This window comes from Corvus kubaryi, unplaced genomic scaffold (genome assembly GCF_017639235.1).
Source record: "Corvus kubaryi isolate FWS band 111438036 unplaced genomic scaffold, C.kubaryi_AGA036_p1.0 129, whole genome shotgun sequence".
Taxonomy (NCBI): domain Eukaryota; kingdom Metazoa; phylum Chordata; class Aves; order Passeriformes; family Corvidae; genus Corvus; species Corvus kubaryi.
The window spans coordinates 2,064,015-2,136,103 of NW_024580664.1; the positions used below are offsets into that span (position 1 = coordinate 2,064,015).

Genomic DNA, 72,089 nt, shown 5'->3' on the forward strand with positions numbered 1-72,089 from the left:
GCCTATCTCTCTGTTCTGCTTTGCAAAGCATCAGGGATGCATGGCAAGTTGATTATCCACATGAAGCAGCTACCATAACATTGAGATTCAGGCATTTTCTTTATCATTAGCCTAACAAAGCATATAGAGTTGTAGCTAACTGGAAAGATACAGTACATTATTATTGTTATTATTTCTATTTTTGAAAACCAGGACACGGTGGTGTGGGGAGGGGGTGGGATGCATGACTGCGTAGACAGTCATTTAATCTGAAATGGAGAGCAAAATGTAATTGGTAGCCTTAGACTCATTAGTATGCTGAAGCCTGGGTCTGTGATTTCTATTAGAAAAAATATTAAAGGACCACTGTTCAGGGAATTGAAGGTGGCACAAACAATTTAGTAGAGTTTTTAATCAATATCTTGCAGAGGAGCTGCACCTTTTTGACTTTTAGGACTGGAATGCAATATTTAAGGAGAATATACTGCATCAACCGTACTTGCAATATAGTACATCATCCTTTGAAATGTAGATCTTTCAGAATAATTTTTTTGTTAGTCTTTGGTCTGTATACTTGGACTGCAACAGTTGTTTAGGTTTTTGTTTTTGAGTGGCTTGTGTCTACCAAAGTAAAACAGAAACAAAACAAAAAGTCAAAGGGAAAATGCCATTCATGTTCTTACCATCAGACAGAAAAAAAAGAAGAAAACTTAAAAAATCAGGATGCATGTGTTTCTTTTACATATTTCTAATCAGAAAATAGGATGAACAATAATATTTTCATTAAAACAGTGCAAAGAAAATTACACAACTTCACACAAAATTAAGCTCTCTTCTTTATAAAAATATTAAGTATTCGAAATAATTGAATTCTTTATGAATTATTTATAGTCAATAGTTCCGTATTTAATTGTGACTGAGCTGAGTCTGATTTGTTGCTAGACTTAATGATAAACCTCTTAACACGAGGTATTTTTTCAGTAAGCTAGAAATGATCATAAACTTCCTGCTCTTGTGAGAAAATTTCTTGTGAGAAAATTAACCCTATACAACATATATGCTGTCATATACAACTATACAACTCATAGGTATATGAGAGTAGAGGAGATACATGGTATTCAAACATTTCATTCAACTGATGTTATAACGTGGGTTTGTTTTAATACACCAAGGTCTGACTTAAAGCAAATGAAAAATTCTGTATTAAATCCCCAAAGACTGAATGTACCCATGACAAAGGTCACTGTTCAGAACCTCTAAAAGGATGGCATAGTTTCTTCCTTACTAATTATTTTTAATGATAAGTTTTACTTAGAAGAAATCCCTTCCTATTTTCAAAAATTATCACATATGCTGTTCCCAAAATATGTTTTAGAATCCCTTGTACAAGCAAAGACAAAAGAATCACCCTAGAACAGAGATGCCGGCAGAGACATTTTAATGTATTATATTTAATCACAGTATTGTATTTCATTCACCTAGAAATTCATTAATCATGATTCACACCCCAAGAAACCATATTAAAATACAGTGATAGTGGGCAAGCAGATCTGTGTTCACAGCAGGGTTATTTCAACAACCTGTACACCCTTGTAGTTATGCAATTAACCTGCAGTAATAATCTTTCTTATTGCTGTTCTACATACCTCATCTGGAAGGTGGCCTAAGCTGACAGTATAAATATCACTGAAATAAAACATTTACCTCATCTGGCACACTATTTTTCTCCTGTAAATTGAATGGGTAACTTTTGGGGACACCTTAAATCTTCATATTTAGGCAGAGTTTTGGTCCCAGTCATTTAGTACTGTAATCCCGAACCCGAAACAGATGTGTTTACAGCTCATAGGTCAAGGATTCAGATGTGTTAGAAAGAAGGACACTTTTGTTCCTTTTGGCTTCTGTTTATATATATACATATTTTAAGGTGTTTCTCATTTAGTATGGATGAGGCTTCTCTCTGCCTATTTGGCTAGGATGAAAATGACAGTAGTGAAAATTGTGAATAGTATTGTCATATTATTAGGAACATTATGAATTATTTATATATAGCATGCACAGGGTGCTAGACATTTAATATGCATATAAACAGACTACTTCCCATTTCTAAAGTCAGAGTTGTTACTGAGGAGTTATTACTAATAAGTAAGAGATGTCTCGGACAGGATACAAGCATACAAACTCATGGCTGAAATATTTGTTGTTGATTCTTTTGCCTTTTTCAGTATTCTCTCTCATATCCCCATCCCATCTAATTTTACAGCCAACTGTGCCCATGCTCTGTATGTGGTGAAAGCAGCCAGCAGACACCATAGCAGCTGCTGGTCCCAGCTCTTTAGAGTGCTTCTGAGGCACTGGGGTTGTCCTGTGGGATGATAAGTTATTAACAGCTATCATCAGGAAATGCTGAGCTGGTTGAGATAATCACATCAGAGGCAGAAGTAAAGCCATGCCTAGAGGACCTGTGACCTCCACCACTCATTCCAGCACTGGGTCTCACAGCAGAGTCTAGAGGTACATCTTTGTGGAGGGCTGAGCACAGTGTCTGGCTCACACAAGTTCTAGCTTGACGCTCATGTGAACCCTGCCAGCGTGACTGAGGCTGAAGTCCACCACAAGCAGTTCCTTCGAGCTGAGGAGATGAAGCAATGCCATTGACATGCAGCAAAGACAGGTTGATGCTCAGCTCCAGAGCCCTGAAGACCTGAGGTGCTCAGGTAGTTCCCAAAGTTTTGGTGGGAGCTGGTTACTCCAAGACAATGGGAGAATAAAAATCTTGTTGCTTTGGTATAAGGAAAAATTACTCTTGTGCCTTTCCCAGAAACTTTATGCTAGTGGAGTGGCTGATATTTGCTTTATTTGCAGAGACAATATTTTTGCTGCTGCTCAATGGGGCATATTTCAAATGCTGCCCATAGACCTGGAGGTGTTTTGTAATAGGTGACTCCTGTAAAAAATGACAGATAATTAGCTTACTGACAGCTGTGGGAACAGAGGGGTTTAATAGAACAACAGTTTCCCAATACATTGCTTATCAAGTGATTCCTCCATGATTACTATTTGCAGTAAATGCAGTCAGCACTCAGCATTTTAACCAAACATGAGAGGTGTCTGTGATAGTGGTGTAAGGAGGGGAGAATCTGATACTTGAGGTGCACGGACTGGTGCAGCCATGACCAGGAGGCAGTGTGGCAAGCCTGGAAACCAGGCAAATATGAGGTGCTGAAAGATACAGAGTGGGTGGTTTCTCTGCACCAACCACCTCCACAAATATAAGCACCACAATTCTGCATATGGCATGAAAATTTAACAGATTATGCTAATTTCAGTGTGGTCACAGACATGCAGGTGACCCAGGTGTAGCTCTTGCAGCAGAGATTCAACCATTCCCAGTATTTTCTCTGTGAAAGCCTGAGGGAAATGCTGGACCCTTGGGTAAAACTTCCAAGGCCGTGAGGGGGCTAAGAGCTCTCCATGGGAAAGCCAGAGCCCATCCCATCTCCCCTGTCAGGAGCAGGGCAGACAGGGGTCACTGGCCTTGCTGGGACAGGGGCTGATGGCTGAAATGGGTGCTGAAATGTAAGCAGGGTGGGGGGAACCCCAGGGATTCAGACAAGGACAGGGGGTGCTGGGGGTGCCCTCGGGGCCCTGGCAATAGTCACCGGCAGATCTCTGTGTGCACATTCAGACAAAGGCAGATGCATGTAAGCACCCAGTCTGCAGTTACAAACCAGACCTCAGAAATATGACAGAGCACTTAGAAGTAATAATATGGTGGGGAAATTACTTTATGCTGCTCTTTAGTCCCATCTCTCCTCCCTCCCTGGGAAGCACCTATTTTGACTGTGAGAGTAATATAATGTGCTTATGTTTGAAGGAAGAGACACCTTGAGTGTATGTGTGCTGCTTAGATAGCTTACACATAAAAGCTTGTGATTCAAGGAGCTCACTGTCTAGCTGAGATAGGCAGTACCAGCAGAAGCAGCATTAAACTGAGAGATGAGATAGCATGCAATAATGCAAAGGGAGACAAGGAAAATGCTCTTGGTGAGTGTATGCTGTGGGTGCAGATGTTGCAGCTTTAAGCTTATACTTCCCAGGTTTTCTTCCATATGGGCTGATGGACAAGGCTGGCACTGCAGTGATAGTAGAGGCTGTCCAGGGAATAGAGCACTGCTCTGGCTGAGACAACCTGAACCATAACACGAGACTACTGTGCCCAATGGAAGAGAGAAGATATTCAAACCACAAAAGCACTGTTAGCAGAAGTTCAGGTGTTTCTAATAGGAAATGAAGAAGAACTAATAGTTGATAAAATATTATGACTACAAAGTTGCAGAGAAGGAGACAAAGACTACAGGGCAAAGAGTTAAAATAGAAAGAGTCCAGGAGAATAGGCTGTGACATCTGACATAGGGGGATCTCTCAGGGACTGAAGCAGAAGGCTGCAGATCCCTGGATATTTGGCTTACAGACAGGAGAGAGTCACTTGCAAAGATTAGATTTTGTGGCTGGCTGTCAGGAGTATCAGGTTTGCTATGGAAGGAAAGTAGATGTCAGTGAGTAAACGAAAAGCTGCAGCAGATGTTGTTATGAGGATGACCTGGTAGCTAAGTGCATGGGGTAGGAAACTAAGGAGGAAAAGAGTGGAAAACACACAAAGGGTATAGTCTCCCTTGGAGCAGTAAGAACTTGCCTGACAGAGCCTGCAGCTAAAACTGGAGCAGAGCACAGTAGGTCAGACAGGCTGGGAAAGCTGGCTGAAGAACATCACCATATTTAAAATGCAAAGAAAAAAGAAAGACAGCTGTAACTGAGCTTTTGACAGTTGATTTAACAGCTCACTTTTAATTCTATTTGTCATTTGAAGTGAAATGTATTCCTTTGAAATAGTTTATCCACATAGCTCTTAGCCTTTCTTCCAATTATATTGCACCCATCCTCTTAAAGATTAACAAGCTTTAATGAACTTTATTGTTTCTAATTCATCTCCCTTTTGTTCTGACAGTGTGACTTTTGTTTACAATTAGTACAGCTAACATTATACAGGGTCATGTGGGTCGAAAGAAGAGGATTTCTATTCAACATGGTAAGAAAACAAATGAGTCCTGTCCTGTGGAGTGCTTGTTAAGATTTTTTTGTAAGGAAAAATCTCCCAGATATGGATCTTCTGGTGGGACTTAATCAAACTTGAGCATCTGGTTCCAAAAGATAACCTATGAAGACTTTCCTTCCCTACACCTTACCTTTGGAAGTACCTTAGCTTCACTGGTACTGCAGATTTTTACCTAGTTTCATAGGAAACTTTTACTGATATCATCCAGACTGATATCATCCAGAATACGTTTGTTTTACCTACATTCTAGATTCTGTTTGAGTACATTTTGAACTTACTATTTAGTTTCAACCATATTTCAAAGTGGAAAGACAGTCTTAAATATATTAAATTCCACAAGTTTGATGAAAATAAACAGCTGTGTAGAGGAGTAAGACGGTAATTAGGGTGCCCACTGTGATAAAGCCTGCAGCATGAGCTTAATCCTTATTAGACACTGAAGCCTCTATAAGAGAAGAGAATCACACATCCCAGCTGTGGTCTCAGAAATCTCAAGTCAGAACTCATATTCTGTCAGAGAGTAGATAACCCAAAAAAAAAAAAGCTTTTTGTAGCATTGCTCACATAATTTCTCCTTTTACTCTATTTTTAGTTTAGTTAATAATTTTATTCATATGACTCTGAAATGCCTAAAGACTCAGTTTGTTCCCTATCAGTTTCCCTCTGTTTTGAAAGAGAAAAGTAACCCATGTCCACCTGAGATCAAACCCAGAGGAAACTCTCCCTCTGAGAAATCATCTATAGGACAGAATGACCAGCCTTTGGAGACCTTGGGCAGCCAGACTGGACTCCGTGGGGAGGCCAGCCCAGCTGTGGCCTCCTTCAGAACAGCTCTGAGAGCACTGCTGCCTTCTCCTTCTCTTAGCATACAGTCTGTGCTTGTGGCTTCTGTGTTTGTCTTCCAAGTGGTCAACTGATCACTGCTCAGTTCTGCTTTGTCTGAAGGACCCTCTGAAATCCTCTAACTTTCAGGCCAGGGTTGCTCTGGGGCTGTGCCAGTGTGCACTGAACAAGTTCAGAGATGATGTGATGGACTGGGTATAAAGCTATAGTCTGTACTAGTTTGGAGGCTCACATGGGATAACACCTCACTTTAGTTCTTGTTCTGGGTTGTTGGATTCAATAATTTTGGAACCCAGGCCTCTCTTCTCACAGCAGAATGTTTTTTCCTTAAGCTATGAGATTTATAATATAATCAAATATGTTTCATCAAACCCTTCTTCCTGATTCCTGTATGTATCTTGCATTGTTTTTATATAGTTACAAACTTTCAACGTAGGAGCTGCTTAGCATCCTTTTCCATGCTAGCCTACAGCTTCCTGGTTTTGTCTTTGTGTGAGGAGTAAGGAGGATAATGAGTAATAAGGATTACCTCAGCAGTGGAATTGAGATCTTGCTTAGGACTTGGGAAGAAAGAAAGTACAGATGTCAATCTTCATGGGAGAGTTCTGGTGGCAACTTCTGCCTGAGGGACAGGACTTAAGACTTATTGTTGTCATTAGCTGCATGTGTTGATTAGCTCTAGGCAGCTTCCTGCCCAGCATGGTGGCTATTTGCGAGCCCATTTTGCATACGAGAACGCCTGTGTGACACGGTTTTGTGGCGCCATTGGAGACCAGGCTGGATGCACTGTCAGCTGGGGAAATGGCCCTGGGTGTCACGCCAGTAGGGTGTAGTCATGCAGGGCACCTCATGGCCATCTGAGTCTCTACTGTGCCGTGCTGGAAATGGATCTGTTGTTTAACCACTGCAGAGCAGAAGCACTGTAGCTCATGCTAATTTACCCTCTTTCTCAAGGCTGCTTCAAACTTTGAAGATAGCTGGGCAAAACTTTGCATGTTTTGTTGCTCTGTATGACGATGACATACAAGATCAGCTGGACCAGCAACCTTTTAGGTTGCATAAGAAATCTTGAGTCTCAGAAGGAGAAGGAAGTTAAGAACTCAGCACTTTGGCATCTAGCTTTGGGTCCGTTGCATTTTGAGCCTAACTTTTAATCCTGGTCATTGACCATCTGTGTTTTCACAAATTAAACTCCATAATTCTGTCAGTATTTGTAGTTGTATAATGAACTCAAACCTCCTTCAACCTGAAGACCTATAAATAGATTTTGTCTTGGGCTGCCTTTCCTTTTCAGCAATCACACTACCCGTGGCTGTTTGCTGTCTGCCTGTTTGCATTTTTACCTCTGAGCATAATCAAGCAGGTAGCATGTTTTCACTTCATTACTGTTTCTGCTGGTGTACTGGATTCACTCCAGTACGAATGACAACTGCATCTTTTTCCCTGGTGCATGGTGACTATTCAGGACTGCACAGGTCATACAGTCCTGCAGCATCACCTCATAGGTCACACATGTGCAGAGGCTCTGTGAACAGCTGAGCCCCTTCAGTTTCTGCAGGAGTCCTGGTGATAAAGTTTGACTTGAATGGGGAGCTGGCACTTCAACAAAAAGCCCCAGGGTGAATAATGATCACAAGCAGCAAAAGTATGTGGCTTTTCTGGGTAATGTGAGAGGCTGCTGAATGTAATCTTTTTCTCTTTAATGTTCAACTAGCCTTGGCATAAAAATCTTCTCTGGTTTGTGGCATCATGGAGGTGTCTGACTCAGAACAGTGAGTAGCATGAAAAATGAGATGTTCACAACTTCTTTTTTTTATGTATTCATGCAGAGGAGATGCCTTTAGATTCCTCTGGTGGCTGCTGAAATCCAAACATGAAACAGTTCCCGTCTTTGATAAAGTCAAATATCAGACTCCTGAACTGAGATCAGACTCCACAGAAGATGTAGGCATGCATAACTTTGTTTGTTGTAAGTTTTCTCCCAGGATGAAGGATATGATCTGTGGTTTCAAACTGAGAATGGATTTTAATTACTTAGTTATTTGCCAGGAGGCAGTAGTCACTAACATGTGGCTGCACTGTGTGAATTACAGAATTCAGTATGTTTGTCACCAGACTGGGTGAATAGGATCATAATCCTTCTATTCAGTTGAACTGTAGATCACTGCATGACCTTTTCAACAAATGCATTTTAATTAGCTGTATGTTCACCTTCTTCCTACTGCTGAAAGCAGGAAAAATGGATTATTGACAATATGGAGTATTATATATTTAACCTTTTAGGCTGAGAATTTGGACTGGAGTGAAACCAATCTGTAAGACAGCTAGCAATATTGTCCAGGCCAAACTGTACCTAATTCACAGCTTAACTGTGCACCTTCACATGTGTACAGTGCACATCTCTGGAGCCCCAAAATTTCTGTGATAATTAAATATTTTTTGATTCTTCTCTTTCCCCCTTTCTTTGGCAGCAAAACAAGGTCCCCTGGTATGTGATTTGTGCAGGGGTGAGGCACTACTAAAAATGGTTGTCCATCTGCAAAGACATCTAATTCCAGCCCATCAGTAAATTATAGCCAGGCCCAGAGACAGCTTCTGGTCAGGGAAAGGGCTGACTAGAGAGACAGTACCTCAGGACACACTCCAAACACAAATAATCCATTTTTTTACAAAAATGGGTTGGAATCCCACAGAGGCCATATTCTGCTCCAGGAGTACTGGCCAACTGCTTCCTCTTCAGAATGTAGCTTTAAAAGGCTTCAAAGGCTTCTTGTTAAAATGGGAAGGATACTGTTAACTCCCTATACACTGATGTATTTTGTATATTTGGCCAGGGTTCTCTGTAAATGTTACAGACATCCTCAATAGAGGATGATGGGTCTTACCCTCCTATGCTGCCCACCACAATATCCTGCTGGAAGGAACCCTGTCACAGCCAGCCAGGGATGCTGTCAACTATTTTGCTCCAGAATTGCTATTTTGACCCTGGGACGCCATACCACCTCTCTGGCTTTCCCTCCAACGTTTTAGCTGCTTTTTCTGTTCATAACTCAGGCTCTTGCAGGAGGTGGGTTAGCTTTATCTCTGTGTCTGCGTGCTGCCTAGCAAAATGTTGCTGCACACAATATGCCCATTGTGGAGCAAATGGATTGTCAGTAGTAATCCAGGAGAATGAGGGAGGAGACCTGAGTGGTTCGACCTCAGCCAAAGAGAGTTCATATGAAAAAGACAGAGCATTATGTAAGAGGGGTTTTTTCCTTCAGTCCTCTGCACTTCCACACCTTGACCCCACTATACCAGGGCCTGGTACAGTACTGTATCGCTGGCTGCTCAGTGGTGTGGTAGCTGTGCTGTGGCCAGGCTGAGCTGGGAGGAGAGCTGTCAGCCCACAAACTGGGGAAAACAATGCAGACATGGCACTAAATTTAGCCTCGGACAGGCATGGAAAATGTACTTGCAGCCGTTGTTGCTCAAAGCACAATTTGGACCCTGGTAGAGGGGACTGAATAACTTCTGGTTTTCAGGAAACATAAGTGACAACCTATCAACCCCAGCAATTGGTTTCTATCAGCTTATATTGGTTACATTTTCAAAGCTATGTTCGAAAGGAAAAGGGCAGAAAACGTAATGCTTCAATGATACTGTCATTTGGTAGATTCCCCTAATAAGCCAGCTGTGAATAGATGAAATTGCTTTGTGAACCTGCTGCATGGAGCACATATTCTTTGTAGCTTTCTCATGCGGAGGAATAGCTGCTGAGGTTAGAAAATGCCCTGTGGAAGAGCCAAATAGTTCTGCCACCCATACTCCAAGTTCAGGTAACTCCTTTGGGAGGGTGTGAAGGAGGAGTGCATGCAATGAGGTCATTTTCACCTCTCTCTAGCCGGACCATGCACCTATAGCAGCAATGAGGGCAGGAAGCTAAGCCAGATAGGGGAGAACAAAATAAGTGCCAGTTTGATATACGAGTACATAGCAAGTTTTAAGCCTGGCTCCTGCCCTTTTCTGTGTGTAATAAATGAAATGACCTTCCAGTTAAAGTGTAAGAGATTGAAAAAGACAAAGCAGAGCAGTGAGGCCCTTTTTTCCCAGTGTATACCTACATTAGAATTCTGCTCTCACACTCTTGCAAAGGAAAACTGTAGCTTGAAGAGAAAACAACATAGCATTAAGCCATCCTGGTGTCAAATATTGTAAAAGAAAACAGTTAACGACACTGCATTCTCATTACCAGCTTTGGGTATAATAGCCTCCCTCCCTCATACCAAACAGGATTTCTTAGTGCTCTTTTGTGCTTAACTCTCCAACTTGGCAATTCCACCCAGCTCAATGCCCATAAACTGTAACTCCTTTGTCATTCCCAGGTATTTTCTGTGGGTTTCGCTTTTATTGTGACCTGAAACTATTTTATGACTGAGTTCTACAGTTGTTCTGTGTACAGTGGGTAATGAAACACCTTTATCTGTATCTGCATCTTTTGGTACTTTCTTTTTTTCCTTTCAGCTTAATGACATTACTGTGAGCACCACTGGGACTGTTATGCAGATGTGCTGCATACTGGAGAAGTTGCTGCTTCAGGATAAGCCATTACTTTTTGTTGCCCCCACAGGCCTGGGAAAGATAGCTATTACAAACGACTTCCTGCGACAGTTACCTCATGAAAAATATGTTGTATGTCAAATTAACTTCTCAGCACAGGTCTCAGCTAATCACACCCAGGACATCTTCCTAACAAAACTCGAAGGGTATCCTGAGTTATAATTAAAATCAAATATGTAATTGCGCTCGGTTTACTCCACAGAGATCATCCACAAAATAATATGAAATGCTCTTCTTCCATTTCTGACAGAATAAATGAAAGCTGATTTGTTTCTCTACATACTGTTCGTTACTGGGGAAACTACATTTTAATTGATGTTGACAAATATTCTTATTTATGGCATATATAGAACAGCACATAGTCCAGAAAGCATGTCTGCTTAACTTTATCTTCTTAGATGTTTTTGCTTTAGGAGAGTGAATCAGCTCCCTGTCCCTGGATATTCTTCAGTCTAAAGCATATTAAAGGGAATCACCAGATTGAGTCCCAACTAGTAAAGAGAGCCATCTGTTAGGGAAAGATCTGAGCAGTAGGCTATATATGGTACTTGCCAACCCACGGAGGGCAAAAAGATCAACTGGAAGAATGGCAGCATCCAGGGGATTATATCTAGAAAATGGTTAGCTCTCCAGCATCTAAATCATGCATTTTTAATTCATCACATGGCAGACAAACAAGTCAAACGTTAATTGGCATGATAAAAGGGAGCTCATAGTGTATTCTGCACCTTTCAATATGGAGAGCCTCTCTTGCCAGACAGCCGAGACAAAACTTCGAACTTTGTATTTGCAAGCACAGAAATGAGATCTGTGGGTAGTATCACACCTCAATGAATGCAAAAATAAATAAATACCTTTTTTAAAAGTGAAAGAAAGTACTGAAAATGCTCAGTGCAAGCTTGAGTCTTTAGGAACATTATAGATTATATTCCATAAGTGCTAAAACTTACTGTAATATTTGTAGTTTCCCTGAGCAAACAAAACAAAGAATTTGACTCAGCTGTGACATAAATAGTTTGACTACATAAAGAATGCTTTTTTATGCACACTGGGGTTTGATAAATGCTATTATGACAACTGGCAGGCTCTAGTGAATGGAGAAATATATCCTATCAACAATACAAAGGACTACAAAATACCATAAGGGTATTTGCTGTGGGGCTCACAAGTCATGATCATTTTAATCTCTGGGTAGTTGAGATAAAACCACTTGCTCCATGTATTTTTGTTTTATATTTGTGTTTTTCTATAAGCTGTCCTTTCAAACTCTGTCATAAAAAAAAAAAAAAAGTTAAAGTAGCCTAGGCAGAAGATTTGGAATAACTAGACATCCAAAAATGATCTGTCCCAATCCTGATAAGGTCATCATAAGCTCTCTCACAGCTGCACTGTTTTAGCCCACACTAAAATAGGAATTTTCTCTCAAAAGAGAAAAATTCTCAGGAGGGGACTCTTTTCAATTTGTCAAAGTACATATGCAAGAGCAGAGCAGATTCTAGCAAAGTGCTGGTTCAACACAGGGACGGTAAAACTGGTGAATTTTTGATTACTAGCATTTTGATTTTCCAGTTCATAAAAGTTATTTGAAAAACCCATGTGTTTGGTTGATGGATTGCAGTGGATTAGCTACGAAATGAGTGAGAACATGCAGATTCTGAAAAATGTAATATATGTCTAGAAAAACTGTTAAATACTTTTTTAAGTGCCTTTCATGCTCTTTTATATCTGTTTCTGAGCTAAAAGCTGCTGAAGGACCTGAAAGGTGGTGTTTCAAAACAATATTAAAGAAATAGCTTTTTTTTGGAACAAGAAACACCAACAGCCCAGTTAAAATACTTTTATGGCCTAGATGTGGTTTCTTCCCTGATTATGCTTGGCCAGGATCACTCAGGATTATTTCTCAGAGGCCAGAATAATTTCCCAGAGTTACTTTAACCTCCTCAACTGAAGCAGATAGCGAACATAGCAGAAAAATTTACTCAGAGTGAGCAAATCTTTAACGTATGCATCTACAAGCATTCCTGGGAATGAAATCAAACTGTATTATGGGTGTTGCAGAGCTTAATTTTAAGGTTTCCAGTTGATCACAGAGACTTGTAGAAGTAAAGAACAGAGAAAATATTTTTGTAATAAAGGTCATTGCATTTTATTAATGTTTTAATTGCTACACATCTGCCACTAAGCTAGAAGCCCCAGCACCAAGGATGCTGTATTTTATGTAGTAGTCAACACAATCTAGTGTTGTAAATGTCAATGATGGAATAACACAGCACCCAAATTGGCCCACATGGTGTAGGTGGCTCTCACTTTGAGGTAGGTGCAGTGAAAGTTAGATGTGTGGAAACAATTTGAAAAATGCAGCCTAACTAGTAAAAGAAGGCTGTGGGTGGTCATGGCACTTGAGAACCCCCCAGAAAACATCTGCAATGCAGATACTCGTGGGTGAGGACCAAGGGTGAGGCTGGACAGTGTGCAGGGCTCTCTTGGGGGAACAGAAGTACTGGAGTAAGATGAAGAAAGCCAAATGAATACAAGTCCATCGGGACAGTCAACAGCTGAGAACGGGGAGGAGGGCAGTGGTGGCCCCAGAGGAAGGAGGAGGACAGAGAGGGTCATGGTTTTCAGGCAGAGTGGAGGCAGCAGGAGGCTGTTCAGACAGAGGTGCACAAGGTACCTTCAGAAGAGCAAACAGTGCCAAACTGCCTGATCAAAGAGACGTTTAAGCTACATTCAGCACAAGGCAACTTTCTAGTCTACAAAGAAATCAGCTAAAGGAGAACCCAACCTGGATCTGTCAGCATGATTCAGCCAGTGGTTATTTCATTAAGTATTTGATCAAATGACTCAAACTTTCAGGCAGTTTGTCAACTGACTGAAAAGGAACACCTGACATCTGACTACATGACTGAAGTCGAGTACTGAATTAAACAGTCAAATAAACAAGGGATCGAAGAGATAGTGTACAGTGTGCTCTGAAAAATGAGATTTATTTCACCCCTCATGACAAAGAGTGGTTTTCCCTTTTTGAAACAAGTGAGGAAGGACACCCTGTACTTCTTTGCCTGTGTCTGCTTGGTTCGTAACTTGTCCAAATCCTCACTGCTGAAGGGCAATGAGGGAAAAGCAAGGGCTGCAGTGTACCCTCTTCTGTGTCACTCAAAATACTCTGGCCTGGAACTTAAGATGAGGAAGGATGCTCTTCAGGGGCTGGAGAAACGATTTAATCTCCTTCTGTGGAGCTTTTCTTGTGCTGCCTCTCTCTCAGAGCAGATTGCATTTACCCACCTGTTGGAGCAAATGTGGATTGAGTGATTTCCATAGTTTGATTACAGCTTCTGTTTTGAAGCTCTTTGCTGAACTCTTGTACCATCCCTTGGAGACCACATTTAATTAATTCTTGAAAAAAAAAGAGGGATGTCTTTGCCAAGAAGCTTCTCTCATGACAGGTCTTTTCAAGGTGTACACTCAGGCCCCTGAGTGGAAACTTAATTGCATGCAGCAATATTTTCTCTCAGAGCATATAGGCAGGTTGCACTGTTAAAGCCATCACTTCATGCCTGTTGGGGAATATGAAGTGCTGTACTGAAAGGCAAGGAGCAAACCAGCACATTTTCATGCTTGTCCTCCCTGGAGAGTTAGTGATTAATGCAAACCTTTCCTGTGTTTCCTCCAAAAGAGAGATGAAGAAAAGCTACCATCCTTATGAGCATCACTGGGCCCACCTGGCACTGCTGGAGCTGATGTGTGTTGCCAGCCCCGACATGCAACCTGATGAGATACTAGAATATAGACAGAAGCTTCATGGTGGATTTCCCAACCTGTAGAAACTCAAAACAGTACTCTGTCAACTGAAAATGAAATGTCTGCCTTTGGGAAAAGGCTTTCCCAAAGACTTCTCCATATATATTCCTTGGATTTCTTTGGTGCTCAACTTCAAGCAGAACACAGCTTGCAGGAATCCTCTGGACTCCCAATCCCCCCTTTTCCTTTGATGCAAGGAAACTGCTGAGAATCCATGGTTGTCCAGCTGTTCCACATGGAGGAAAAATGACCTGCTCTGAGTACTACAGGCAGTTCTCTTCATTGCCAGAGAGAAGCCACTCATAAACGGCATCCTGTTGGTATTTCTGCAGGGCTCCCTCATCCAGACGATTTTAGAACATATCTTACTCATCTACATGGGCTTCCACTTCCATTTATTTCAGGCGAGAGGCCTAAGTTAAAATGAAAATCAATGTGTTTTTTAAATTCTGTCTTATTTATGTTTGTTAGCTTTTCTCTTATGCACAGTGTATATTACAGTAAATTAAAAAATAATAATGGCTAATCACAGCTTGGCAGGGATTTTTAATGGATTTAATTTTTCTCTATCATTCTTACATGTAATCTCTAACATTCAGTGTTTTATGGGCTTGTTATCACTTGTAGTGTTTGCAGTGTGTGCCTGGAGTGCCTGCAAAATAACAGTGGGAATTAAAAATTCCCCCAAGACCAACGGGTGCTGGTTCCATTCCCAGGCCAAGCAGCACATGTCCTATGTCTGGCTGGTTTAGTAGGATTCACATCATGGGGGTTTTTGTCCTTCCCACAACCACCTTGAGGGAAGGGAGCATTTACTGGAATGACTTACATCACGTAATCAGTAGGTGGCCTGGAAATGACGCTCAGGCTCAGCCCTTGAACTGCCCTTGTTGTGCTGAGGCTGACAGACTCCACATGCTTTTTTTCAAAATGAAAGGTGGTCGCCTTTCATCACGTTGTGACATATTACATACAAAATTACCACATTATTACATGTGAAATAGGAGAACCTGAACATTGCCTATGTGGGCATGAGTGATGTACGTGTCAGCTGTGGAGGGTATCAGGACAGACTGGGGTTCATCATTCTACCCACACAGGTCCTGTCACTGTCCAGAGGGGGGGTGGCTTTTCATAAAGCATGAATCCATTGTAATGCTCCAAAATAGTGAGGATCATTGGTCCATGCAGTGCAGAAATCACTGTTGCTATGGTAACAAGTTCTGTATCATTTTTTGTGTGTTTCTGTAATAAAAAACTATATATATGTGTGTGCATTACTTTTATTAGATTATGGTACCTTCAAAAAGCATTGCTCAGCTTTTTACCTCAGAATCAACAGTTCAATTTCAGACTGGGTCAGTACTAAAATGATGATCATTGTTATTCCAGATGTTTTTTGGTGGCCTTTGTGAGTTTACTGACAGTCCCAGCTCAATAGATAGTGACAGGTGTCTACACTATTAGTGTCTACTGCAATTAGTACTAATTGGTACCTCTATTGGCAGTAGAGGTTGGCTAGGGATTTAATGGAGATGAGAGATGAACATGCTCTCTCTGAGTTCTTCCCTTCTTTCCCCAGATAGAGAGGAAAACACATCTGAAATAAGTCTTCACGGTCAAAGCAAAGAAGAAAGTTTCAATATTTATTACTTGGTTTGTTCCTGAGTGGTGGTTTAATGGAAGAATTCAATCTCTGAGACTTCCAATTTGGCACTTTTCAGGTGAAATTTTCATTACTAGTCTAATTTTTTCCAGGTGCACTTCTGCAGCTGCGAGGTATTGTGCCATAATTTAGCACCTGCAGCTCTTTCTAACAGCAAGAATTTCCAGCCAGGAAAACAAAGGTTGGGTCCAACCTTGATTTAAATAAATAAAATTTTAAAAAACAACCCCTCATGAAAAGAGCAACAACAACGTGCTTTTAAAGAAGGTTTAATCAAGCAAAAGTGTTAGCAATACAATACTCTTTGTTGAAAACCTTTAACAAAAAGAGGAAGGAATCTCCATGTATTGCATTTTAAAGGATTTTCTACAAGACTGTTCGTTTGCTTAATTGTTACTCCTCTTTGTAGAAAAATCTCACCCATTTGTTAATTTGTTTCTTTTCTTCTTATGCCTGACAAACAGCTCTAACCATGTTAAATTGTTTGCTTGTGATAGGGGAAAGGGTTTTTTCATTTATGCCTGTGAAGTTAGCTGAAAGTCTTAGAAACGTGAAATTTATAGTGAGTTCAAAACAGGCGAATTACACTCCAAGTAAGTGTTGGCAGCTCTTTATCTTTTCCTTGTTTTCCATATTTAATTCCACCCTTGAAAGATGGAATATGCATCATTTCCCCATCGTCTCTCTGTGGTTCACATTGAGTGAAGTGTTTTGAATTAATTATGTTAAATTATTAATAGCTCAAGATTTGAAAACATTACAGGATTTGAGTAATGTTTTATCAGGCAGTAGCTGTATGATAATTCTGGCGTTTTCACAGAGTAGAGTACACTTCCAGCTGATAGGTAAAAATTATGACTATATGCTGAAAGCACTGAGTTCATTTCATTGTGAAGCATAATAAAGTAATGAACGTTTAAGCTGCATATTAGGAAAAAGCTCCTGTTAATGAATAGACTCTGGGAGAAACAATGAAAGCAGCGTTTCTTAGGTCATGTAAAATGAACTGTACAGATATATAGAATACAGAACAGCTCCATAGCAGTAGGGACATGAATGGCATAAGAAGTCTCTTCTGCATCTAATTCCTGTGATTCTCTGATACCAAATATTATCTGGTAAATCACCTCTATCTGTCAATAATTAACTGATGGCTAACTTGCAGCTCATTTGTCAAGGAAAATAGAAAATGCTGTTACCACTAGGCCCTCAAAACACAGCTTTGAACTGCTAGAATTATTCTAGCATAAAGGGCCAAATACAAAGTTTATCTTCTGTTAAATCTCCCTGACATTTTAACTAGGGCAATAAAATAAATGGTCATCTAAATCAAACTGTATTAATTTCAAGTATTATTTTGAACCCATTTTATGGCTGTACAACCATCCACGAGCATTTAAGAGAGCAGTGAGACAGCTGACAAAAGACCCTAGAATTAGTTCTATAATTATTTGCACAGGCAAAATGGCTTCTTTCCACAGTCAGGCCACAGTGTTCATCTTGATACATTTCACCAGCCTCATGTAATAAACCCTGTGGAGGAATTAAAGAGCCAAGAAATATAGGTTAGATTCGCAAGACAGACACCGGCACTTAGCACTCATTTAAATTCCCCCTGCTGTTTGCATCCTGCCTCCCCTGCTCTGACTCTGGCTCCCTGGCTGCCTGTGCTTCCCTGCTGGGAGCTGGGGACCCAGGCTCAGGCCACTCCTCCACTTGGGCAGGGACTTATGCCATTTCTCAGGAGAGCTGCCCTACCCAGGGTTGACATAGTTCCTGTTTCTTGTGTTAAGCGACCAGCTATTAAAAGAGTGGAGGGGGGCTTAACTTTCCTTAAGTTGATTTTGCCTTGCTGTGATACTTGAAGTCTCCCGGTGAATAAGGTCTTTGTACAGAAGCATTGGCAGGTGGTGGCTTGGAACCTGCTTTTCTCACTATAAGGAGAAGCCTCAAGCACCCAGCTTTGAGCTGTGGTTTTCTTAAGAAGGCAGAGTGCCTAAAAGCTGTGTGTGGCATGACCTAAATCTTCCCGGTGGATCCAGACCCATCTGAGTAACAAGCCTTAGTATAAGAGACAAAATATGTATACATCTGTCCGTGTATATCTAACCATAAAGGACTGTATTTTCTAAGGTATTTAGACATCTGTTGAGTCATGTAACTGCTAAAGTGATTTTCAAATACACCTTAGTAGTTTTGACAGCCAGTTTTTATTTCAAAGAGTTATTTAGACAGCCAGTGAGATTTTCAGTGTTTATCTATTTCTCTGAGTATTGTACTGAAAAACCCAGCCCAGAGTCTTTTGCAGGGAGAAGCATGATGCTATTAATATGCATCTATAACATTAAAACACCCATTCACTGACCATTTTACAATGTATTCTCTAAGTCTTGGCATCTGATTCCGTGTTCACAAGGACTCATGCAGGAATGGGCTTTCCCAAGACAATCTACGTATTCTCCAAAAGAAGCAAATGTTTTACTCCTCTTCTAGCCACTAAGTTCAGGTTGTTTCACCACTTTCACTCTTGGTAGCTGGTATTTCAACTCTGCCTCCTTCATTGCTAGACCTTCCTGTATGTTAGACATTTCCCAGGGACCCAGCACAACCAGTTAAGCTTGAGAAGAAGCAGAACCAATACCTCACTTTTGAATCCTTAGCTTATATAGTACCCACACTGGAGCACACTATCCTTTTTCTGACATCCTAACCTGCTATTTTTGAGGGAGGAAAGAAAAAGGGGGGAATTCTTTCAAGGCCTATAATTAAAATTTATTGTCATACTACACATAGAAATGCAGGGAGTCATAGCTCTCTTCCATTTATGTTGTTACTTCACAGTGTCCCAAGTGTTTGTGATCAATCAGGATACAGGCTGGTAGAACTGAAGCAGTCTGCTCTGTGGTTGCCTTTAGTTCAAGCTCTCTTTGTCTTGTAATTAGCTGGAGTGAATACATCTCCCCAGCAGCACACTGTGCACCACAACATGCTTTGGAATGAGGTGCAGGACTGGAAATAAAAGCATTTTACTTGGGGTGCCAAAGAGCCTACTGTAGGTGCAACACTGAAATTCACTTATTATAATCCTTCTTGCCTAATTAATTCCATTGATACATTCAAGTTCATCAGAGTTCTGTTGACAGTCTTTAACAAAGGGTTTTTTCCTTTTTTTTCTTTTGTTTAAACTGGAATAGTTTTATTAGCTTGTTTACTTCAGAACAACATGCCACCTTTGATTAAACTCCATGTGGATTTATAACTATGTCCTCCCCATGTTTCTGTGACCTTTACGGCACATCTGATAAAAATAAAAGGTCATGGATTCCAAAAGAACTGGTTCTAATAATAATGTCAGGCAGGCTCCCCAGAAAGTGTGTGATTTCCCTTCTTTCTTTTCTTCCTTTCTTTTTTTCTTCCAATCTCTCTCTCTTTTTCTGCTTTTTCAAAGATGAAAATTAACATGAATAAAATTAATGGTTTAATTTTGCAGGAGAAAGAAGAGGGTTTACAGTGCTCCACCAGGGAAAAGGGCTTTTGTCTTTGTTGATGACCTAAACATGCCTGCCAAGGAGAAATATGGTGCCCAGCCTCCCATTGAACTGCTGCAGCAATGGATTGACCATGGCTACTGGTTTGACAGGTGCAATAAATATTAATTAGTGTGCTTGGCTACAGAGGAGTAATGATATACACTGTTTCTCTGAAGCGTTAAATTGTAGTGTTAGTCTTTTATAATTCCTCATCTTCTCAGTCACAACAGGAAAACACTCTGAGTTACACGACTCCCTGTACAGGGAAAGGAATAAAGGCTTATATGTTGCAGTGAATTACAGCATGAGAATGCCAAGCCTATATGGGAGAAAGGCACAACATGCATTTTCGTGTTTTTAAGAAAACACCGTCAGTATTTAAGCCAGCACAAAAGACTTTCAAATAAATTTTTAGCTCCTGGTTGTTAAGGACTGAAACAAAATAATTTGTCTTTCAGCAAATGACTTTGAGGTTGGAATGCAGCTGAAGATGCTTTTCTAAAGTGCAGTCAGTGTTTAGAAGAAGAGTGTGTAATAGACTCAGGCACTTTTCTGCATGATTTGTGGTAATACTGGTTGTTAGAAAGACTTCAAATTCTCCCTTTTTTATGCCTCATATATATGAACATAAAATAAGTATCTATTGTTTAAGAGTGAGCCTACTTAATCCACAGATTTAAAAAAAAACCCTAAATTGGAACAGGAAAAGTAAAATAGCACCTAGTCTTGCACTTAGCCTTTGCAGAGCTCAGCTATTAGAAAAATGTAACCCTACTTTATGATACACTTAATTATATACACCTAAGGTATAAAGCAGCTACACTTTAACCAAAATAATGGGCTGTTAATTAAGAACTGGTGCTTCTTGCATGATTTATTATTATTCTAGTTTGCAATTATGCTTAAACCTCTCATTAGACACATTACTATACTGAAAATCTTGTTTTCTAGTAATGCATGTTTAACATTGTATTACAATTTTACATGGCAGTCTCAGACTGTGATCCCTCTGTGCTTTTCAGGAGAGAGGCATGAAAGTTGACAGGTACTGTCTGCATTTCAATTGGAACTCCTACCTTTCTCTTTACCCTAAATCAAATAAAATAAAGGCTTCAGCTTTTCTGTAGTGCAATACAAAAGAGTAAGGAAATAGAAAATGAGAAATGTGGGTGTTTTCAAATCTGATGTTTTCTCAAAATCATAGAAGGTTTCTTAATATTTTCAAAGTGAATTTGCACTTGAAGCTTAAAGCATTAGGTAGAACCTTTTTACCATTTTATACTGAGCTTGGGATAGTGTGATTGAAATGCATGGAATTTTCCTGCTCCGAAGTCCCTTGTTTTCTGACAAATACAGAGCAAAAAAAGCAGAGTTTCTTTCCTTATAGGAACAATAAGACTTTTCATTGTCAGAAATGCTCATCCTCCCCTATCCTCAGTGTAAGCCATGAGATGGAGGTTAGGAAGAAGCAGATGGGGACAATGAGAAAACAAACTCATGCCATTTGAAACACAAAGGTTTTGCTCCTTTATATACTCAGAATTACTTGAGCTTGTGGGTGCACCTTGTCACTTGTCAGCCTGTCTGGATGAGCAATATACACAGAAAGAACAATTCAAGCAAGATGGTCTTCACTGCTTAAAAACAACAAAGCATTAGTTACCTGGGAGGCAGGAAGACTGGCATGTTTTTTCCCCCAACAACAGTTTATAACAAGCAAATATTTGCTGATAATGTCTGACAATATAGCCACAGGAAGAAGCAGATGAGGTAATTCTAGGTAGTATCCTTTACTGTCAGAGGGAACCATGGCTTTCTAAGGTGATTAAACTGTTGGTGGCAAAGCCATTGAGGATGCTAAATAGGAAAGATTTGCTAGTAAAAGACCCACTACTGCTTCAGAGGCTGTTTTCTGTCATACTATCTGCAAGGTTACTGCAGACAAGAAGAAAAGTTCCTGATTTCTTGCAGGTAAGAAGTTCCAAGGAAATCATGCTCCCATGTTTTCATTATCAGTCAGCTCCTGCTCCCTGAGAACTTGTGAGCCAGTTTTGACACAGCGATTGCAGTCTCAGAGATGTCAAAGCATCCCAAACACAGAAGGTGTGACCCCAGTGAGGGATGGATGAGAGTGGTGCAGAAGTGGGCCCACGTGTTGTGTGGTGGGGTATTGTGGAGAGAGGGCTATAGGGGACATGTTAGGGAACCTGAAGCTGTAGAACTGGATGAAGTGGTGAAAGGTCCCTTGGTTTCCCAGTCTATGAAACAAGTAATTTTCATTCTAACAAATATTCAAGAGAGCTTTGCGGCTACTTGCCTGGACATTCTGCTTCACGGCATATTTGCATTTCTCTACTGGTCTGTCTTTCTGTAAGTTTCAGTCCCCTAAAGATCCCCCTCCAAACTGCTGGAGCCCAGCATATCAAGCTCAGACTACCTTGAACATTCCCAAACACCTCTGTCAGAGGGAAAAGCAGATGGTATAAACTCATTCATATCAGAATTATCCCACATGAAGACTCCTCAATTAATTGCCAGCTGGGTGTGAGTAGCTCCATCACCTTTGCACTGTCCACACAGGTGAAGGAGCAGGAGCCAAGACCTAATATCCGACCTCTTGAATAGCCTCCATCTGGCAGAGGACCACTGTTGAAGCTCCTTTGAGGAAGCTCCCTCCATGACAGAAGTAACATGGCACTCTTTAAAGGGGATAGTGAACTGCCAGAAGGAATTAACAAACATGACTCACTTTCTTGCAGCTAAGGGTGTCACGACTTTTAATCTCCTTTCTGGGAGTTTGTTTAAAACCTCTTTTGAACCCATGGGTACACTTGTGTTTGCTTGTCTAGGTTTATTTGTTTGCATCTCTGTGCATCGCTTTCAAGCCTGCTGGGGGTTTGTCTTGAATAATGAAATGCTTAGACGAACACATAGATGCCCTGTGCAAATGAGGTGTAGGAGGGGGAATCACAGTGCAGTAATGAGGGAAAGAAGATCTAAGCTTAGTTTTGGATGATGAAGCCTTGCTGGCTGCAGCCACACGTATCACCAGCAGAAGACAGGTGTACTCCACAGGAGAAGCAGAATAAATCTGATTCTGAGCAGTATCATTATCCTTTTGCATCCACAGCATGTTCGTCGGTGTGTTCATTCGTACATCTGTTGTATACCAAGGTCTTTGTACTCCAGCAGGCCTTGAGTTATGCAAGCAGTTGCAGGTCTACACCTAATAGACCATATGTTGCAAACTGGCTCTGAAGTGCCAAAATAAGGAACGTGAAACAGAAAGCTGAACTGTGATAGGGGTGAAGAAATGCATGGGATGTGCGGAAATGAAAAGGAACAAATCCTGCCTTAAGATACATACTGTGAGGTGGGTAGCTTTCCCCATAATGACAGAACCCTGTTTTTTCCTGACACAAGGAAAAAACCCACTTGTGTGAATCTCTTTTTGCTTTGCTTTCTCTCTCATTTGTCTTCCTCCCTGTATGTGAGCCTTGATTGCCTCATTTACCGGTACTGGCCCTGACAAAAATGGTATTAAAAAGGTTAAATTTAAATGCAGTATAGCACAGTCTGATCTCTTTCAGAAGGAGCTTCTACAGCCAATGGTTGAGCAGGCAGTCTTATGTCCTCAATTTATATTGCTTTAAAACTATGGCTTTTCCATAACGCAGTTTTAGTGGTCAGTGAGAAACTTAGTGGATATGTTTCTTAGATGGATCACTCCTGATTTTGGAAGTTTTTTCATTAAGCAGGAACCGGCCTTTGAACTTGGTGTGAAGGAATGTGTAAGGGATGAATTTCATAAAGGAAGATGTGTTCACTGGGTCCTTTGTAGATCACACGGGTGGTTGAATTACTGGGCTGTTTGACTCAACCAATCTGAGACAGTCATGTTCACCTCCAGGTAGAGTAAGAATTTGTGGTCCCTCCCAGGGCAGGCAAACACACAAATGGCAGGTCTTGTTGGGGATGAGCAAATGAAACTAGTTCAGCTAGACAAAGATGACAGAAGGCTTTCCTGACACACTTCTTGCATCCACATATCCCCTAAGACCCAGGAGATATTACACAACACAAAGGTCAGAATTCTGGCACATTCTGTGCAGTATTTTCCCTTCCTGTAAATATCACACAGGTATCCTGCTTTAATCAAGAAGCAGCTGTTCATCTGTCCACTACTTGCTTCTAATCACTTTAAGAAGAAACAGGTGCATTTGTATATATTTATCTCTGTTTCTCTCTCTCTCTGTCTGTATATATATGCATGTACATGTATATATGTATGATTATAGTTAATATAACATCATACAATATGAAGTAGATCTGTGGATGTTTGTGCCATTTTATGTAGATATGAACACAGTAGGGAAGCAATCCACCATGTGGGACTTTCCATCATAACAGTTTTTCATCGAATCAACAGGTTTTCTTTCATTTATTTCATTAGGACAAGTCTTTTCCCCCTCCATGTCCATCCCTTAAGAATCCTGTGGCTTTGTTTGAAGACTGCAGCAGAGTCTAACCCAGAGATAGCTGGAGTCTGTTCATTTTGGTAAGGGATAAAAAATCCTAACTCACCAGCTATGCCTGGTGAGGACAAGAGGTCTAGAGCGTTACAGTTGGCATTGCAGACCTGTGCAACTGTACTCAGAACAGACAGGCAAGTGCTGCTCTGCCCGGCTGTCAGGGCTGAGCCTGAGGGTGGACTTCCTGCTGTCTCCACTGATGCTCATGAGAAGCAGCTTGAAGCTACTGGAAGGACATTCACAGCAACACAGGGCTTTGCATGGGCTTTGCATGAGCTGCAAATCCTGCCTAAGAATCTGTGCAAATGCTTAGTTATCTGTGCCATTTTGTTGTCTGTGCTGCTTGAGCTGTCCCAGTTAAATAGTGTTACCCGAGCTAATTCGTTTAATATGGGTTCAAGCATGTCTCTGGAGATGGTAGTCACAGCAGTGTCTGTGGAGCAAAGCAATCCCAAGGATTTACACATCTGGGGTTTGGGGTTTTAGTCCAGTTAATGAACAAAAAGATGTCATGAAATGTGGAAAACTTGGGTGGAGATTGACTGACATCTCTGCAACTTTTCATCTTCTACATCCTGTCCCTATACCCATTGCTCCTCTGTTCCTACACTGCCTATTTTCCCCCTTGCTTTCTTTTCAACCTCTGTTTTTTAAAAATGAACCCCCCAGGTCACACTTTTTCAATTTTAGATATAGCATTTCATACTCTTCTCTCTCATGTGGTTCTGAGAAGTCATAGATGTGAAACCAACATTTGGTCCCTGGCAATTGTCCCTACCTTCTCCAGGCTGAACTCAGTGTTCAATCCCCAATGTGGACAGAGAAAATAAGCTGAGTTACCTGAAAAAGGATTGTTGCAAATGGTTCGGATTCTCTGTAGGGCACAGAAGAAAAAGAAAAACATTTTCCCCTTACTCCTCATGAAATAGACACTATAAATCTTGCTAAAGCAATAAAATATTTCAGCAGCTTCTGAAGATGTAAAATTTATTATTTCTTCATGCAGTCATATTATCATGAGATTATGAAGTTACATTTATTTATATCGTACTTTTAAAATTGCCAGAGCTAAATGTGTAGTCTATTTATACTTGATCTATTAATGAGAGAACTTACTTGATGGGCACAAAAATAGGAAAAGAAAAATATGTTTCAGTTCCTTCTCGGATTTTAGGTTTTGGAGAATATTTATACATAGGAAAGTTTCAGAGTTTTAATTTTTTAGCCCCCCATCATCTAATGTGCTATTTTAGAAGTATGGAAGAGAGTGCACCGTTCTTCTGTTGCTTGCAATTCCACCTGAGAAAGTTGGTTCAAACTGTGCAAAGGATAGGAAAGGGGAGACAAAATTAATCTCAGAAACTTTTCTTTCTCTCGATTTGCACCTTGCCACTGAGTTTGCAAAACCTCTGTGTACTCTGAGCTACAATGGAAACAGGTGCATCTCTGCGCATTCCTTAATTTCTGATTTACAGGAGGTTTGAATGTACTCCTCCATCCCTGCCTATGATGATAGAGCTTGTACAGTCTGTACAAGATTTAGGTGTGTTTTTCTCCTCTGTCCCTCTTCTCAGTGGCCTTGTCACACACAAATCCTTCCTTACATGATGCAAAATGACACCGTTTGTGCTGTCCTGGTGAGTTCTTCAGATAGCTACCAGGCAGTTGCTGATTGTTACTTGCCCTCAAAGGCAGCACCCAAAGGGCCCCTTGATTTCTCACAGTCAGTGCAAAACTGGACAAGGATTCGAGCTGTACTTCTCTCTCTTCTTCTCTTGATCTCAATTTCTTTTGGTTTCTGTAATGTATTTTATCCACCACTCTTTGTTACTTCCCTTGGTATCTTACCATCCCCCCATAGTTTGAAAATACAGACTCTTGGAGGTCACTGATGAATGAACAGCACTTAAAAGTTATATATAAAACCCAAAATTATTGTCTCTGAAATGATGGTTTCAGAAGTGTTAGTCTAACGTTTTGGGAGCGTGGTTATTTCTACTCATTACATCAGTGCTCTTGGAAAACTGCGTAAGCATTTAGAAAGAAGATTGAGATACACAAACAAGACCATATATTCAGCCCTATCATAATTATTTTAGTTCTATTACTCACTGAACAGGACTGTCAGTGTCAGACATTTTTAACAGCAAGAACCAAAGTCTTGCCAAGAAATTAAGGTAGTTTTTTTCAAGAATTAAGAACTATTCTGTGATTTAAAAGACATTAAAACAAATCCTGATAAACAAAAGAAATCACTAAAATGAGTAGCTGGAACTTTTTAAATAAATCTTTTCCATTGAAAAGCGATGAAACATAATACTATTTGGTTTCTGGGCTTGTTTTTGTTTTGTTTTTTCTATTTAATTTTTATAACAAAATGCTCTATATTCACTTACTCTGTTATTGCTCTAGTAATACCTGCTGGTTTATTTCCTAGTCAGAAGTTCTTGCAAACTCAAAAGTATAATTATATATAGCCTTATAGTGTGTGTATAGCCTTATACACATCATGAAACACACACCTTGAGTCAGAATCTTGTTTACCTTCTCCAGTGTGTTTTCATAGTCAGTTTGGGAGCATTTCAGAGACAAAGAAGGGGGCTGACTATAGAGCAAGGTTACACTTTGGTAATTTACCTTTGAAATGAAGCATTCTTGATCAAATGGTAGCTTAAAAAAGCCAGTCTGCTTACAGCCTCATAACATGGTGGGTGACTTGAACGAGTCTTCCTATGAGCAAAGGAGCACAATGTGAAGCCATGAAGGTGGTGTGACACTGGAACAGTTTCCCACAAAATTTGTGGGTATCCCATCCGTGGACGTGTTCAAGGCCAGGCTGGATGGGCCTTTGTGCAGCCTGGTCTAGAGGAAGGTGTTCTTGCCCACTGCAGGAGGGTTGGGACCAGATGATCTTTAAAATCCCTTCCAACCCAAACCATTCTGTGACCGTATGATTCTGTGAAGGACAGGTTTATTTCACAGCCCAAGAAGAGAGGGACACAGAAGGAGGTCCAAGGATGGAGAAAAAGATGTTTCCTGAATGCTTTAAAAGAATCTGATGCTTCAAATTGATAAGAAAACTGATTCAGAGAGCAGCAGGTAGGAGTTGGGATACTTTATAGGTATATATTTCTTGTGCAATCTTTATGTGCACAATATTTTCAGAGCAGCGTGGTTAGAAACCTCTGCAAGTCCTGTTGGATTTCTTGATTATTGCACACTTGTGGAGAATTGCATGGCAAATCAAAAAGCCTGCAAGTCTTGTACAATGGTGAAGTCTAAGGTTAAGCAGTGAAAGATGATCAGTTGTCCTGAGAGCATGGCAATCATACCCTGTGCCCCTGTCTCTGTAAGAGGCAAAAGGGAGACTGTGCAAAGGAAGCCTGACAGGGAATCAGAAAACATGGAGTTGCCAAGCACAGCCCAAGCATGAATTAACATTTATATTAATTTTATTTGAGAATTCTCACCAACAGTTAATAGCCATTTGCAGGGGAAAAACAGTGATCCAACTAACTCTGGCAATTGGTAATCTTGTGTGTCAGGGAAGAAAAGTACCTTGATCTCTCACCCCCACTCAGATTCTGCTGCCCCTCTCTCATTGCTCTCTGCCTTTAGCCCTGCTAGGTTGGGTTGGCAATCAAACTGTCAGAGAGCACCACGTTTCAGATCACAGCAGCGACTCTCTGTCTTCTGCTTTTTTCATGCATGAATAGAACCGTGCAATCCTCTCACAGCAAGCCATAAAGAAGCTGAACCACCAGATGGACTGGTCTAGCACCAGTCATGCTGCACTTTTCTACAGCTCAGACTTCATCAACTTCTGCCCTCATCCCAGCATCCCCCCAACCTCGCCTCACAAGGTTTTAGTTTTATAACTGCAACAAAAATGTGATGAGTCTTTCAAGCCTTCTGACGCTGCAGTCCAGGGTCTTTCCTTGCCCAGTGTATATTTTCAGCTGAAATTTAGCAGCAGTATTTTGGATAACACAGTTTCAGATCTCTGACAGGGACATGTTTTGATGACTTGAGTTACACACTGCTACTATGGTAGGGGGTAGGGAGAAGAGGAAAGGGAGACAAAAGGAAGAGTTTCTCTGAGAAGGGATGAAAGAGAATGAGTTAACTAAATTGCTGCCAGGGCTTTTTAAACAAAATAAAAGAAGCAAGCAAAACAAAAGCAAGGGACAAGTACTGATTTTCAAGAGGGAGACTGCAAATTTTTAGTAAAAAAGAGCCTAAATCTCTGCTCTGTTATTCTGGTGTAGTTGTGGGCAGTGATGATGGCAAAGGCACCTAAGCAAAGTTTCAGAGGAAGGAGTTAGGTCCAGTTTAGGAGGAGAGGGAAAGGGGGCAGCTGGGCTAGTACAAACATGGCTGCATGCACAGACTCCCCTACAACTGGTACTGCATGTTACAAAATGATGGCCTTTACTGGGGAAACAGTGCCCAGTAAACTCCAGTGCCTTGGAGGACACGTGGGTGAAGCACATTCTCCTGAATGGTGGGTCTGCCTCTCTGAAGGCAGGCAGGAGGATGGGAGAAAGCAATTTATTCCTTTAATGTTTTTCCTCTGTCTGATTGGCAGACCAGAAATTAGGCCTGTTCCAGTAATTTCTCTGAGAATGCAAATCTTAATTCACTGTTTGTTAAATGCTTAACTAACGTCTGAGGTCATTATTTTAAACTCGAGCTGCCAGAATAAACACTGTCAGGAATCCATTTACTTTAGAGAATAGCTCTTCCTGACAGCAGCAGAGATGCAAACAGTTACCTTTTAATACCAGGCTGTGAAAAGCTCGGCCCCCAGCCCAGCTCCCCACTTTCTCTTGCAGTAAACGGCATCGCCTGTCCTTATTCTGTGCTATGACTCTATTCTGCTTTCTGAGGCACTCTTAATAGCACAGGGATAGCATGGTGTGCTTTAAGTTCTCCATTCAAGAGAGTTTGTGATGGGAGAGCAGGCAAATTCATTGGGTTTGAGGTTTTGGCAAGGACATGAAAGAAAAATTAAGTCATTTTTGGTTTTGGTGTAAGAAGGCAGGGCTGTGGTACAGGTCAAGGACAAGTTCTTGGTTGCAGCTATGGCCCCTCCTGGTGGTGGAAGACAAACAGGTCTCCCTGCCCTTTTTTGATGGAATCCCCACAGATGCCTTCCCTAACCAAAACAGGACAAGTGTCTTTCCTAACAAGGTCCTTTCTTCAGGAGCTGACTGAGCATTTTGATGCAGAGTTGACTCTTTTCTGAAATCATATCCAAGCTTAAAAGCTTAGCAACCATGTATCTTCCTTTCTCTGACCATATTGACAAAAATATGAACCAAATTCTGTTTCAAGGGTTTGGACCCCAAGGAAGTGAATGGGGCTTCTGCATTTGTGCAGAAGTAAGAAAATAGTACTATGATTATACGATTTTTACAATCAATATAACAAAAATCCCTCATAGGCATTCATTAAAATAATTTCTCAATAGTTTTCAGGGTTTTAAACCATGTATTAGCTATTTCTTACATTTAGGTCATAACCAAAGTCTGTTTAATGTACTAATCTACAGCCAAAAGTAACTATGAGTGAGAGTTTTGATGGGAAGAAATAATACTTTCACTGTAGGCAAATGCAGCATGCCCTGCTAAGTTCTCAGTTAACTTGATATATAGCCCTTTTCAGAAAAAGGGAATTGTCTCTAAATTGTTGCCTTATTTTATCCTTCAGTGGGAATAAAATTGGCCTATAAGAATGAAAAATTTTAATACATCTCTATTACAATGTGCTCTCCTAATTGATATTGAACTTCCCTGTGGTACCTGAAATGCGAGAAATTATTTCAGCATTTCAGGATTTGAGCTAAGAGAAATGGGAAACGGAGAGAAAGTTTGGCACCAAAAAAGGTGGTGGGGAAGAGTAGGGATTGGCAGCATGTATGGCTTCATTATCAAATAAAGAAAATGGTTTTTACAAGGGGAGAAAGTATAAAACAGTGTGAGATTGAAATGGAGATGATAAATAGCTTTAGTAGGAGAGAAATAGAAAAAAAACCATATGGAGTAAGGAAAAACTCCTCTTTAGAGTTTCTAAAGAGGAAGGACATCCTTTCAGTGAGCTAGCTAGGTGAACAAGCTTTGGGAATGGATTTGGTTGGGAAAGTAGCTCATGTCCAGCAAGATCCAATGAGGTGCTACAACACCCTGTTGGAAGGTCAGAGGCTCTGGAAAACAGACAGTGCCAGAACCCTGCCAAGAAACAGCTCTGCAGGTGGCAGTGTCCTACAAAGAGATAAGATTCAAGGAATTCCTGAACTTAGTTGAAGCACATCTTGGTGGGTTTTTTTAGCTTGTCTTGCCTCCCCTTCATTTTATGAAGTCCAAAATATCCTAAACTCCACTGTGCCAAGCAAGCAGAGACACACTCCTCCAATGCAAGCAGTGCTTGACTACCCAATGGGCTGGATACAAGATAATGTTGTGTGCTGATAATACAACCCCAAATGTATTTATCTTGCAACAGAGCACCAGGTAAGTAATTAATTAAAAAGATGATACATACAGCTTTCTTGAAATGGGGAACAGCATTAGTTCTGAAACATAAGATTAAAATTTAGTAAAGATATTCAACATTATGTGGAAAGCCTGGTTGATTACAGTTTTTCAAAAGTCTAGTCCCATCGTTGTAAACAGAACAAGGTAATAATGAGGCTCTCTGTCACTGTGTCATAATGGAACACAGAGGGCAAAACTTCACTGCACTCTTTTGACTCCCCTTCCATCAATGTGAGCGAGATAAACACAGGGATCCAAACCACTCCATCAGTTTCTGGATGTGTATTTCAGTTTTTTGGTGGAAAATTCGTTCTTTTTCTGCAACTATGGAGGGAAACCACCGAGACAGGAGAACCCTCAAACATGAGCAAAGAAGACTGTAGATAATTTTTCACAAAGTGGTGTGCAGGTTTGATATGCAGGCCTTAAACAACTTGAATGAGGTGTGGTTTTTTTCCTGTTTAGCCTTGTTTGTATGTATCATTCATCCACATTCTTTGGCAGTTGTGGAGCTACTTGGAAGACAGTACTGCAGCTAGTTGCTGAGTTTTGTCTCTGAAACCTTCCTGAGCTGAATTTGGGCACAGCCTGAAGTAACATAGAGTAAATTCAGTTCTCTAACTTCATTCCATACAGGACATAAAAGGTCTGAATTATTTCTCTGCTTTGCCAGGTTAACTTCAGATTCTCTACATTATTTGTGACTGATGTGCATGTAAAGGGAGGGGAAGGAGTTTTGGCATGCACACTAAAAAATGAGAAATCATACTTTGCAAAGAGTGGGAATAATACTTTTTTTTTTTTTCATTTCTATTTTTTTCTTTCATAATCAATGCAATCCCTGGCTATGCAAGTCCTTGTTTCTGGGCCCTGACATCCAGCCAACAGAGGGAGCACTAGTTTAATTATAAAACCCAATTTCCTCCATTGCCAATGTTGCTGCTGGCTGCACAGATAAGAAGGTCATTACAGAAAAGATGTGCAAGCCTTTCCCCTAAGAACTGGTGGTGGACAAAACCATTGCCAGTGGTACAAAAAGAAAACCTAGTGAGGAATCATTTACAAGCCATTGTGTGCACGGGGCACATAAAAAGGGACACAAACACACACAAATGTGAAGCATTGCCCGTTAAAACAAGTGGTGCCTCCCAGGGTGCAGCCCAGTCCTGGAGTTCAGCTGCTACCCATGAACAAGCAGAGCCCCCCGAGCCAGTGCAACCCTGTACTGGATCTGGGGCCATCTGTCACCTCATTTACTAGAACTGGTTAAAAAAGAGATGAAATTCTTTGCAGAGTCCTTCTGGTGAATTTTGGCATTTTTTTCAGTGAGGACTTAATTGCAAATCTTATTTATCCAGTCTATAGGTCTGTCACTCTCTGCATGGTAATATGGCAGTAAACTACAACTGTGAGCTAAAAAACCAAACGGAGCCAAATGAAGTTTTGCATGCTTCTTTGTTTTCTTCTTTCTAAAAGAGCTCTTTAGTATTGTTTTGACAGGCAGGTGTACTCAGAGATTTCAACTCCCTCAATATTTTTTCATGTTCAGGGTTTACTTGCCTGCATCTTTAATTCAGGTTTATTCTTTCCATAGTTCTGAAGAAGAAATTAAATGCATCAAATCTATACATACATATCTATATCTCCTAAGAATTGTGTTTGTATGAAATTGGAAACTTTTAATTAGGAAATGCTCTGGTCCTGAAATCTACTGAAGAAATGAATAGGGACACTTTTCACAGAGAATTCACAACACTGTAGGGAGACAAACACGGTTGTATCAAAGGAGCCCTGTGGATAAACTCATCTCTGCTTGCCTGGTTTTTTGGTTGGTTTTTTTTGTTTGTTTGTTTGTTTGTTTGTTTTGGTGGTGCAGGCCCCTGCACAATATAACACAAGTAGGAAAATAAGGCCCTGAGGTAATAAGACAACTGCATATGGCCAACACTGAGCAAAAGTTGGGTTTTATTTGGATTTGTGGTCCTTCAGAAAAACCTTCCCTCCTGCTGATTAGAGGCTTATCTCTCTGGCTTCTCTAGCATAATTTTTCAGTCTTTCTCTCTGTAAAGGCTGGCAGAGCCCTTAAAAATACCTGGAAAACATAAAGCAAGAAGGAAAATTGGGGAAGATGCAAACAGGAGGTTGATAATGTAGGATGTAACACCTAAGAACAATGAAAATAGCAGAGAAAGCTGTATATGGATTAAAAAGAAAGTAGTCTTCATGCTGAAATTTTATTTCATTTTATCACTTCTTCAAATTGATTCCCTTTCTCTTATGTTTTGATTACATCCATATTTATTCTGTTGACTGATCTGACTTATAGCTTCTCTGGCTTGATTGTCTAGAAACATGATCAAGGGGAGATGTTTTTAACTCTGGAAAGTTTTCTTTCACACACATTTATCACTCTCCCTGGAGACCGAGGACACAAGGAATGGGGGATACATCCAAGCACAGTTTATCACCAAAAGATTCCTAAGATCTGCACACATTTCTAAACAAGATTTAGCTGAACTCTTGACTGACAGGCTAGAGCTTCTGTTTGATATCAGTGTACCCAGTTTCTGCTGATAAACCTGAGCTCTAATGTGGTGCGTTGAAATATCAATATTGATGTACTTTTAATTTTTTTTAAAACTTTTAAAATCTTCTCTTATTCCATTTCTCACCTTTCTTCTATTCCATTACAATTTTGGGCAACAACATACATGAATAACCAAGAAGTGGCTGCTGTTTATGTAAATCTTCTTACACCTTCCCCAGAAAGGATTTTTCAGCATACTTTCTGGGTAGTATGTTCAGTTTGAAATAGCTAAATGTAATCCATGTATTTTTGTGATTCTGTAAGTAGAAATCTGTATTCACAAGGAAAAAAAACCAGGGGATGGAGGGTGGAGGGAGGAGGATTTGCGAGTGGAAGAATCTGTTTGTATGATGCTTGTTACACTCCTGGATATGAGCATAGTTCAAATGATGAAATGACAATGCAGTTTAGACATCCATTTGAAATTATAGTGCCCTGGCACATGGAGGACAGGGCAGCTGAGGCTGTCCCCTGCATTGTGCTGTGCTTTGAAAAGGGTCAAAGGCAAGGAAGGTCAAGCTGGTACACAAGGTCTTTCAGTGTTTTGTACCAACCCAATAGAAAGCAAGAACACCAGAAACTGAGGCTCGATTTGAAATAAACTGCTGAGCACTGTGGGCCAATGTGCAAACACATACTTTTGTGCCAGGCACCCTTACCTCCCCTCATTTCCTACTGTCAATTTCTTAGTACTTTCTTTGCAGGAAAGCAAACTTATATGAGGACAAAGCTCAGAATGAGTTTTTTCTCTAAGGAAAACTTTAAAAAGTCCAGCCCCAGCTTGCAAATATCTCAGATTCAGAAAAGTGTCCGTATTTGAAAAGGTTGAAAAGTTACATGGCAATTATTTGATACCTTGGAATTTGAAGGCTGCAGGTTTCTTAAAAACACATTACATAAGTATATTCTTTAGGAATCAGTGCCACCCCTAGAGCATCCACCAGCCAGCTTTCCATTATGACCGAAAATGTTATGAAGATGAAAACCCCAGCCCTTCACCCAAGGGGACTTCTTGCTGAATGTGAACTTTCCAATCTGCTTTCAACTTGCATTGTTGCAATCATTTCTAACTAGCCTTGTAATTTTTACTTCTGTAAGGCTGCCTCATGAATCCTCTTTGCACCACATAAATAGTTAGTGTAAGAGCTTAGCACTCACATACACTATTTTGTTCTTTCCCACCTTGTCTGAACTCTGCCATTTCGGTCAGCAGCCAGCAGTAGAAAGTTTTTGATCAAACTAAAAATCCTCACATTTAAGTGGAGTTTGTTTTGTGAAAGTTGAGGGAACAGGCTGAGGAGTTAATACACCCACTCATCATCTAACCTTGACACTGGCTCACACAAAAGTACAAGTGAATAAAACTACATAATTTTCTGCTACTTTCTGGAGGCTTTGAGATCATTGGTCCTGGGATTTGCTCTTACACTCCAACTGTCGCTAGCATACTTGTGTGATTATTGTACATAATAATTGATTTTGACAGATTCATATTTGCTGGGTTTTTTTATTGATTGGTAAGGAGTGATTTTATTGAAGGTAGAAAAGTACCTGAAGCTATTGAAGGGACATGAAAGTTAATGCAACTATGGGTACAGGAAATCTACTGGGTCCTTTGTGATAAAGTTGTAGACAGTCAAAGCTGGTACAGAGGGAACTTTCCTTCCACACTTTTGAAGGTAATGAGAAAATCAGCTAATGATTTCAGCCAAATCCTCAAAGCCTTGGAGCTTCTAACAGCAAAAATGTTATGAAAGATGCACTGATGCTTCTTTATTTGGCTTGTTTGATTTTTAACTTGGTGAGTCCAAAATACGTTCAGGTAAATGAAATTCTGCCCTTGGAACACACATTGTACAATGCAGTCAAAATTGCTAATGGTAGTGGAGAAATGAGGTGTTCAGTCCAGGTCCCTGTAAGCTTAATTTCATTTCACAAGTCATTACTGCTAGTCTGCTCTATGGTTTCTGAGACAGAAGCAGTCACCCATTCATTTATTGTTGATGTTATTCAGAATTTGCTTTGAACTGTTAAACGATCAACAGTTACCACACAACTGAAAGGCCATAACTTCCCCGTGGTTCTTCTTTTAAAGGGAAAGAAATTACATGGTTTCAACTTAGTGATGCTGCCTGCAAAATATTCAGCTAAATCTGTGAGCTATGAAATACCCTCCCCTGCTGAGGATGAAGTCAACAAACATGGCAACCACGCAGCCACTGTGTTAAACAAAGCTTCTCTGGCTGTGTCAAGAGGATGTGTTCGATAGTTAAATCAGTTAAAATAGGGAGGGAGTTCATCTCATTTTTGGTAGTCCTTGCAGTGGATCTTAGCATCATGCAATAATGCAGGAAGAGACCAGCAACATGAGGAAAAAATATATTTCATGACAATTCATGTCTTCAGGCAAGCTCACTGCTGAGAAATGAAAACAGATGTGCAGTTTGTAAAGGTCTAGAGAGCCACTTTTGATGAATGAATAATGGGACAACACCAAAAGCACATTCCTTGAAATCATGGGACACCTGATAGAGGTTCCTGCATTTTGGAGGTTTCATGACATTCGAGAGAGATTTTGCACAGAAAGTGAGTTGACATGTTATTCATAGTTCACCACTGATGAGCTATGATCTACTGAGCAAACAAACTGAAGATAGCAGGCCCTCAGCTCACCATCAGACTTGCTCACTGGCAGGTCAGAGAATTACAAAATGGTTTGGGTTGGAAGTCACCTTTGAAGATCAACTAGTCCAACCCTCCTGCTATGGAAGGGACAACTTTCACCAGAGAAGGTTGCTCAAAGCCCCATCCACCCTGGCCTTGAACACTTCCAGGGATACAGCATCCACAACTTCTCTGGGCAACTTGTTTCAGTGTCTCAAGGTCCTCGTGGTAAAGAATTTCTTCTTTATATCCAATCTAAATATAGTCTCTTGCAGTTTAAAACCATTCTCTCTTGCAGTTTAAAACCATTATCTCTTGTCCTGCCCCTACAGGCCTTGGTAAAAGTCTTTTTGTATTGAAAGGCTGCAACAAGGTCCCCAGCACCTACTTTTCTCCAGGCTGAACAACCCCAACTCTCAGCCCTTTTACAGGAGAGAGGTGTTCGAGTTCTCTTGTTATTTTTTTCTGAGATTTAAACAGGAAAACTCCCTGAAATGATTTTCTCTGATATTTCTTTTCTCATGTCTTTCAAATCCTGAGACTTTTCTAACTCTGTTTTTTCCTCTCTATTTATCACCTCTCCAACAACCTGGTCTCCTTTTAAAAATGGTCTCATTTCTTCTGCTTCTAAAGGGTAGTAGCATTTTGTGGTTGCAAGGGAAGCATTTCTCTGCAATGGAAAGATGACAGATACAGGCAGACTGAGCTGCAGATATACATGGATATGGCTATTGCTCTTCCTAGTGGCTTGATGAGTTATCCCAGGTGATAACTCTAGGATTATGTATGGTTGGGACTTCTCGGCAAGGTGATGACTCTATCACAAGATGGCATTCTTCTACTTGTGTTTTAAGTCATTTGTCTCATCCAGGGTATGGGGGAATCAGGGTGGACCTATGACTAGAAATCTACCACAAGTATTGCCATAGAGATTAAAGGTTACCACAGTTTTGCAAAAAGGCAGTTCCTAGAGGTTATCTAGTTTTACCTGTGTTTGGACTTTGATGGCTGAGTAATAGCGACAGTGTAACTCCCTGGGAATCAATCACTGGATTCTTGAGACCTTTTGGAAGGTACTCAGTCACTCATGCAAACTCTGAACGAGGAGAACACCTCAGCTCATCTAGCAAAGTCACGTAGCAAAATGTGGTAAGACGGTGCAGGGCTTAGCGGGGAACCTTCAGCTTTTGAAGAGCTACTGAAAAGCCAAGTCAATCTTATCTGTTCACAGGTAGAAATGTTTTGTCTCACCTGGAGCTTCTCATCCTTTTCTCTGTAGCTTAACAGGTAGGCCAGAAATGGTCTTTGGAAAGTGTTGAGGTTGTGGTAACTATTTCCACTGAGTATCTCAGACTCAGTGACTCTGATGAACGTACTTGGTTTCTTCTCTTTTCTGGGGAAAAAAAAAATTAAAGTAAGAAAAACTATTCTGAAACCTCCAAATAAAATGTCTCTGAAAGGTGGTGTATTACTATGGAAAAAGAAAGAACTCACCAAAACTGAAGCTGAATACAAAACCAGTCAAGGGGGAGTCAGAAGGGCCTGTGTCTCCATGCCAGAAGGACAGAAAGGGCTGACAGTGGGGCACGTGGTTCTTCCAGGGTGACACCACAGATGGAGAAGAAATGCAATTTACTACTCAAGGCTTATTACAGACCTAGTGTACTTTCCTGCTAGGTATGTCAACATTACTAAATGGCAAGGAGAATTACTGGAAGTTGCATTGTTTTATTAAAGTGTTTCAGTCAATGTAATACACTCTGGATTTTAGGAGCAAATTAATGTCTCCAGCCAAGTTTTCCATTTTGCATAAGCACAAGGTTAATTTGCATGGTTTGGCTGGCAACATGCATGCTCCAGGTGATTAAATCCTAGCTGTAAAACCCCTATCATTATAGTACACTATAGCTCGTAATTGTGTCCGGGTGCGTGTGTCAAGAGCAGTCTCAGGCTTGTCCATGTACTTTTTCATCCTTTTATTGATTCCTCGGCACCTAAAAAGCCACAGCTGCTTCCATTTCAGGGGATGTACTATAGTTCTTCTTTTAAAACAGTATGACACAGTTCAGTAGCTGGACTGTGCTGCAGAGCTGGGACTGCTAGATAGCTTGTTTTTAATTTTCTCCACAGGAAAGAGTAATGTGTAACTTCTCAGCAGAGTAACTGTCACAAAGAAAGAGGATAGAATAAAAGGCATATTTTGGCTCATGTCAAGATAAAACTGAACAAAAAAAATCTCTCTCACAGTTCTGTCTTTAAAATGCTGAAACTGAATTTATATCAAGATTTTTGGTTCAAATGAGAAACCGGCCTCAGACGCTCATTGGAGATTTTGGAACAATTCAATCTTCCCAAGATTTTCAGTGTGTTGGTTTCTGTATTTTGATTCAAACGGATCTCTAATTAACACTGTAAAAGGTTCCCGTAAAGAAATCACTATCAGCAGAGAGGGATGATGCAAGCATAGGGAAGAATAGTCAATTGGGGAAGAACTTCATTACACTTTTACACTTCGCAAAGTGCCTTTCACCAATGTCTGGGTGGCAATCTTAGCACTCGTGGGCAAGGCTAGCAGGGCGCTCTGAAGCAATAGGGACTTGACCTCGTTGCTTTATTTGCTAAAAATGTTTTAACAACTGCTTTTAGACATTCTGCTAGCATTAGAAGTAGTGATTTCTTTTTAATTAAAATCTCTTAAAAACTGATGTGACAGGATTCTCTGGAAAAAAAAAAGAAAAAAGAAAAGAACTGGCAAATCAATTAACTAAACTAGAAGGTCAGTTTTAAAATCCTGCTGCAGCCTAATTAAGTCCTAGGCACTGACATTTTTGGCTAAAGATTGCAACCATAGTAATTAGTGTTGCAGGAAATTTCCATATGCCATTGTGCCAAATGAATGAGAGTATTTCATAATTGTTCCTGTAGGACTTCTTGCAAATAGCTGGGAGGGACATGATCCTATTGTAGGAAATATGCAAAGGCAATGTAGTATTTTCATTCCTATAATAGAGGCTCTCCAGGTCAGTAGTGTGAAGGAAAGAAAAGTCTAATACATGATAGGAATATTATAAATTATTGTAATATTGGTCTCTCCTTATTATTGCCTATTTAAAGAAACAACCACTATTTAAATAAATAGGGCAAGCTGTTAGTCAAAAGGCTGTGGATAAATACCTGCTGAATATGCAATTAAAAATCATGATAGTGAAAAATTTTATATGATAAAACAAAAGACGCTGCTGATTATTTTATTTGCATATATTTTAGCTAATTCCACAGAGAGATTTTTTTTTACTTTTTTAATCATTAACTTTTCCAGGACTGCTAAGGATTTGTTAAATGTCAGGCAATAAAATTAAAATGTCAGTATATGACATATGGGTCAAGTAGACTTAATAAACTTGAACTACATAATTCCACATTTATGTCTAGATTTTCCTTTTCTACTGAAAAATATGGTGAAAATGTGGTAAAAGTATGAAATATTTTTTGTACAGTTCACATGGCTTATGAATACAATGGACTGAGTCATTAAGATCTTTCTCTTCTCATAACACTGTGCAAACTTCACTCAAAGGGAAAAAGACTGCTCCCTTCTTGAGGGGTACTGCTACAAGAGGATGATTTTTGTAGCTTTTCTTTAACAAATCTGTCTCTTCAGCGAAAATTAAAATGCCAGAATAAGAAAATTACCGATTTACCCCATAAATAACATGAGTAAAAGATAAATTACTGTTTCACATGAGAAACAAAAAGATAATTCTGCCATGCAGAAGGACCAGCCTAAATTCACGGATCTTGTATGTGTGCCTGAAATGGTGCTCTCAGATGGCCCAGCTTCATCTTCTTGTTCTAAGGCACTGCTCATTACTATTATGTCCCTCTTTCATTCTCCACAAAAGTGTGATGATTAGCACTTGGAAAAATAGTTGACAGCCTTCTCTGTGGTCAGCTAAACTGCAAAATGCTCAGCAGTGAATCACCGTATGAGAAACTTTCAGAGTGTCTACAAGCCCTGCTGGCCTAATGTCCTCAAGTCTCCACAGTAAGCCTGCAGTTTCTTCTTTCAAAGACTAATGTGATGGTCTGTGACTGACTGTGGCAATCAAAGAGCATTCAGGTGCATGTAGAGAACAATTTTCTGGTTGATCTGTTCTTTCAGGTGAACTCATTCAGTGAAATGACATTTCGTGCTTCTCTTAGAAAATTTCAGTATTTTTTTTATTTTATTGCAGGTGGAGAATATGTGTTTTTCAAGCTATTGTTTCAGGCTCTATGCAAACTTAAGTCTTCTCACAGTAAAATCTGGTGTAAGAGTGAAGAGCAGGTGAGGATAAACTGGAGTCATAATGGCAGATTTTCAGGCACATATGGTCTTCTAAAATTCAAGAAGTGGACAAAGGGCAAGTGTATTTTAGCTGCCAGGTGATCCAAATTTTGCACAGGATCTTGAAGCTTTGGGAGATTTCCACAAAGCTCATTCCATGGCACTGTCCAATCTGTAGCCTACACTAACAATTTTTGAGCTACACTAGCAATTTTCCTATGCAACCAGTCTCCCCTAAACCTCAGAGTGCTTTGGCTTTGGGGATGGGGGGTGGTCCAGCTAAAGTGATGGGGGGCTTCCTACTCCAGGAAGAAATGCAGTTTGGGATAAAAAAAAAAGTGTGTTCCAGTGCTAAATATTGTACAAACATGCTTCTAAGTAGAAATAAAATTGACAAGCCTAGGTAGATTTTACAAATATAGTGGCAGATGTTTTTTCTGGGTGCAACAGCATTGATTTTCCCTTTAGGGAACTTAGTTCAGCAACAACCTCCCTCACCACCCATGAGACATATGCCCATCACATCCTCTGCTACGTCAGTGGGTCATTATCCTTCCAATAAGCGAAAGGAAATTTGCTCTTGTGGCATCAAAATGAGCTGTTGATCACAATATAGCATTCAGTTTCCCAATAAGGCCATCTTTTTTTTTTATTTTACTTCATTAGTGAACACCTTTTTCCTCCTCTAGGAATAACCCCCCCAGGCTTTTTAAACACTCAGGCAGAGGAGGAGGCTATTCTTTCCCTGTACTTATCACCCAGAACTGGAGTCCTGTATTTCTGCCAACATTTCAACTACAGGACAAAATCTCAACAAAAGTGGGCTTCTGATCTGCTGGGACACAAGAGTCAAATTCAGGACCAAATTTGTGGCAACCGATATTTTTTCCAATGGCAAATATTGCTCTTTACTTGATTTTGCTGTTGGGAGACACCATCACTGGAATGCTTTTATGTCAGCCAATTAGCAATATTGGATTAGGTCACAGAGCAAGGAAATTTTGTAATAGATCTTCTGTACAACACTAGGACAGGTACCTCACAACTCTGGTGTTTATTTCCTCAGCCCAAAATGGCAACACTGATGCTAAGCCATCCCTGCATCATACACAGTTTGTATATGATGAGGGTACCTACACTGTTTTATAGGCTTTGAAGTCTGGGAGGAGAAGAGGAGAAGACCCTGGAAGGACTTTGATGAGCACAATTTCTCCTTTTGCAGCTTTCAAAGCACCACAATATATTCTCACAAAAGACCTGTTTATATGAAGCCGTCTGACAACATTTTCAGCACAAGTGTATATCTAATGCAGGTATGGTGGTACAGTCTCTGGATTTTGAGTGCACATTTAAAATGGAAAAAAACTTTCAATATCTTCAAATAACAGCAGGATGCTGGATAATTTACATTGTGCCTCATGCAGGCAGGCATAAAATCCAGCACCCTGAAACTGTGCCTGCCACACACTGAGTGCTAAGAACTTACTTGTGTTTGTAGAGTGTTTGAGAGAAGAGGCTGCTAAACTCACTGAGCAACAGTGCCTTTCTTGAGACAGAGTTCATCCTCTCTAAAGGCTTCAGAACAGATGAAGCTGAGCTAATCATCAAGAAACCCTCTAATCTCTATCATTACTTAGGTTTTCATGTTAGTCATTGTGACAGCTTTTCCCCCTTGTCATCAGGGGAAGAAAGCAGTGGTTGGCACTCTCTGGCGAGACTGGAGCCATTTATGGCAGGCTGAGCTTTTCCAAGTTAGTATTCAGGAGTCATACACAGTCAGTGAATGGAGAGACAATCTCAAAAAGGTGTCGTGAAGGGCCTGGCACAATGTGGGGCTTATGTTGCATTCCTCTTGGCTGACTGTCAAACAAAGGTAGAGCCAAGCATTACCAAAGGGTATTAATGTGAAGAGAAATACAAAAATAAACCGGTTACTTAGGCCACTAGCTATTACAGGCAGAGAAATAATACAATAAATCACTGAAATGAAGAAATAGTGGCAAGAGGTACTGAAAACTGAGAGATATTTTGTCACTAAATTGCAGCATTAATAGCACTTTGAAGCTTCACATTTAAATTGCCTGTTTCTGACACTCAAAATGCACATTAGGAAAATGATGCTTATTTTATAGTTGCTCATTAAAAGGAAGGGGATAAATAAGATGGAGTTTTAAACTATAAATCTCTTTTGTAACAAACAACCAGTAAGAACATATGGGGAAGACAAATAAATGGATAGTGAAAGAAAAATTTTTAAAATGCTTTTGTAATCTGGGGTGTAAATGAGCAACTGTCTCATCTGATCTAGGAAAAGTAATTTTTAGAAGGTCTGGGTGTGATTGCGAGTGCAGGAGATACTCGTATGTTACTTGATAATGAAGAACTAGAAATAACAGAAAAGGTTGTTTCTTTTCCCTTGCAATAACTCAGGCATTGTGCAATTATACTATTTGTCTCTTCTGTACATGACTGCAATACTACATGTATTTCCCCACCTACAGATACATCAGCTTTCCATAAATAACAAGGCATAACTCCAGATTACTTCTGAATAGCCTGTATGACAAATTCAAGGAAAGAAGCAGAAGGAACTTACACATCTCTGTGGCATTTAGTCTTCCTGGAAAGGTTTTTCATGATCACCTGTGTAACTTCCCAGCACTTGTTAATGGCTGCCCAGTAGCCTGCTGCTGCTTGACTATTTGCATAGCATCTGCATTTATCTAATCTTTATTTATTTTTTAAAGACTGCAAAGTTACAGCTCATTTGCAGTGCTTCAGGATTTGAGTATTAAACAAAAATGCAAATACAGCAGTAAGCTCTTAATGAGATGTATCCAGCTCATTTTTTTCAGCATTAGCTCCATTCTTTATCTTGTTTGAGCATTCACACTATAAACTATTCATCAGCTCCAAACTTCATTTCATTGTATCAACAGCTTTTGCCATATATTTTACAAGTTTAAATTCTAATTTTATCCACAATAAGAATAATAATGATGTTTCAAACTGGCATTTATTGTCCAAAGGAAAATAGCTCAAATACTGTACCAAACCATCTTTTATTCTGCACCTTGGAGAGTTACGGACCCAAAATGCAGTATTACAAACTTCTGGGTTTGTGGTACTTGACTGCTACTTTGCACTAACTTGAAAGATGATAAAGTCACAAGGTAAGGGAAATGCTAGTTCCACACACTTGTGGCTATAATAGGAGGTCTGCTTAAGGCAATTTAAATACCCTGAGGAAAATTCCTACCTTTGGATGTATATGAGCATACACCACATTTTTAGTTTCTAATTTTAATCATCCAATGATATAAACCAAACTTTTGCCTCCAAGAAAAGGAAACATGATTCTCTGATTAATAGTGCAGTGTGGATAAAACCCTCAGGCCTGGGCCACTGAATCACTTGTGATGAAACCCGTGTCTCACCCTGGGAGTTCTCCTTAGATGCAAGGAGTGCAGCAGCTCTTCCCCAGAGCTGTCAGAGACCTCCTTCACCTCCCTCATTTTTGGGCTGGATTCCCAGGGCTAAGGAGAAGGGATGAAAGGGAGTACTTGCAGTGCTCATATTTATTCTTTCAGTACTAATATTTCATTACCGGTATTTTTTTTTTTTTTGTCTCTCCTGACATACTAACTGTCCTGGAGAGAAGAGTGTGAGGTGCTGGACACCCATAAATACAACTTGTAAGGAGCATCAGGGGTCACATCCTCTCCCCATCACTGCCAACAGCACCCACCTTTTCTCATCACTTTGATAGCAGTGTCAGAATCATCCATAAGGTAGTTTGCTGCCACTGCTGCAGAGTGACCCACGCCCAGAAGGATGATTAGTCCTTCATGTCAGGCTTTCTCAGCATTTCCTCTGGGATTATGTGGTCTGCAGCAAGGACTATCAATCTCTCCACCAGCTTTGGGAGATCAGATCTGTCCCTGATCTTATTGATGGTCCTCATTCTACTGCATTTCCCCCCCAAACTAAGAAATGAAAAACAAGCTCTGGAGCCAAAAAACTACCTGAGTGTTTCATGAATGCCTCTATTGCAGCAATAACACCGGTTAAGCTTCTACGCCAAAATCAACTCCACTGTGAGCTACAGAAACCCTTATTTTCTCCCCAGAAAATATGCCTGGTTCAGTTTCAGCTTAGTTTTTAAAAAACTGCAGCCTCTTTCCTCCTGTTCCCTCTATGCCTCATGCTTTAATCTGTGGGTTTGTGCACACTGCAGTTTTGATGAACAGGCTACACTGTGCGGGGTGCATATTGCTCTGAGTGCCTCATAGCAAATTTCTATTTACATTCATTACAAGCAAAGGCTATAAGGCTCTACAGGTTTTTCTTTGCAATTTTAAAATGCATTCATATAAGGTACCGAATTTTATGCCCAGATTGGCTTTAATGGTTAATGTGTTCATATGAGAAACAGAGCTCAAAACTTTGTCACTGTGACAACTTTTACAGCATCTTTGGTATCTTGCTTGGGAAGGAACAAGGTTTTGCAATATCGATTTTTTGGTCTTAAAATCCTCAAGATAAAGACTTCATTGATGCATCAACAATAAAGCTGATAATATAATATACATGCTAATATAATAATATCATAAATATTATTACATAAGTAATACAATAAAGATGGTAATATAACACAGTCCTAGGGTTTTTAACTGCCAACATTTTCTTAGGATACTGCAATGTTTCTGAATTTTCACTGTGGAAAATTTCTTAAGTGTCTTGTCTTTATTGTTCGTTCGTTTGCACTAAAGAATTATCAGCTCCACAAACTCCTTGTAGCTCCCAGTGGAACTAGCACAATTATAAAGTTGTGCCTTATTGTCTTCTTAGCAGAAGGTATCTATTGGAAGAAAACTAATCTCTACATTAGATTCCATCATGAACAAACAAATCGTTTTAATTGGCTGTGTAATGAGATGTCCTTTCGTAGAATACGTACTTGGAAAGTTCACTGTTACAGTGGATCTGCTAAGTTCTGCACAGGATGAGCATGACAGCAAAACTAATTGTAAGAAATACAGCACAGCTGTATTTTGGCTTTTGAAATGTAGATCATTCATGTATTGCTCTTCATTATCTGTTTAGCTGTTTTTAATAATTTATCAGACTAAATTCCCACTATTTTACAACATTATGTACTTGGGGGTTTTATTTGTTTAAGAGAAAATGGCAAAGTGGTATACTGCAGTTATAGGTCAGTTTCATCTTAAAATAATTTGTATTTCACCTGTTCCTTAAACACAGCTGATTTTAAACAGATGACTCCAGGATTTCTAAGATATTAGGTTTGGACTGCTTGATTCTACTGCAACCTTTCTTTCTGTAGAGTACTAATTGTGCCAACCAGTGTATTTCTGATAGTGGAGCAGGGAGAGCTCTTACCTTCAAGGTTATAGGATCCAACCGCACAACAATTTCATAACCCTTAGTAAAATCTTTCTTATCCCTCCTTGTGGTGAGCATGGCTGGTGCACACAGCAGCATCCAGCCCCATAGCACAGCAGAAGTGAAAGCACACACACAGTGGCAAATTCCCCAGCTATTCCCAAGGTCACAGATGTGGGCACATGCATGCAGGTTGGACTGAGTGAAAGGAGAGTTTTAGGATATAATTGGAAGGTCACAAAATCCCATCTGTCCTGTGATTTTGTTGATGAGGCAAGTAGTAAGAATTTCTTGTATAGCCGTGTGCTTCAGCTGTCCTTTTCATAATGAAGCTGAACAAAATAGATTGGCTTTGAGTTATAAAAACTAGTCCAATAAATGCATTTCATAGCTCTTGTGCATTTGTGTGGTAGGTAGCTCTTAATGGGCACTTTTTTGTCTGTCCTCAAGCTCATAGAGACGGTCACAAGGCAACTTGGCTAGAGCTTGAAAAGAGGTCACAGAAGAAAATCAGAAGGGTCCTTATAGAATGTACAGGAACATTTTATCTCTTTTCCAAAATCTAATGACTAAATTTCTTTTGTCTTGTTAGGGTTATCTTTCTAATGAAAAACTCTACTGTTGTTTTGTGCAAGTGTACTCTCTTAAACTTTGATTATTTAAAGCATATCCTAACATGCTCAGACATCTACTGCTGCTGAGATCCCTGCTGTTGAGTTAAAAGGTATCAGCACCAGCCCTGCAATGGGTTTCAGCGTGGCTTCAGAAGACATGACCACAAAGTATTTCTAAGGTAAATGCTTAGAAATGTCTAAATAATGAAACTGTGTCAATAGAATTAAAAATCAAGTTGTAATTTTAATGCAAGTATTCCATCCAATTTTTTAAACATTTTCATAAAGTATCTTAAGCTATCACATTTCTCTTTTCATTATGAACAATGTATCAGAATTTCTGTAATTTGTTTCATTTTATGTTTTTTGATACTTTTCTATACTCACTTTTAATATCTAGAAGATATCACCCCTGCTTGGACTTCCTTGCCTTCTCAAGGAGCTGCTCTTTAGCATTAAAGAAGCAAGTAGAAAAGGCATGTTTGAATCAAGATCTTTGAGGCAGATCTTTAAGATCTTCTGCTTCAGTGGAACAGATCCACTGAGACAGTTAAAAACATATAGCTGGGAGCATGTGAATGGTCCCCTTAACATGAAAGACAAGCAGGTGGTGCTCATGTTTGGATATTCAACTGTAGCCTAAGTCGATGTTAACAACAAATTATTTTCCGTGGATATTTTAGTGCTGTGTGAGAAATGGGATTGCTTGCTTCCTACTGGTGCAGGAATTGGCTTGAAGAAAAGAAAAAAAAAGGGGAGGGGTTGGGGAGAACAGAGAGATCCCACAACAACAACAAAACACTACTGTAATCTTCAAAAGCACCTCTTAAATGGACAAGTCAGAGATTAGGTGGGCCGTAGAAGTGAGCAACTTTTATGGCTTTGAAGTTGCTCCAGGGTCAGTGGGCAGCACACTGCTGGATTGGTCTGGCTGCTAGTTTTGCATTATTTTACTGGTACCTTTGGTGCATTCGTTTGGGGGTAGGGGTAAGCCAGAGTTTCCATTGCGGTGTCTTTCAGAGGCACTGTGTTCACCAACATTAAATATCTCTCCAATTTTATTTTGAAAGTAAATACCTCTTCCTGTGGTGACTAAATGCAGTATCAGCCATCATATTTATCATTCAGCTGACACTTGTCTTGACCTCACTTCTTCAAGTGTCCAAAGTTGGCTCCTCTCCTTATCCACCACAGACCAAAGCCTTTTGCAAAACTGCAGCTAAGCTTCTGGCTTGACAAATGCATCCATAATAGCAAATGACTGGGACACAGGACTGGAAGGGATACTAAGCAAGTTTGCAGATAATACAAAACTGGGAGGAGCAGTTAACTCCCTTGAAGGCAGAGAGAACCTGCAGAGACCTCGACAAATTAGAGATGGGCAATCACCAACCATAGGAAGTCCAACAAGGGGAAGTTCCAGATTCTACACCTGGGACTTGATAACTCTAGATGAACGAACAAACAGACTGGAGAGCAAAATGCTGGAGAGCAGTGCCATGGAAAGGGACCTGGGGGTCCTGGTTGATGGCAGGTTGAATGTAAGTCAGCAATGCCCTGGCAGCCAGGAGGGCCAACCTGGGGTGTCCTGGGGAGCATCAGGCACAGCATCGCCACCAGGCAAGGGAGGGGATTGTCCCACTCTGCTCTGCACTGGGGTGGCCTCACCTTGAGTTCTGGGGGCAGGTCTGGGTGCCACAATATAAGACAGACATTAAGACATTACAGACCATCCAAAGGAGGGCAACAAAGATGGTGAAGGGCCTTGAGGGGAAGCCTTATGAGGAGCAGCCGAGGACACTTGGTCTGTTCAGCCTGGAGAAGAGGAGACTGAGGGGAGACCTCATTACAGTCTGCAGCTTGCTCACGAGGGAAGAGGAGGGGCAGACACTGATCTCTTCCCTGTAGTGACCAGTGACAGGATGCGAGGGAATGGCCTGAAGTTGTGTCAGGTAAGGTTTAGATTGGATATTAGAAAAAGTTTCTTCTTCCAGAAGGACACTGGAATGGGCTCCCCAGGGCAGTGATCACAACACCAGCCTGACAGAGCTCAAAAAGCATTTGGACAATGCTCTCAGGCACAGGGTGTGACTCTTGGGGATGGTGCTGTGCAGGGCTGGGAGCTGGACTCCATGATCCTTTTGGATCACTCCCAACGCACCTTACTGTGTGATTCTGTGATTCTGTGGATATCAAGTTGCTGTCCTGCTGCTGAAGCTGAAGCTGGACCTTGCCTGATGCTGGCATGGAGGAGCCTGGGACACCAGGCCACTTCTTGACCCCAAAAGATCCCAGTACAATAGCAACTCCTGTTTCATCCCAGCACCTCAGAAGAGGCAGAAATCTAGGAATTGGTATCCCAGTATCTGTTCTGTATGAAATTACATTTACAGGTCATTTGGATGTGTTGGCATGAATCAGATATGTTTGAATTATTTACAGGATGTGGTGGCTTCAAAGAACCTAATTAGAGTAGAGTAGCATGTTTTAGAACCTGAAAAGGCAAGCTCTGCTCCTGCAAGTAATTACTGCTCTAATGAACAAACTCGGAAGAGTGAAATGCATAAACGGATTCTGTGGGATCACTGCACAGAACATATTTTCAAGGCCAAGGAGAATGGCAGTGTAATAGCTGTGAAACTGTAAAAGTATTAGTGGTAAAAGAAATAACAGCACTAAAACTTTATAGTGCAATATAGTCTATTCAACATCAAAGAGGCAAAGTATCTCATTCAGTATGAATTAATAGAAAACCAGTATTTACTCACCAGAATGGAATTCAAATATTCACAGAAAATACTGTGTTTTAATTTTACAACAAAATGAATCATACTTAGCCTCTGTGCTGCTGACACACCTGTTACCTCAGGTTCTTTGTCTTCATTTCAGCAGTCACAAACTCTACCATAAACCTTAAGGACTTTCATATTCCATAATTCAATTTATAGCAGCTTCAGGTACTATAAGAAGTGTCCTTATAAAAATGACATCCAAACAGTCCCTACATATTCCTGCACCATAAATGCCGTATGAATTCACTCATTTTAAAAGTCAGTTCAGGAGTTTTTGATCGAGAGTGGAGATTCAGCCTGATAACTTCAAGTTAAACTGTGTTATTTCTGTGTTTTAAGTATCATTGCTGACTATAAAAATTGTAAAATAAAAACTTAACTGAAAATTCTCCAGGGAAGTGTATGAGTCAGATTGCAGTATGTTCATGTGTAGCTATATTGTCTCTACTCTGGTGACAGAAAGAAAAATATGGGGTTTTTTTTCAGTAAACTGAATGCATATCTTTCAAAGATCTCACAGGGAATGGTTATTTATAGCACTGAACTTCCATTTTAAGATGGGTACTTTTTTTGTTTGTTTTTGCCTGCCACCAATAACAAGGATGCAAGGCAGCAAATCAGATCCTATAATGGGTATTTTACCACTTTCATTCTTGTTGGTGTTTTAGACGTAATTGTGAACTTCTGTTGAGATACTAAGGCTGAAATTTGGACCGGTTGTGATCATTAAGAAACCCTGGTCCTAAACTTATCATGTCTGTAAAATATTGGTGTTCAAAAACCCCTCAGCTGTGGACAGCTGTAAACCTACTTACTTATTACTGTTCCTAAATCCCTGCAGGGTGAAAGAGAAATGAAAGATATTATAGCTCTCCCCCTCTTTTATGTTTTTATTTGTGGCATGTCTGACCTGCACCTCAGCCCTTCAGTTATGATTTCACGGTGCACCATTTACTACACACAGGTAACAGCAGCCTACCTTGTAATCTCCCAATCAAAATCTAAAGACCTTCTGTATGTCAGGGATATTCTGTTATTAAACCCCAACATTATTAGTTTTTCTTTCCTTTTGACAACAGAAATAGAAACGTGTCAGTGAGAGAAACTCCTCAATTATATGGATTTTTTTGAAGGGCAGATCTGAGCCTCCTGAACTTTATCCTGTTTTTAACAGCTTGCTACAAATAGGGAAGAAGTAGCCTGGCTGGTTGCCAAATCCTCCAAATCCAACTTAAACACCCATTCACTGGCTTTGTCTAGACTAGGGTCTGTAGGGGATTCATTTGCAAATGTTTGCTCACCCTTTCTAACCTGAAAGGGCAGAATGCCTGTAACAAACACTGATTTGACCAATCTACAGTGTCCCAGATGTCCATGGCTCTAGTCAGCCACTGAGGCAGTAGGGGTGAGGGTACTGGGTATTACTGCCAGACACCAGTTCCTTGTTTCTATGCAGCTGAAAGCATCACATCAGGGGATTTTTCCCCTTCTGAGTGCAGCATTAGCTCAAGGTACCACTCAAGACTGGTCCAAACTCAGCGAGCAGGTACTGCACTGAGGCAGAGGAAGAGCATGGAAACCTCTGCACATGACTCAACCAGAAAAAATTCTTTGTGTGGTGTCTGTTTGATCAGCTTAGCAAGAAAAGACCTTGGTGAGGGTCTTTTCTGAGACAGAACCTCAGGTTTGTACCTGGAGCAAATACTGGAGAAAAGAAAGCCCTCAAAGAACATGGGGGACATACCTGCAGCCAGGGAGGTGAATCAGAAGAAGTGCATATGGTCCTTCATCTTGCCAGGTACATGATCCTCAGGAATTCATTTAGGCACCCTTCATGCAGAGCCAGAATTTGGGTCTACTGAAAGTCATAATCAAAGCCTGCAGGTACCCAGCTTGCAGAAACTGTAAATGTTGAGCTGAAGGTCAGTTTCCATGCTTTACTGTCAGTTTCTGATCTTCCTCTTGAAAACATGGCCCAGCTATGAAATTCTTATCTCAGGGACTTGGTCCTAAATGTTATAAGGCATATATAGTCTCCATTGCCCTTAGGATCCCAGTATATAGAAACATCATTTATGAGGATGCTGTATAAGGTTTTTCTTCCTTATGAAGAATCTCGGTCTTGTGAGTGGCAAGACTTTTATCACCAGCATGCAGAAACCTTCCTGCCAAAGACAAAATTGCTTGCTGAATACCAAAGCCAGAGGAACAGAAAGAGGTGGATCTGTGGAGGAGTGAAAAAAGGGAGAGGCCAGCCCTGAGATGGATGTTCTTTTCCACTGTGAAAGCTATTCTCATTATTTTTGGAGTCCAAACAGTTACATAAAAGGACATTCCTTTGACTAGTGTTTATCTCAGTTTTAAAATACAACTTTCATTATGTGTTAGAGCTCAATAATATTTATAAACACGAGTGTCTGCATTGCTTCACCTCTGACCTAAACTTCAAGCTGCTGAAGTGGAAATTAGTTTCTGTTTTTAACTTGGCGTGATTTTTGCAAATGATATTTGCTGGATTTGCTGAAGATTGCTTCTACAAATTACACCCTCACCCCAGAACAGAAAGGATGGGCCAAATACAATGGGGAGTGGAGAAACCTTTTTTTTTTTCTTTGACAGACATAATTGTTACTCCAACATGAAATTTTGGCTCATCCTCTGTTTTGAATCCCTATTAAGAAAATTACATGATTCTGACTCCTTACCTTTAATTAATTATGGGTTTTCTTAAAATAAACATAAAGCTTGAGTTCCTAAGACACACAGTTAAGTCTTGAAATATTACATTTTTCTGCTTTGCAAATATATCTGAAAGGTTAGCACCCAGTGAAGCATGCAGAGTCATCTTAATGAAAAAAAATCTGAGGTGCATCCATAAAGATTCTCATCCAAATTAAGACCTGATGTTTAAGCAGGTGCAGCTTCCCCTTTATGTGAATGGAGTTTCCATAAACTGCAGTCTCGAGTTATTGACATTAAAGAACAGGTGGAACAAGTTTATCCTGTTTTAATTGGACTATAATACTCACTTGTTAGAAAGAAAAACAGCCACCTTGGCATCACAGGCACAGAAATCATCACAATTTTCTGCTGCCCAGAAAGATTAGGAAGCTGCTGCTTTCTTCTTTTCTTGCCTTTTGATCAGGTATTTACAGCAGAAACCTCACATTATGTTTCTTTCTCTCCCAGCCCTGGTGATTTTTAGTGCATTTTTTTCTTCTACGGGTTGTGAAGCCTGAGCTTTTTTCTGGAAGAAGAAAGTAACCATTGTCTTTTGGTGACTATTCAGGTGTGTCTGCAGCTTTTGTTGTTATACCCAAATTAGCTTGACTTGAGGTGCTGGGCAAATTCTTGAAATACCATACCATTCTTCTCAGAATTAAGAATCCACCTGGTGGTGTTTAATTTATGTAGGGGATTTTATGTACAGATATTTATACTTTTTACACAGTTGATATCTGTAAAGTGGAAAATTATTTGAGCGTAAAGAATGTGACTAAGATCCATGGGATTCATGTCCTCCTCCCCACTGCCACTCACTTCCCATCTGACTTTTGAGCAAGTTATTTACATCTCTTTGCATCTGTTTCCCAGTGCACATAAAGGAGAGTTTACAGCTACTTCAGAATAATTCATTAATAACATTAATATTGTTTCCTATCTTCCCTGTATTGCTCTGTTGGGATAGAGACCCTGTGCCTACACAGTAACTGGCAGGAGAAACTCTGCTATAATTAGAATTCGTACAGTTTAGAGTTTGTAAATACTCAGTTGATGAAAGCTTGTTTGCCTAAACTATCCTGCCGTACACACAGATGTGACACATGCTCTGGCAATGAGACATCTCAGAAAAATGGTGATTCTCCAGCTGTCACTCATCTTTCACCTGCCTCTGTTCCACTTTCAACTTCCTTCCCAGTGGTAAGCAGGGAGACATCCCTTCCCATTTACAGCAAATTCAGGCTGCAGACACAGAGTCCGTTCATTTCCACTTTCCATGTTATAGCCGTAATGATCAAACACTTCTACAGTGCTCTGCACTCCACATGAGGATGGAGAAAACCCAATGTTTCTTTGGAGTCCTTCAACACCTTTCAGCTTTGGCCCCTTGGCAATTAATGAATGGCTTGAAAGCTTGCTAGAAAATGTTCTTTAGCACTGCAGCACTTCTTCGTTTAGTACTTTGCAAGTGAGTTGTAAAAATTTGCCCTGGAGACAGGGAAATGCAAATATAAATTAGATGGAGCACTAATAACATTACATTACAGAACAATGCAAACCGGTTTTGACACCCCACAGAGAAGAAATCCATGCATTCCTTTCTGAATCATCTTTATGGAAATTTCTGTAAACGTGGTGTTATTAAAAGAGAGTAGCAATTATTTCCTTCTTTGGTTCATCAGTTGCAGGGAGGGGGAGAATAGGCAGGGGAATTAATTTTGTTTTCTTCCCTCTTTTTTTTTTCTCGCATGTCCTTGTCGGAGAGCTCTCATGACAGGAACCAACAGCACAGAAGCCACCACTGGCAGAAGAGAGCAAGAAGGATGGAAGAAGTGGTCAGTACTGTTAGAGATGCAGTTCCTTAGGTGGAAGTAGTTAAGAGAAAAGCAGAAGCAGGTTGCAGTTAATAAGGCTACTCAGAAAGCCAAAGCTATTAAGAGATGTTGACATAACATTTGCAAGCTTCACAGGGGCCATTGTTATAATTTAGATTTAGTATTGATCAGTTCAGCATCAGGGCTGGAGGAAAACTGGACACAGGGTTCTTCATGAAAGTGGCACTTTGGATATTGCCTTCCTCTTAACACAGAAAAGCAGGAATCCCCCATGTCCTGGCTGACCTGTGACTGCTGCCCTCTCCCTTGGGGCAGACAGAAAGTTGCAGTCACTTGGTATAATCTTTTCAAATTGCAGCTGCAATCATAGCAAGGACATTAAAAACGTGCCTGTGAAATACCAGTTCAATCCAACACGTCTGCACATGCTAGCAGCTCCCTGCTAATGAGGCCTACTGGAGATTTTGCAGGCATATCATTCAGGATGAAAACCAGCTGGCTGTGCATTACAAGGTGTGCTCAGGAAGGGATCTGGTGATTTAACACATGGTGAGAAAGCAGCTTGTGAGGCTCATTAGATCAATGGGGATTCCAGCCTTATACCTCAAATTATATGCCCTCTCTTCTAACATTCACCTTTTCACTGTGCAACACCCACACCTTCCTCTTTTTTCCTCTTTTCTCTCTTTTTTTCCCCCTCCTTCTGTTCCATCAGTGCATTTTCATGCACTTCCAGTAAGCACCACCAGAACAGAAAATACCTGAGGTTTACAGGGAAACCAAAGGTAATTCACTCAAGAGAAAGTTTCTTTGTCCAAAATGATGATTCCACTGCCCTCTGTATCACTTGGCAGTTTTTGAATTCTCAAAGAAAAGTGCTGCTGGCAGTTTGACAAGCATGCAGGGACCAGATGCTCTCACCATGCCAAACCCCAAGTAACATGTACCTGGCAGAGGGAAGTGATGGTGATCCACCACATCCCTCTCCAGCCCCCCAGCAGTCAAGTACCCTTCCTGTGGTGCTGAGACTGGTGGAGACTTTTCCCCTGCCTGGCTGACTTGAGCTCCAGGTCTCCAAAGTGTGTGCAGAAGTCGGATGGTACTATCTCCACTTGCTCCTTCCTAGTACAAGAAGAGTGACATTGTTCTGGGTGTGAGCTCCACATGTTCTCCCCAGTGGTGGCCTTTCTGGGTGGTTGTCCTTGCCCACTCACCATTCACACTGTAGGTTTTGGTCCTATTTCTAACACTGCCCAACACACAGTTTATATGGGGATCCCAGATACCATGTCAGCTGTGTTCAGTGCCCCCAGGATGTCCAGCCCCTCATGGCTTGCTCTTCACCTCTTCCCAACCCCTGACATGGCACAGGGCACCTCTGGCACTGAGCAGATGTTCATGGTCCCCCAGGCAGGACTGGCAATGGCCTTTCCTTACACCTCTCCCCTCACCCTTCTGGACTGCTGGCTCCACACACATCCTGTGCTTTAAAACATTTGATGTCCATTGGCAGACAGGAGCCACTGTTTGGTCTTCGGCAACTGTGAGCTGCTACGAAACAGCTGCTGTTAAAGCAGAAACCCCTGACATGACATCAGCAATTAGTGATTAATACTTAATGAAGTACAACCTCTCATTTCCTTGCCTGTGAGGAGAGATGAAGATCCAAAGACAGCAAGACCCCTTCTGAGCTTAGCCCTTAATTCCTGGGGGTAGTTCCAGACCGCTGCCACTGCCTTCCATCTATTCCTCCAACCTCTACCTCCAGAAGAAAGCATCTTCCCAGAATCACTTCCAGCTCTTAGGTCTCTAGTAGGCACAGGAAAATGAGAAATGCCCTTCTGAAGACACAGAGTAAACCAGGACTGTTCCGGGGACCTAAGGGGTGGCTCAAAAGTAAATTAAAACTTTCAATTAGGAAGGACTGATTCTCTGCCAATCCCTAAAGCATCAGGCTTCAATGAGCCTTATGGGGTATTTTTAAACACCCCTTGGCTTCAGAGACGTGCAGGGCATGTGGCTGGGAGCTGTGGCTGGGAGCCAGGGAGGGGACTGGAGGGGGAGGGCAGTGTGGCCACGTCCTTGAAAGAGCCAAAGCAGAGTAGGTCAGTCATCTCTACTTGCCCATGAGCCACGGCAGTGAATTACAGCTGAGTGAGGAAGCAGCAGAGAAGTACAGTACAAAGGCCAGTGGAGGGAGAGGGGCTGCCAGCATCCTCCCGCCTTTGCACTGTGGTGGCGTGCATGGGGGTGCTCGAGTGCCCAGTCACAGAGAGGGCCACGAGAAAGAGGCTCTTTAAATGAGCCTATTCAACCCTTTATGTCTCGTCTCTTCACCCACAGTGCCCCAGCAAGGAGCAGAGACTGCCCATAAATTGCAGTTTAAATCCATAATACCTCTGCACTAGACTGTCATCAAATAGTTACAGGTAAAATAACGAGACAAAAATGAAGGCTGAAGAAGGACTTTTATTGCTTTTAAAAGGTCTCTTGCAAGTTTCTTGCCTTTTTTTTCAAAGACAGTACTGAAGAGTATAGAGAAAGCGAGGGAAAATACAGCCCCCACATCTGAAGTGGGCAAAACCACTTTTTTGACCACTCCTATTTATAATGTAATCTTTCTTACACTTTGTTTCAGTACATCTTTTGTAACCGTTTCTCTACTGATTTTCTGGAAGATTATGCTAAATGTCAAAATGTCTCTTTGGGCTCATAAAATGATGCCATAATAAAGCATCATTTCAACTTAGAATGGGTAAAACAACCTATAAAATAAAATGGAACATTTTGACATTAATTGAGAAAGTTACCTGCTTTTTTAGTTTCAGCAGATTCATGTCAGCATTCAAGAAAAAAGAAATTAGGTTACAGTTTATTACAACATGCGATGACCTTTAAGTAATTTTATAGCACTTTATGGTTCTGCTGCAGCCTTCTAATCAGCATTGTGTCTGAGGGAAATGATAAGCAGACCTTCTTATTCCTTCAAACTTCTGTTAATTTGAATCCCTACACACCAAGCATTCCTGCTGCAGCCAGGTGACTCAGCTTATAGTACAGTTATTTGAACCTTGTAATGTCTTCCTGATGCCTTTTTTTATTTCCTATTTATTAACTTTTGAGAGTTTCAGACCTTTTTTATTGCCAAATAAATGTAAATAAAAAACTGTATTTGGCTACTACAGAATTCAGGCCTGTTCCTCTAACTTTGTACTCCAGTAAATAGTTCTTCTAGAAACTGCATAATTTTCCATCGAAAGACTTTCTTGTACTCGCTGCCATTTATAGAATGAATGTATCCTCAAGGTAAATTTATACTGGCAGTCTTGATGCATGTTTACAAAATGCACAACACCACACAAGCACATACACAGAAACACACACTGGGATGGTGTTTTAAAAAGGCTATAAAATTCTTTTTAGAAAGTCTTTGCAGAAAGACACCCTGCAAGTTTTTCTTAGTGGGTTTTGTAATTTCTTTTTTAAAGGAGAGAAAACTGCATTAACCAAATGCTTCTAGCTGAAATTAAAATGTCCATGATACATTGCTTGAGTATAATAAATTCACCCCGTCTGTTTTTCCTATGATCTAGTTATAACTGTCTTAGAATATAAAAGAAGATACATTATTTAAATTACAAAGGTCAGAATTGAACACTTTTGAGAGTTCAGTAAAAAGGAGAAGAAAATAGTAATGAAAAGCTGCAAAGCAAAGAAGCCAGCAACCAAAAAATCAGTGAGGGACTGATGCTGCTGCCTTCCTGGTACGGGCTCCTACGCCAGAGGAAACCTCAAACCTCAGCTGACTGCTCAGATCAGTTTTCTTCCCAGCACATATCTGATCATTTCATGTGCTAGAGCTGTTATTATAAAGCATTGTAATTTCCACTGTCAGACAACTAAGAGAAAATATTTCTAAAGCTTAGCAGTAAGAAGATATAATAGTTTAGATTCTATTCTCATCTTTAATCTGCTGAAGCGTTTAATTCCTTTTGTTATAATGAAAATACTGTATTTCTGTTACAGTATCCAGAGAATTCTGGTGAAAATTGTAAGTTTTCTCAGAAAAAGTAGTGTTTGACTATTTCTCTGATGAGGTGAAAGGTCAATTTGCTTATGGTTTCCATGCTTCATTAAAATTCAGCTTCTGTGCTCTGTAATGTGGGTAATATTAATTTTCTAAACATTGATGTACAGCAGCTGCTAACTAATTTCCATAATGGTTGTTCTATTCTAAGGGCATTAAACCTGAAACAAGGTGGATCCAAATAGAAAAAAATGTAGATGATTACTGGCCATCTGCCAAAAAGATGCTTGGGGACATGAAATTTCTGGAATCACTGAAGCTTCATTTTGATCAAATATTCATATTCCGAGCCATGTGCCAACAATTTTACTGTTTAAAGACAAGGAGGCTGTGGAGGGGAATATTGACACCATTCTTCGCATGGGAGTTTGCTTTCAGACTTCTTATAGAAAGGGGAATATGTTGCTAAAGAACAATGGCATTAACATTAGGGACATAAAGAAAGGTGCAAAAGAATAGGAGAATTTCTTCCCTTGGGAAAAGTAGAGTGCGGAGAGAGAGGTCATAGAAATGCGCTCAGCTTTGAAGTCAAGCATGACCATATGCATGACCATTTGGGAAATGCTTCATGTATTTTCATTTCCACAGAATCATTATACAGATGCCAATAGACAGAACTGGGTTTTTTTAACTGAGGGAGCCACAGTCCTACCTTAATAGACTCACATGCTCAGGTATAATCCCAGGCTTGGGGTCCTGAACTGGAAAACCAGCCAACACCTTCTGATTGCTTTCTCTCTGTGATCCTTTACCTTCTGCTCCCAAAACACTTCTGGGAGAATTTGCCTGCTGCATCCCATTCAGTCCTATCTGCATACTGCCAAATAGTTCACCAAAGATTCAATTGTGATCAGCAGACCATTTTTCCATCCCTGAGAATTGCCCAAAACACCTCTCATTTTGTCTAGTGGATGTGATAAGTGATCTTACTCAAACACATATCAGGCCAGAAGGCAGGCAAAGTGTGGTTGTGGGATTTGTCTTCATTACTGCTCTAGTCTGGCTGCACGTCTTGGTTACGTGGTGCCACACATGACGGAGGTGTTTGTGCCCTTCCCTAGATGACAGCAATGTCATTCCCAGGGCTTATCGGCGTGGGTTTGTCAGAGATGTAACCCAACTTCAACACCAGACCATGGGCAGAAATGGGGTTTTATACCTGCTCCTGAGTGCTCTAAACTACTGGGAGTTTGCATGTGGGAAAGGTCAAATACAGCTTGACAGTGGTCTATTTTTAACCTTTAATTCCCTTGCTGCCTAAGCTCTCCTGATTTCTACCTTTCTCCCCCTCCCTTATTCACACCCCAGCAATGATTAGGTCAGCCACTGATAGGATTTGGCTGTGTGTAACTCCTGGTGTGAAAGTTTTCATGAACGTCAGAAGCAGCTGCCCAGCTTGTCTGGGAACTGCACTCACCACTTCTGAACATTTCTGTGGCCTTCCACCTTCCTTGTCAGTGCCTTTCCCTGCACGTGTGCAGACCTAACGAGAAGTTGCTCCACAGACGACCTTCTTCTCTAACCTAGACAGAGCTCTGTGTGGCAGTGCAAAACACAGGCTTCATATTCTCATCCCTTAATGGTGTGTTTAGCGTTGACAACCTGTGTCTCCTGATGCAACACATGCCAACAAAATCCCCGTGACAAATACTTTAAAAAGGTAATTTGGGTTCTTTGTCTTCTGGCTTTACAACATTAAAATGCCAAGATGCATGCAACGGTGCATCTAAGCCATCTCCCTCTGGTTTAAAGCAAGATTAAATCAAGGCAAGAACCATGTGATATTTCAGTTTTCACTAGTCTTAGTGACTTAACTTACTGGCTTCCAAAGCCAAAAACTGAGTTTGCACCTTTGTGGTTACTAGTCCTTGATGAATGTTTCTTTTGTTAATTTATCTAACTGCCCTTTCAACTGCTCTATACTATGGCCCCAGTAAAAAGAAATGGGAAATGCAGACTTAACTAGTAAGACTACTCACTCTCTTACTTTTTTGAATTGATATCATTTGAACAGAGGTGTTACACATTTTTTTTTAGTCTTTCAGGACAACTCTTTTCTGAAATTAAGAGAAACATAGTAATTTCCAGCAAAAATGTAGTATTTCGGGAAATGTAGGCGTTTCTGTAAGTAAGGGCTATGAAGAAAGGGAAAAAAAAAATTTCTTAGCTTTTAATATAGCACTGTAATGAAAGATTATCATGTAGAAAATTAATGACTGTGTTTTACCAAGCGGAACTGATTCTGCCTTTCTGCCCTCAGAGTGGCCATTTGATTTTAACCCTGCTAAGAGCATCACATAAATAAGGCTACCTGTTGGGATGAGCCTGGGGAAAGGGCAATGGGGCAGGCAGGGCTGGGGACACTGCTCTCACTCTGCAGGGCTGCATCCCCATCGCTCTCTACACATGCAGAGGACTTGAGGACTGGTCCCCATTGGCCCTTAATACACGTGTTTGCCCCAGGGAGAAACAAGCCCAGAAATAATACCCATGTTTTATAGGTAGGAAAAGTGGATTTTTGATGCAGAAAAGTATGGATGAGCTGCACAAGCATTGTTTCGGCAGAGAACTAACAAGCTGGGAATGCCAGTACTCTTTACAAAAGCTGTGCTCAAAGCAAAGGTGTTGCCAAAAAGGAAGGAGAAGATCATTTTGTGTTCTCCATTAAAAGTGTTTTTATGGTGCTCTCTGTTCTGTTACATATTTTATTAGGATAATAATTTCAGTAAACTACATCTGGCTTTCCTGAGGGTGGTCCCCTCAGGTTAAACAGGCTGTCTAAAAATATCTCCTTTTTTTTTAATGTTCCTCCTTTTTATCTTCCTTTTGATGGCTTTTCATTTAAATTATTTCCCCCCCTTTTTTAAGATTACATTAGCACATTTTCCCCCTTAATTCTATAATCTTTTCAACTCTAGGTTCCTTTGTACTTTGTGCTTTCATAGCCTTTTCTTCTCAAGTCCTTTTCATGTTTCCTCCCTTTTGTTTTTCCCTGGGAGCCTTTATTGTCATTTTATTCTTTATTTTTAGTCTTAAGCTGTACAGTAGGAAGTAATGCTAAGAAAATTGAAAAGGAAAAAGCTGCATAAGCCAACGTAGTAAAGAACAGTCATATACTGAGCCACAGAACAACTTACAAATGAAGGCGCAGTGGTGAAGCCCATATACTTTGGTCTCCATGGTGCAATACTCATGAAAAATAAAACAGTGACATTTCCTTTAAAAAAAAAAAAGAAAAAAACAAAAACCGAAAAAGTCAAGCCAATAAACCAATAAAAAACCTACACCTGTGTGTGACTATGACTTTGCTATAAAAATGGCCTGGAAATGGACCTCTTTCCAATGACAATCTGAGCTAAATCCCCCATGCATTGAGATAAATCTATTTTTAAGGCGCAGATGTGAGAGAAATTGCCTGGAGACTCCTACCAAGTGATCAGAACCTGACAGTGACTGATTTTGGCTTGTGCTGGAAGCTGACTTACTGTTTTATGAGTTAACAACTTATTGTTTAAATGCTTTAATGCTGATTTATGCCAAGATTGCCTGCTTTGTATAAAGAGGTATAAAACCAGCAATCTTTTATATAAATCACATTCCTGATAAAGTCTCTTTTCAACTGAGGAGACAAACATGGCCAATTAATATTGGGAATTTGGCAGATTGTTGCCACTATTAAACTGAACTATCTCTGCATGCATCAAATCCCTTCCTCCTATTTTACTTTTTCATGCTGTAACCAAAATTGAAGACAAATGGAAGTTGAAAAGAGGAGACTGAGCAGCAGCTCCCAGGGATGATGTTGCATGGAGCTGAGGCTCCCAGTCTCACCTATCATGCAGTTGCAAATGGAAGCTGAGGACACCCAGCACCTGCCCAGAGCACTGGGATGGGGTTCTCACTGTCTGATCTCCTCACCATGGCTGATGGAAAGACCTTTTCTTTCTTGCTTATTGTTTTTCTGCCCCTCCTTATGAATTGCTCCATTGGTGCTGTTGGTTCTCACCAAGCCCAGAGCCTTGGGCAGGTCCAGTCTCCATTTCACTTTTGGCAGAACTACTCCTTCACTCCTGTAGTCTGTGAAAGCCTTTACACCAGAGCTTATTTCGAAGATTTTGATGGCATTAAGTATTGCTAAGATATATACGAAAGCAATCTCAATGAAGCAAGAAATCTGCTTCAATGTGACTTAGTGCAAAACTATCAGCTGAAGCTATGAACTGGGAGGAAAGAACAGAACCGGGTTGTGGGATAAAGTCAGTTCAAGCATTTTCTCACCGGTGTTTAAACCATAAAGGTCAGGCAGGTTCTAGATACATCTAAAGCAACAGGCAGGAGGCCTGGACTGGACACCTTCTGGTGTCTAGAAGGAGTGACTCAGCAGCACTTGCAGCCAGCAGGGCATTGTCCAGATACAGACAGAGTCTCATCCACAGGCTTGACCTGCAGCTCAGGCTTGTCTTTGTAACCACTCCACTGCTCATCCCCTTTTTCACCAGGACACTGTGGGAGGCAAAAGGCACCAAATGTCCAAAAGAAAGTCTAGATGGCTTCCACTATGGATGTGTGGGGAGGATGTGATTAGCCAGCTGCATCCAACTGCTCTACAAATATGTGCCCCCCAGCCAAAATTCATAAATAACCATCTAAGTTAAGTTCTTCAGTCAGAAACCCTGGCAGAATGATGCTGTCATAAATTTTTATGGAGACATAACCAGAGATGATGAGTTCTTGGGTTATGGTGTTTATTAAAATGTTTATTGGGACCTTGTGGTACAGTAACAAATGATATCATAAAACAAATTGGGCTGTTTCTAATCAGCAAAACAGCACAAAACTGGGATAGCTGAGAGAGATACTTTTTTTTCTTTCAATTTCCATTTTGTGAAAAATTGCAAATATCTTTCTTAAATTCTTCAATCACTTTGAATTTAGAGCGCTGTACTACAAGGATGCCTTTTCCCCTATCCCATATATATTTCACCATCTATGCTGTAATTATTTTGGCCTACTTCAGAGGTGACACAACCCTGTCTAAAATTTTCAACAGTCATGGCTTATAAACTCAGAGGAGACCACTGTGAATATTTAATATGTCTTAATGTTTTACTCAGACTGTAACATCCTAAATTATTTTTCATTTGAGCTAGTTGTTTAAAGAGTTAAATTCAGCATTGTTGAGGATCGCATGGTCAATCATAAAATCTTGCAACCCTGCATTCTGTGAGTCATGGTCCCCTAGCCATACCCTGTTCTTTTTGAGATGCAGGTCCATCTTAGCACATCTAGCTCTGTAGACATTATTGTTGTCCTCTGCGTTGGGCTGTCCTTTTTCTTCTCTATGCTTTCCTGTTTCCCTTCTCACAAACTTCTGCTCAACCTGTCTACCGAGACTGTAAATTCTTCTTTGCAGCAGCTTTCATGGCCAGAGCTTTTGTCAGCTTTTTAGGGCTGGCATCATGGTGCTGTGGGGCTGGGGTACAGCTGACAGCTCCAACTTGCTTCCCGTGGCTTCTCAGCAAGAGCTCGGGCTGGCAGAGCGTGGGCAGAGCTGAGACATCAGAGGGGCAATATAGCAGTGCTTTGCTCAGAGGTCAGAAATGTTTATGTCAGGGCACAGGCTAACCCACTGTGAAACCCACACCCAGGTGCAGCATAGGGATTGTGTGGAAATAACATGAGATGTGGAAGCAAATTTGATCTATTTATCAGCATTTAATCTAAACCTACTAATATCTGTGTCCGAATATCTACAGATGTGGAATTGAGGTTTAGAATGAGTGGTGGTTTAGGCTGAGCATATTTGTCCTAAAAAAATGCATCTTTTCTGCAAACAACGCCTTCAAATTTGTGGAAAGAAGGCTCGTGCTCACCCCAGCGTGAAGGAATGCTGAAGCTGCTGTCACACGCACTGTCACATCTCCAGCCACAGTCTTGCACGGGTACACAGTGCTCATTTTTCAGCCACAACTTCTACAGTTTCCTGCCTAACACAAGCTGTGAAAGGGAATATCTCCCTTTGACATGCAGATTTTCTGTTTACATATGTAACTTTTATCTTGGAGTACAGGAGGTCCATCCCCATCAGAATTTTATAAACCTTGCTAAGATTTTTTCATTATCATTCTCTCTTAATAGTAATATGAATAATGCAATGGAGGTAACTACAAGCTTCATTCAAATTTGTTGCAACATGTAGCAGTTTACAGCATGCAATAGCTAATATAACAGAAAACAAAACTTCCAGTTTTTCTTTCCTGCTTTTATTTCTAAGAGTCTGGAAAGCATTGCCAATGTCTCATGGGTTTGTGCACTGGTACAGTGGTCTTCAGTGGGGATTTTGCTGTTTAATCCTTGCAGAGATTGGCATGTGATGACAGGGGCTAAGCATGAAAAGGAGCACACTGGAGAAAGTTAGGATTCTAAAAGCCTTTTTTTCCCTGACACATAACAATTTAATATTCTTAAATTGTTAGCATTATTTTGAAGATGGAAAGGGATTACCTTGACCTTTAGAAATTGGCTTTCTTTGTGTTGTGTCAGACAGCTTTTCAGGGCTGGCATCATGGTGCTGTGGGGCTGGGGTACAGCTGACAGCTCCAAGTTCTCTTGAACCTCCCTTGCACATTCACAAACACACCAAAATTTTCTGTTGCAATCCCTACCTGCTAAAGCTTGCCTTTGTCCATGAGTCAGCCCTAGTGTGAAGTTGGGAAGATTTACAAAACTCACGTTGAAACTTGGCTAGAAGGTAGCACCTTGTAACTGAGCAAAGAGGTCAATGCCATCAACCTCTCTGTAGAGGAGATGTTTTATTTTTCTTAATTTAAACAACACAGTAGTCAGCCAGGAGGCTCAGACCTGTCCCAGAGATACCATGTGAATACGTCATTAAAAGCCAAAATTTTGATAACACTCGTTTTCAGCATTGCAGAAAGAAAGACCTGGGAAATCATAGCAACATTTGCCCATGTTATTCTCTAAATATTTCCTTGCTATCCCAATTCAGTCACACCCATAATTGATTTCCCTGTCCAGCAAAAGACAAAATTGTCCTTTTTTTCATTAAATGGTGGCAGGGGAGGGAAGGCAGGTACAAAAATAGCGAAAGGACAAAGCTCTACACTGACTTCGAGACACAAGATGAGGCAAGGCCAGAGTTCGCAGAGGAAAAGGAGAGCTGGGGATGTGGCAAGGGGATTCCTGGTGTAGGTGGCATGGGGAGAGCCATGGGTGAGACAGACAGGACTAAATAGCTATGTTTGAGAAGGTCTAGAGGGGAGGAAGTGTAATCAGTGTTAATTAATTATGCTGTGTTTATTTTTACTCTGTTATTCAGTGCCCCAGGCGCTTTACTGGTGGAGAGGGAGGGCACACTAATAAATTGGTATTGCTGCTTATTATTGTGTACTAATTTGTAGCAGCAGTTTGCAGGCTTTTTTTTTTAAGCAAGTCAATAAAGATAATATTCCTCAAAGGTGTTTTCCAGATAAGAAGGCAGTTTATCAGTACTCCCAAATTTCATCCAGCTGTCATTAAGTGTGTCTCCTCTGCTTGTGAAGGGCTTTGTAGCTGGGTCAGGGCTGCTGGAGCTGGCTGCAAGGTTGCTAAGGGAACCGCTCTGTCCTGAGATTCTTCTTATGCATCAAACTTTCATCTTGAAAAATTTCTGTAGGCAAATCGCTGTGAGATGAATGCTAATATGCTACACAACTGGGACAAGTGGGCTGAGGTATCTAGAAGGACTGAATCACATTTGTTTGATTTCATTTTCATATTAGGTGTGTGCACAGTTGCATATCTAAGAGGTCATGAATATACGGTATTACACATGCATTTGTACACTGTACCACAGGGATTGTGTTTAATAATATTTGGGTTGGGGGGGGACACCTACAGTTTTATGGAAGGCGTCACGCCAAATAAAATCAATATAAAGGTTACAAGAACAACCTTATTTTGATGGGCTTTGGATCAAGCTGAAGTCAGTCAGTCTCACTGAAGCATTTCTGTCTCTAACTCAGGGGGTAACAGTCACTCAGAAGCAAGACAGGTTGAACTGCACAGCTGTTGGAGCTGAAAACTTTTGGACATGAATTTGAAACAAACTTGTCCTTGAGAAAAAGGCAGTAAGCCCTTTCATGTGTGCAGAACAGATCGCAAGTCTCTTTTTCAGGTCTCACCTTACCAGAGAGGTCCATAGACAGTGTAGTGCACTGCACACCATTTATCTGCCTCAAAAAGTAGAAGGGTTGAGTCAGCCCTGTTGGAATTTAAACCTTTGTTTCCAGGGCGTCTGGATATTTCAAAGTTGGTACTGAGACTACTAAGCTGACCCCTCTGGCTTGGTTCATTATACAGTGGAGCAGCTTATAATGAACTCTGACCTACAGTGAAACTGTTGAAAGTTAAAATCCAGAACAGCTCCAAAGATGGTGCTGGCTTCTGGCAAGACTATAACTGGTTTATAAACAAGCACAAAAGTTACAGAATTTAGTGTATTTTAACTATTCTTTGCTTCAATCCTTTTAACACAATATTCAAATTTTCATCTTAAATTAGTCTTGCATTGAAATGGCATGTCTATGACATGGGATGCAGTCTATCAAGAGAGGAGTGTGATTTTTGGCCTCTGAAGTTCCTTTGCATTTCCAGCAACTAGCTAATGGGCTGATTTAAAATCAGTAAAATAATTAAAAATTAAATGTTTAGAAAGATTCCTTGTCAATCAAGATCATTAGCCCTAAAGAATACAGGTTTGACGGACCATCTGACTAGTATAAATTGCTCAGCTCTGCAATTTCCAAGAGCACAGAAATCTGCTACAACGTAGTCTTGTGTTTGGACTGAGGAGTCTGAGATTGATGCAGTTCATAAAGACAAACAGGTTACAATCAAAGGCTGACTTACAACAGCCTTCAGCAGATTGTAAGAAGTAAGTTTTGACCTATATCAGGATTAAGACTGGCAGCATTCCAAATTGGAGTAAATTAAACTTTGTTTTATATCACCTGGCTTCATTAAAAAATGCAATTTGCAGGCAGAGTCTGGGCATATGCCTCCGCATATGGAAATGGGTGCCAGTGGAAGAGAGCATTACACTTTTTTTTTTGAAAACATGGTTCTTTCAAATTACTTAATCCAGAAAAGTGGCATTGTTGTTGAATCATGATAATCTATGGATATAACTGGTGAAAGGTTTGTAGGGGAAGATAATATGTTTTATTAGACCCAGCAGATTGTTGGAAAAAGCAGACAGCCTTTCAGCTATGAGAGCCATTTTTCAAAGCTGAAATAAATGCAGCATCTTCAGTGTTAAAGGCAACAGTTGGTCTGAGGTTAACTTGATTATGTTAAATAGTTAGACTATGTGGGCAAGAAAATAGTGGGTACCTGCGGAGCATATGGGTGCTGTGAGCGATGAAAAAGCTGAAAAGGTCATTAGCTCCTAGTGGGCAAAAAGAGGAAAAGACAGGTAATTCATTGCCTCTGAAAGATAGAGGGGCTTGGGGAGGGAATTACAATGTGCTATAAAGCCAATCTCTCTATTTAGTCTGCAATTTTTAGTGTCAAGCTGGGGTGTGTATTTTACTTCCTACATTCTTCTTCTGAAGGTGCTTTGCACATCTCCCTGGATGGTTAGGCCTGAGCAGCCACAGATGAAACTGCTATTTTGTGAAAGAAAGAAAAAAATACCCCAAACCTTCCGCTAACTGGAAGCTTCTGTCATTTACTGTTCAACTCTGTGAGTTTTTCCAGTGTGTGGTTACTGCGCTTTTACTGCCATGGAAACAGCCTGGTAGCTGCCTCACTGGATAGTGCATAGTGTGTTCCGGGATGTGTTTGCACAAGAATCAGAGGTTTTGATGCTTCTATAGTGGTGCATTTAACATCGTGGACACGGAGGTATATTGGCAGGTCTCACATGTGTTGCTCAGATGCAGCATGGCTCACAGAACCATTGGAATTTTGATTGGAAGAGTGCTCAGTTAGTCCAAATTCCTGCTTAAGCAGGTGTATGGCAAGCACCAAAGTACACTTTGTGGCTCTGTCTGGCCAAGCAAGTATTGAAAAACTTGCAAAGGCAGAGATTCAACATCTCTCTGGGAAGCGTGTTCCACTGTTGTCCTGTTCTAATGAATGTCATTTCTGATGTCCACTCTCAATATTTAAATCTGTGACTTGCGGCCATTGCATGTTCTTATATCATCTGCTGCCTGCTAGAAGATTGTGGCTCTGTTGGCTTTGCAATTCCCCTTCAAGCTGTTGTGGGCTACTCTTGGATTCTCCCTCTATGGGTCCTCTTTAGCAGACTAAACAAACTCAGTTCTTTCAATCTTTTTTTACTGGCCATGTGCCCCAGGCTCAGGACTGTCATGAGGCACTCCACCAAGCCTTCCACAGCTTTTAGGAGGTGCATTCTGCATCATCATCCATTTTTCTGGTGAAGATATTGGACAGTATCAGCCTCATTATCAAACATTTGAGCACTCTGCTGGGTGCTGTCTTGACCTTGAGACATTGATTACTATCTTTTCAGCCTAGTGGTCCAGACATCCACAGTTCATTTAGGAGTCCATTCGTCCAGCCTATTCTTCAGCTTCCAAACGGGAAGGATATAAGTCCGCATGCACCACTCAGTGCCAATGTCACCAGGTCTTTCACCGCAGGAAGGAATCAGGTTGTCTAAACACAGAATCACAAAAACATTGGAGGGTTTTGGTTGGAAGAGAACTCAAGATCCTACTGTCTAGGATCCTGCTCAAGGCAGGGCTGACTTCAAATGTGAGATCAGATTGGTCAGGGACCTTCCCAACTGAGCTTTGTACATGTCTGATTATTCCAGTGACCAAAATTGCTATTTCTCTAGCATGTTCTTTTGCCAGGCACTTTCAAGAAGTCTCTGTCTTTGCCTTCTTTATACTTACCTATTAGGTGGAAGAAATCAGCAATCAGACTTCCCTGTAGCTTTCTCTTCTCTGGGCCATGCTCATCCTGTGTTCAGAAATGCATGTGCTCTGTTATTTTTCTAAGGACTGAAGTGAGGCTGATCAGCCTGCAGTTATCTAGAATCTCCTTCTTGTCTTTCTTAAAACTGGGGGTAATGTCAGCCTAGCCATCAGGGATGCTCCCCAAACACCATGGCTTTTCAAAAATGATGGCAAGCCTCACAAGCATATCAGCCATATCTTTCAGCACCTCTTGAGGAGTCCCATCCAGCCCTACGGATTTTAATACACTGTTGGCTTCCCATGTAGCATTGGTGTGTGTAGACATCTGGGAGCAGGTTTTCCCTGAGACAAAAAGTCATTGAGCAGCCTTTTCCATACTGTCCATCACTAGGTTTTCTTCCATTCAGAAATGGACGCACATTTTCTCTGAGTTTCTTTTCACTTCTGACATGCTCGTAAAATCACATCTTGTTAGCTTTTATGTTCCTCTCCAGTTTTAAATCCAACTGGGCTTTAGTCTTTCTGGTTTTGTCCCAACATGTCTGAGAAGTACTTTTATACTTTTCCTTTGTTGTCTGCCCTTGTTTCCACTTCTTATGTGCTTTGCATTTTAGTTCATTAAGAAGCTCCTTGCTTAGCCAAGTGGACCTCCTGCCAAATTTCCCAGTCTTCCTGAACAATGCCCTGAACCAGTGGTGCATGTTGATCTCCAGGAAATTTTCTTTGGGCAATGAACTGAGTGAGACTGGAGGGGGTGGAGAGGGTGGGAGGGAATGTGCTGCCAATTTGTTTTCCAATAAAGGAAATAAATGCCAACTTTCTTCAAGTGTGGATGATAATTCAGAGTTATTTTCAAGGCTCGGGTGTTACACAGGTAGCTGCATACAATCGAGGTGATTTTTTAAATGAAGAGACTTTGTATATGGTAGTGTTGTGGTTCGGTTACATATGGGGTACATTTTCACAGAATTGCCTCACAGGGGGTGATCCTTTCTTGAAAGCTCTGGTGGGGGGTGGGTTAGGTAGATTTAATATTTCCTCAAAGCTAATACACTGGCATTTCAGGTTCTGAGCATATACCCCAACATTTTTGCTTTGTTTTACATTATTGCTTGGTGGATAAATTATTGCAGAGGTGGGTGCACTGATCTTGGTTTTGTGTGTATTTCATCTGCTCTTTATGCTGCTTGTGAAAAGGAAATTAGTGTTTTGCAGAAAGTGATTAATGAAGCTGTGGTGGAAATCAATAGGTATTGTAGGTTTTCCATCCAGGTGATGATGTTTTCTTAGGCTTGTTGGTAGCTATTTAGAATCTCTTCTTCATGGTGACTCCTACAGGATATTGGGAAGCACACTGTTCTTCCAGCTGTGAAAATGTCTGAAGGAATGTTTGTTATTGAAGGCAAAGTTTGAGGGGCTAAGGATAAAATCCATGAACTGATCTTGGTGCCTAGTATTTCTTCTCTCCACAATGCTCTTCTTCCTGTTAGTTTCCTTCTCACACTTGAGACTGTAAAATTGGGTCCAGGAGTGCAGCTATGGTCTCACTGGTACTAACTGTGGGGAGACAATAACTTCCCTTTCCAGTCTTGCTGGCTACACTCCTGCTAGTACAGCCTGTATGTGGCTGGTCTTTGAGGGCTCACTGCTGAATCAAGTTCAACTTCTTCTTCACCAAACCCACAAGTCCAAATCTTTCCAGTAAAAAAAGGGGCCAAAAAAGGGAATTTAGCACCTCAGTCTTTACCATGCCCCCTTGTCTCTAGGTTTCCTGTTCCACTGAGCTATGGGGTACCCATTTTCATTTACTAGGGGGTTTTTTTGCTACCAGCTTACATCTATCTGCCCTTCACAACCCCCTTGTTAGTCTCAGCTCCATCTAAATTCCATCCCTGCAGGTTCAGGTAATGTCCCCCTATTACCCCTGGGTAGGTGTTCTTATTTCTTCCTTCCATGTCCTTATCTGTTGCACTTAATCAGGAGTTTCCTGCTCATTCATGCTGGCCACCTCCTTATTTTCTTGACTTGCTGCTAGCCTAGAGACAAAATGTGAAAGGGGACTTGTGTTCAGAAGAAATATTTCTCTTGGCTTCTAAATCTGATAAATTCAGGCGTCAAGCAAGAAAAAATTTATACTAAGAACTTTCTTTTTGTTTTCAATTTACTTTGATCAAAATAATATTAATAATCTCAACTAAAAGAAACTCTCTACAAAAAGGGGCAGTATGGAACTGACAATCAACCAAGGAGCCAAAAGTGATTCTCTTCAGAATATTTTCCAGTTAAGGCATCCAAAATTGAAAAACACCTTCTATAAGCCTTCAAAAAATTGATGTGGGAGAAACAACTATTCTAGGTCTCTTACATAGGCAGGTTGGTTCTGAAAAGTCTGCTGAGACATGTTTTATTTGCCTTTGCAGTTTTCTTTCCCTTATATTTAAATATAAGTTCTATGTTTTGAGTCTCAGTGGCTTGTAAAGATATTTAAAACATATTCTGGTTTCACACCTAAAATAATACTCATGACATTGTATGTAAGACTTGATATTGCACAGTGAAACTCCTAGAAATTAAGTAATAAGAGTAAAAAATTTTAAAATACCTGAAAAATCACTTATGAGCATGCTTGTATCTTCAGCTAAATATAAGCAGAATAGAGTCAAGTCCCAGCTCTTCTGTGACGCCATCCCATGTCCTTTGTTCAGGACCAGGTTTAAGGATGGTGAAAACAGTCCCTGAGGCAATTCACAGGTGTCTCATCACATGCACATGCAAAAGTGTGATTTTTCCTATAGAAGTGAGAATGGTGCTCTGTTCCACACCAAACTACTTTTTTTTCACATTCTTTAGCAATCTGTAAACTTCTCAGGAGAGAGGGAGAAAGGGTGTTGTGTTTTTTTAAAGTTAACAGTTCAATATCTCTTCTGCTTTAAAGAAAACATTGTAAGGGAAGGTCAGCTCAGACTAAAAAAGCTAACAGCCAAAAAGAGAAACCTGTGACTTGGGTCAGGAACTTGTAGACTATGTTAGCTATACAGAGACCCCTTGTACAGCAAGAGACTGGATTTCATTTCAGTCTGCAATATCAGTGTTTCTATTTCTACTGTTTTCTGTCCTCTTGGTTGGAGGGAAATTATGTACTGTAGAGGGATTCCTTACGGAACAAGGGCATATGATACCCCTGGAAAGACTGGACAACCCAGGGTTGCTGAGGAAAAACCCCTGAACAGGCCCCTGGCTGCAGACAGGCCTGGAAAGCACCTGGCTGCAGGCAGCCTTGAGAGTCCTTGGCAAAATTATCCACTGGTCGGCTCCCCCAAGGATTAGGGGCCGTCTAGAGGGACTGGGTGTGAATCTTTGCAAAAGCAGATATAAGCTTGTATAGGTAAACAATAAAGGGAGAACGATGCTCAAATCGTATCGGTGTTCGTGTCATTACTCTGGCCGGCTCTCCAGCACTCGGTCCCTAAAAATGTACAAAATGAAGCATACATGTGAAAAC

At 40.6% G+C, this 72,089-nt stretch overlaps 1 long non-coding RNA gene across 2 annotated transcripts; it reads right to left on the reverse strand.

Moving 5' to 3' along the window:
- Window positions 1–16,267: 16,267 nt before the first annotated feature.
- Window positions 16,268–51,157, reverse strand: LOC121663707. 2 transcript variants are annotated; one of them, XR_006015731.1, is made up of 5 exons: window positions 50,737–51,157; window positions 37,348–37,447; window positions 37,105–37,246; window positions 24,907–24,940; window positions 16,268–17,537 (listed from the first exon to the last, which is right to left on the reverse strand). It is a non-coding gene; the product is annotated as an uncharacterized LOC121663707 (long non-coding RNA). The 2 variants fall into 2 exon arrangements; XR_006015730.1 differs by lacking the exon at window positions 24,907–24,940.
- Between the last annotated feature and the right edge of the window lie 20,932 nt (window positions 51,158–72,089).